At 42.1% G+C, this 71,278-nt stretch overlaps 4 protein-coding genes and 2 long non-coding RNA genes across 8 annotated transcripts; 5 read left to right on the forward strand and 1 right to left on the reverse strand.

Moving 5' to 3' along the window:
- Window positions 1–3,967: 3,967 nt before the first annotated feature.
- LOC131881482 (PDZ and LIM domain protein 5-like) lies at window positions 3,968–7,382 on the reverse strand. The gene is made up of 6 exons (XM_059228367.1): window positions 7,178–7,382; window positions 6,928–7,110; window positions 4,665–4,816; window positions 4,520–4,589; window positions 4,271–4,458; window positions 3,968–4,208 (listed from the first exon to the last, which is right to left on the reverse strand). The coding sequence occupies exons 1-6, from the start codon at window positions 7,184–7,186 to the stop codon at window positions 4,067–4,069; spliced, it is 744 nt and encodes a 247-aa protein (XP_059084350.1). The 5' UTR covers window positions 7,187–7,382; the 3' UTR covers window positions 3,968–4,066.
- A 5,603-nt stretch (window positions 7,383–12,985) lies between these two features.
- Window positions 12,986–17,659, forward strand: LOC131881484 (enhancer of mRNA-decapping protein 4-like). Its single transcript, XM_059228370.1, has 6 exons — window positions 12,986–13,288; window positions 13,848–14,311; window positions 14,382–14,481; window positions 14,551–15,718; window positions 16,000–17,271; window positions 17,353–17,659. Exons 1-6 carry the CDS (start codon window positions 13,112–13,114, stop codon window positions 17,571–17,573), a joined length of 3,402 nt encoding a protein of 1,133 aa, XP_059084353.1. The 5' UTR covers window positions 12,986–13,111; the 3' UTR covers window positions 17,574–17,659.
- Window positions 17,660–18,047: 388 nt separating this feature from the next.
- On the forward strand, window positions 18,048–20,152 carry LOC131881485 (uncharacterized). The gene is made up of 3 exons (XR_009373362.1): window positions 18,048–18,446; window positions 18,649–18,949; window positions 19,733–20,152. It is a non-coding gene; the product is annotated as an uncharacterized LOC131881485 (long non-coding RNA).
- Window positions 20,153–20,902: 750 nt separating this feature from the next.
- Window positions 20,903–23,305, forward strand: LOC131880742 (uncharacterized). The gene is made up of 3 exons (XM_059227436.1): window positions 20,903–21,830; window positions 22,200–22,501; window positions 23,054–23,305. The coding sequence occupies exons 1-3, from the start codon at window positions 21,473–21,475 to the stop codon at window positions 23,303–23,305; spliced, it is 912 nt and encodes a 303-aa protein (XP_059083419.1). The 5' UTR covers window positions 20,903–21,472.
- A 2,734-nt stretch (window positions 23,306–26,039) lies between these two features.
- On the forward strand, window positions 26,040–49,660 carry LOC131881487 (uncharacterized). 2 transcript variants are annotated; one of them, XM_059228371.1, is made up of 3 exons: window positions 26,040–26,214; window positions 28,421–30,068; window positions 49,221–49,660. In XM_059228371.1, exons 2-3 carry the CDS (start codon window positions 29,609–29,611, stop codon window positions 49,643–49,645), a joined length of 885 nt encoding a protein of 294 aa, XP_059084354.1. In that variant the 5' UTR covers window positions 26,040–26,214; window positions 28,421–29,608; the 3' UTR covers window positions 49,646–49,660. The 2 variants fall into 2 exon arrangements, with proteins under 2 accessions (XP_059084354.1, XP_059084355.1); XM_059228372.1 differs by lacking the exon at window positions 26,040–26,214 and adding an exon at window positions 26,560–26,796.
- A 16,504-nt stretch (window positions 49,661–66,164) lies between these two features.
- On the forward strand, window positions 66,165–69,464 carry LOC131880563 (uncharacterized). 2 transcript variants are annotated; one of them, XR_009373280.1, is made up of 3 exons: window positions 66,165–66,387; window positions 66,455–66,713; window positions 67,042–69,464. It is a non-coding gene; the product is annotated as an uncharacterized LOC131880563 (long non-coding RNA). The 2 variants fall into 2 exon arrangements; XR_009373279.1 differs by lacking the exon at window positions 67,042–69,464 and having other exon boundaries at window positions 66,455–66,744.
- Window positions 69,465–71,278: the final 1,814 nt, after the last annotated feature.

Raw genomic sequence — 71,278 nt, forward strand, 5'->3', positions numbered from 1 at the left:
CTTCAAATGAGAGTGGACCCACGTCGCTGCAATTATGTATTTCAATTTTCAGCTTGAAAGAATCTCTGGATCAAAAGTTATGTCCTCTCAAACCTCATTGTTTAACACAGCACATAATGAAAAAACTATCCCTTTTGTGTAGTTGATTAGTAGAAGAGGACTAAACCATTAGTATGGGAATCACTGCAAGTGACCATAGAACTTGTTTTCATAGCATAGACATAATCTGTTCAAATGCAAAAAAGACATGTAAAATAGCAAGATGAGACAAGCCCTTTAGTCCAACTTGTTTCTGGTAGACCATAAGAGAACAGAGTGACAATTACATTTGGTTAGAGACTTACTATGCTAACATTATTCCGAGGCATTAGTCACTCCTCAATAACGTTTTTTACTCCTCCAACAAGAATCTTGTTTTTAATGGTTTTAAGTCTATAAAAGAGTACCAACTGTGATACCAGTGAGTGGGGCCACGCCCACTAACAGTGGCTCCCCATGAATCTGTGATATGACCCGTTCAATGCACCTCCCCTTCCAATCCTTCCTCTGCCCATATTCCCCGGCCCATGTCTTTTTCAAGACGTGAGCTTCTAGCCCTCCAACCCTCTTCCTCTTCCCGATCATCCCTTCCCTTTCCCCCCTCAATGGCCATAGTGATCTCTCTTTTCTAGGTCGGATTGAACAACTCGGTATCGCGAGGAACCAGCATCGGCGGCAACAGCGGATCAACAAGCGGAGAGGAGGGAATCAACCGGTGTCGGCCTGCTTTCTCAACTGTCATGGACGGGCGAACATGCTGCGAGTGGCTGGTGGGGGACGGTGTCTCAACAAGATCCGAGGACACGCCTTCACCTTCTTATTTGAGAACGTGGGTCACCGAGGAGAATCACGAGAGTTGCTTTCCTGGCAAACAGAGCTTCGTGGCCCATGCCAGAAAGCCCGCTGGGTGTGGTCGGCCCAGCGGTGGGTCGGAGCTCTATATTACCAAACGCTTTGAGCCCACCCTTCTCTCATCCTCTCCTCATCACATAGCCGTGGATGCCCAAGGCTTTACCATCATTGGCGTTTACTATCAGCCAACCACGGACTATGATGATCTTGTCTTGGACCTCACATCCATCCTTCAGAAGGTGAAGAATCCAGAGACAGTAATCATTGGTGGTGACTTCAACATCCGTCCTGACTCAAGTGAATTCTCTGAGCTCACCCAGATCCTGAGCCAATGGAGAATCACTCTGCGCTCCGACCTGGGAGTCCCAACACACACCTACTCCCGGGGAGCCTCTGCACTTGACCACATTTTCATATCAGAAAATATTCCATCTCCGGCCAGTTTCGTCCATCCACTGGCCGTTTCTGATCACCTCCCAATTTCAGTCGCCTTCAAGATGCTCAGAAATTTCCATCATCTGGGCGTGACTCGAAATGGGAGGTGCGGGTCAATGTGCAGAAGTGCGCGGCTCAACTTGAGACCCTGCAGCTATCCATCAACACCGGGGTTGTGAGCAATTCAGCTGCAGTGGCCCAAGGCATTTCGCAAGCATTTAAAGAGTCCTCCTCTGTGCAGAGGAGGAGAAGAGGACTCAAGACCCCGTGGTTCAGCGCCTATCATCGAGAGCTGAGGGGTCAAATGCTCCAAAGACTGCGTAATGCTGAAACGAGCCAAACACTGGAGACTTGGGAGCAATATGCGATATCAAGAATTGCACATCACAAGTCTCTGAGGAGCGCCGAGTCAGCCCACCAATTGTTGGAAGTGGAGTACCTGCTCTCTTCATCGGCCTCGTCCCGGATGGTGGGTTTGTACAAACGTGCCAAAAAGCCCGCCACCAACTCGGAAATTCCCGTGTGTAAATTCCTCCTCAACTGTCTAGAACTGTTTGCATCAACATCGGAAACAGTAGTGGAGGATGTCCTGGGCTGCCCAGAAGAACACCATCCCCTTTTGCAGCCCTTCACGGAACCCGAGATGGACGTGGCCTTCAAGAAGATGAAGAGCAAAGCCCCCTCAACATCTGGGGTCTCTCCTTTCCAACTTTCACTTCTCCGGATCCAAGCCCAGCCACTCCTCCAAGATCTTTTCAGCCTCGCCCTCCATTCTTCCTTCTTCCCACCAGCGTGGATGGAGTCAGCCATCATCTTCATCCATAGGAAGGGGCCCAGGGACATTCCAAACAACCATCGGACCATCGCCCTAGAGAACCCCTTCTTGAAAATGATGTCCACCCTACTAGCTGCCTGCTTCTCCGGATTGGCCGAGGATAGGGATCTCCTTCCCCAATTCCAATTCGGTTTCTGGAGAAGCCGCTCAACCACCTCGGTAGCCACTCTCCTTTAAGAAATTGTGCATTCCAACATCAGCAACAAGAGGAGAGTGTATGGATGCTTTGTGGATTTCTCCTAAGCATTCGACAGGGTGGACCAAACGCGGTTATTCCTCAAACTCCAACTGTGGGGAGTTACGCGTTCAATCTGTGTCCTGCTGTCCAACATCTATGTGGGACTCAGATACTCCATTCGTTCTGGTGAGGACCTATCCCCCTGCTACTTTAATTCCATTGGCCTTCAGCAGGGGGATCCACTATCGCCAATTCTTTTCAATCTTTACGTATCCGACCTGCCTGAAGCCCTCACACACCAAGGCCCCACCATCAACCATTTTCCTGTTCAATATATTCAATATGCAGACGACCTGGTTCTCTTGGCTAATTCAGCCGTGGAATTGCAAAATGCCATCAATGCACTCAACGGTTATTGCCAAGAGAACGGCCTTCAAGTGAACACCATCAAGACGAAGGCCATGGTTTTTCATAAAGGCCGTCTGCCTCCCACCTCCTTCCATATTAACAATAGTCCGATTGAATCGTCAATAGTTTTAACTATGTCGGTTTCACCCTCTCTACCCAACTCTCATTCACCAATCACCTCAAATCCACAATAACTAAGGCCAGGGCCAGGATCAGAGACATATGCAATAGACTTCCCATGAAGAATCTTCCCCTCCCAATAGTCCTTCAACTCTTCCGGATCTACGTCACCCCAATCTTTCTCTACGGCCTACACCTTTGGCTTCCCAACTCCGCCCAATCCGGCCTCAAAACCGCCGATGCCACCTGTACCAAATTCCTCAAGCGATACCTCTGCGTGCCCCAATATGCCAACAATGCATGGACAGATTTTCTATGTGAAACCGAGCCCCTCACCATCAGGCTGGCAAGGTTACTTTCCAACAGTGTTGGGAACCTGACCTTACCGGAGCTGTTGTCCGGACACAAGTTATCATTTCCGGTCTAGGACTTGCCAGCACCTTATCGTCCTTGGCCCGACATCCCTTCGGAGTATTGGCGGTCACGCACCTTTGTTCGGCTCCCAGCCAAATGCCATCAGCGACGGGAGTTGACAAAGGATCTGTTCAATCTGGCCCATCCACTGTATTGCAATAACCAAGATTTTAATCACTTACCTCTACCTACCTGTCTTTGTACTATCTGTAACTCACCTCTTACCTTTTTTCATGTGCATTGAACCAATTCTAGTCATACTTATTGTGATATCACTTTCCAGTCAACTATTTTATTGCCTTTACCTTCTTGTCATTTTTCTTGTTTTATCAACAAACCTTTGTATAATGTATACACATCAGATTTTATTTTAGATTTATTTTTACGCCATGACATGACCAAGAGTCGCAATAAAAGATTATATTATATAATAAAAGGAACGAATTACAGTTGCAATTACTCTGGTCAAAAATAGTAATCCCCTACACAATGTTACTCGAAAAAGATTAATGGCGGTACTCGCTACTTTTCCTAAGATTTAGATGACCAATATTCAATGTTTTTGCCCCATCCATACTTCCATTCTTCTCTAAAGAAATTGTGTTTTTTTGCTTCAAACGCATAACATTTGAAGACTTCGTGTCAATATTGTTCATTAATGAGCGTTGGCATGTAGCACAGTATGGTTTACTTTTCTGATGTTTTATTCAAACATGATGATTAGTGGATGATTGATTTTTGTGTTTGCATAATGCAATGGGGAGCTCTTGGATCCGTTCGATAAATTATGTTGATGCAATGACTGGCTTAGGAGTATCTTTAAGTGGCTTTTCCGCGCCGCGAATCGAGTTCAAGACGGAGGACTTGTTCAAATCCAGGTCTTGCCCGGTCATATTCCATGGATTCAGAACGTTGATCTCTTTGCCACTGAAATCTCAATTATAGATATTTGGATCTCATGATTATTAAATCAGTGGAAGGAAACTTACAAGATGGTTCCTTGCTCCATGATCTCTTCCAGCGCTTCCTCTCCGTACATTTCCAAGGGCGACATGTATTGTTTGGTGGTCATCTTGGGCTTGCCAATTGTGGTAAAGCCTTTGTTATGTTGTCCAGGTAACTCGCCAGTTTCCTCTAGATGTTTCTGATAATATGGCTTGTTTTTTGGTAATGGAGCCTGCCGCGATTTAATTATGTGAAATAAACGATAAAAGTAACAACTGTTTCGGTGAACTTGCCTCTTCTGGATTTGATTCCTTTTTCCCTCCCGGAAACATGTGACTCATGGAAGGAACAATGTTTTCACCCCTAAAATGGACGTCGAAGACACTTGTAAGAATGACATAATTGGTATTCATATGGTAATGCAATGGCTTTGTTTGCCTTTCAATCACAAGGTCCAAAGCTTCGCCTGAATTCATGATGATATTTTTGGCCTCGTTATGTGTCAGTTCGAAAACGCTTCGTCCGTTTATCTGCACCAAGTAATCGTTAGAACGACATCCACCCAAGCCTGCGACACTGTTTAAAGGGACCTGTGGAGAATAGAGGTTAAAATCCTCAGGCTTTTGATTGCTTAAATACCTTGATTTTAGACCGACTCATATTTTCGTAAAGTTATGGATTTAATTCATTTAATTTATGGGTTATTGGTTTTTGTTGAGAAATTTTCGTTCCCTTCATTGTTCCTGACCTGACCGATTCGTTGCAATTTCATTTTGGATGGTGTAGATGGGATGGTTGTAATGCGAACAATGCACGAAGTTCCTAATCATTTAAGGGACCATGGTGAATGAAGCACTAAGAGAGCTGCTTTTTCCAGCTGTTTTGACTCGGGATATGAAAAATAATTCTTTTAGAGGAGTTGCGGAAAATGGAACACACTTCTATTCAATTCACATAACTTGTCAAATTATACGCAGCATTTGCAATTACACTGATCTTAACAGATAACTCATTAATGTGACTTCTGTTTAATTCAACTAATCCGGCTATCCTTCCCTTTTTTCAGTTGTCCATTCACTATTCTAAATCAACTTTTTGTTGAGCAAAATTGACCGGCAGTGACTTATCAACGTGTCCGAGTCCTCCATAATGCTTTGAAAACCAATTAAGAGATCATAAAAGCAGCGATCAACGTGAAATGATGTGTTCACGCTATGTTTGTTTTTCATCTGATAAGTGATGTTCTTTGAGGGCCAGCTCTTGAAACTGAATTATTGTACGCCCATTGGATCAGCGCCAGGTTTGATGGAGTACGTAATCAAACCCGGCTTCAAATCAAAGGTCGGACCTTTTGTCGTCCTAACTTGTTTGTTTTCCCAACTTTTTCAGACTCCCAAGGCCCAAGACGACGACCTTAAATCAAGGCTTAATTCAGTTCATCAATCGGGCATCAAGTCTAATGATTGCTGTCAAGGTCGCTGTACATGTCATGTAAGAATGTATTCGGTGTCTGTTCTGGGGGCGAAAAGCGAGGAGAGCATCCTCATTGGAGCATGAAATTCATTAAAATTGAAAATTTATGTTCTCAGCTCGTCATTGAATTACCTGAACCGTTACTTGGCATGATGCCCTTATTCTTTTAGAGAAATCTCGACGATGATTTCGATGTCCTTCAAAAGTTTTGATGGAACAAATGTGTGGATGAACTGTTGTACAAAGCAAATATATCTTTTCTAAAGCGACAAGGATAACTACATAAAGAATACGTTATTGAAGCATGATCCAGTCCTATGTACCTCAATTTTCATAAATCCAAAATAAGTCGAGTTATCACTCGTTAATTTTGTACCTTCCTTCCAAGTTGGAATTCAATTCAAAAGATTCGAAATTCATCTCTGTCACTTCATTGTAATCAGGTGTCAATCCTGCTTTCAAATTTGGAACATTTTAAGGAACACAATCCGGTGACGGTCAAAAGTGTACAGTGGATTTTCCAAGAGAAGAATTGCTTCGAACGGTCCATGTCAAAATTTGAAAGCGAAAAAGCTTTAGTTTAGCTTATCCTTATCCAATGTGATGGATGATGTGACATAGGTAGCAATTGGATGGCCATCCAAGCAAGTGAGTAGTGACATGTCATCCTTAAAGAAGCTATCAAAAGTGTATCAAACCTCCCAGTTCAAACGTGATCAAGTCAGTTCCTGAGTAGCAAAGCTAGGAAGTGAAGAGTACTTTCATTGAGTTGAATAATGGAAGGAAATCTGATTATGGGCACAACGTTTAGGGTAAAGATAACACAAATTTGGGCCGTTTTGGAGACGAGGAAAATACTTCCGTCAGACCCCCAATGTTCCATTTGACGGATAGCAGTTCTTCATGGCCACTCGATTTCCCAATTTCACACAATAAGGTTGGAGACAGTTTGGAAAATGAAGTAGAAGCAATCAGGGCTACATATAAACACAAATTCGCACGAAAACTACTTAGCATTTGCAGTTGACAACTACCGTTTCTTTGAGCAATGGGCAATCCGTCTTGACCGCCAATTTTTACAATGGGATGACAAGCCCGATGACGTAAATGACATAACAAAGTGGATGGAACTTATTTGCAGTTCGAGTTAAAAAAAAAGTACTGATTTAGTTAAGAAAGACAAGGAGAACTGGGAAAGTGATGAACTTGAGAATTCTTTCTTTCTTACCTTGACGATTTGGAACGGCAGGCCTCGATCTTTGCCTCCTTGGAGTCTGAATCCCCAACTTTCCTCGGGGATCTTCTTGCGCAAGCAACATGAAATCAACCCTTGGCGATCATCGTTCAAGCCACCAGAATGGTTCGTGGTGAAAATCGAAGTCTCGGCAGTATTAACCACACTTTGCATGGGCTACAGTGAGAGCATAACAATCTGTCAAATTCCAGCGCCTGATTAGACGCGGGATCTTGGTACTAACCTGATACATGATTTCCGTTCGATCTGAAACGACTTCACTTCCAACCGTCTGGTATGCAATGGCCCAACAATGGCAATAAATTGTCACAAAGGATGTGTCGAAGACGAATGAAAATCCTCAACTATCAATCCTCACCCTTCCGTCTTGCCTCGTATCTTCGAAGCTCACGGAGGTATTCACTTGGGACACGTATGGGGAATCTCGTGGAAAAATCGATCTATCTCTGTCGCGCGATCCGTGCTTGCCCACAGCCCACCTTGTTTGGGACGGGTGAGGAGCAAGGGGGGGGGGGATATGGGTCTGATGGGATGGGTGAGGCGTGCGATCCTGGAATATCATACTACCAAGGAGACTACCGGCCCTTGTGAGCTTCGTAAGGGGAACTGCATACGCCGAGGCCTAAGGCCTACGTACTAACAATGTCAAACTAGAATTTTGTCAAATTCCACAACGCTCACGGGACCGTATTTCCACGTTAATAACTCCATGTCAAACATGGAGGCACTTTCAATTTCAATCTTTTTCCAACGACGCATTTGAGTGTAATTTGATTTTGGGTAATGCTCTGACGTGGAGGTCATTTTTGGACAGAAGATTTTGCTTCTGCAAAGTCTTTTTGGATCTTGGTTGAGGATAAAGCCTCGACTTTCGGATCCAAAATCTAGAATATTGATTTGAATGAGGAGAATTTTTGAACGACTATCTGTCTAAAACTTTGCTTGCGAAACATGTAATTGCGAAACAACTCCAAGTGGTCGAGCAAAATAAGTCGCCAGTCACGTCAAATCATTTCATGATAAATCATGTGTAGAAAATCAAAGGGCTCGGGCTCCAGGGTTGAGTAAAAACGCACTCCTTTTATTTTTGTGACCAAACAGATGTCCCAGACATTGCAATTCACTAATTATGATGTATTGCTTTATACAGGTAAATAAGCGACGGTGTGGCTTTTGCGTTTTCTATCAAGGCTGCACAGTTCGGGCAATCCAAAAGTCGGATTGGTCACTGCCATCCCCCCCACAATGGTTAAAATACCTTTGGAAGTGTTAATTGAAATGCCCCAACGCCGCTAATTGGCAGTTTTCTAGCTTACAAAGCTACGAGGAACTTCAATTTTATTGCTCTATGGATTTCTAGTTTAGATTAAAAAGTTACGTGTCTAAGTACAGTTGACAAGGCTTGAAAAACACCCAACTTTGAACAAATTTTCCTTACATAATATGCATTTGATATATGCATGGCGTAGCATTTTACAGTGGAATTCAATTATCGAACCCTCTAGGAGCCGAAAAAGCCAAACTGGTTCTATCAAAAATAGTCCATAATACCCTTCTTAGCATTTGAAAGGCAACCATTTGTTTTATTGGCCGAAAGTTCCAAGTGCTAGATACTCTATCTAAATTTTTCATTTAGGGCGAGTGATCGTTGTATAGAGTTTGTTTATTATTGTCTAAATAACCAGGAGAAAAAAATTAATACTATACACTGTTTTCCTTAGTGGCCGAACTAGCACACTCCAATACTTCAAAGTAGGTCAAGGTCAAATTTGTCCTGGACAACATCTTGGACCAACAATTCTCCCTCTTTTTCATGCTGTCACGGGTAGGGCTTGATCAGTTTTTAGATAGCAAATCTTTCGGAATTTTTCAATGGGAAATCCTGTTGTAATGTAACAAAAGACTTCACAGAAAGGATGAGCGTGGCATAAGGCCTAACAAGCTATTTCATCCTTCACATTTAAGCAATGTTCAATATCGTTTCCTGGGCTTGTTGCGTCGAAATACAAACAGTCTGTAAATAGCTCAGTGTAAGGACCAAGTTTAGAATTGCTGATATCTTCTTCAAATTACCGGTTTGGTCTGTCAAAATTCCTTGGAATCTGTGATAATCTGGTCCAACTGTGGTACCACGAATAATTGCTCCCCAACCGCCAGACGTTAGAGAGAGGCAAAGAAACTTGAGCCTAATAATGGAGAGTTGTTCCATGTTTAATGACTGATAACTCATAAAAAAGATCTAGTTCTGAAATTGTTTTGGAACTAGACTTCTTTTTCTTCATAGTGACAACATTTATAATTAATCTGGTGATTTCCTAAGTTAAACACACGGATTCATCGATACTAATAATTCAACCCTGGAAGTATTCTGATTTGAGCCGTTTCTATAAACGTACTACACCTTTTCCATTGCATGGACACAAAATCCTGAGAGCTGATTTATGTTGAAGTTTTTGTTTGGGTTCCAGTCAAAAATTATCAACGACGGGAGCTGAACAAGGACCTGTTTAATCTGGACCACCATCTACTCTGCAAAAACTGAGATTTTCATCACCTGTCTCTACCAAATTTTATCTGTAATATCTGCTCCACACTTATCACTTCCACGTGAACTGACCGATATCTTTAGTGACATGACACTACGTATAATCAAACTATTCTATCGCTCTAACCATAGTGTACTTTCATATGACTTTTAATAAAAATATTCATCCAATTTCGTATATTTAGTTGTTTCACGCAATGAATTAGTATCATCTTTTACATTAAGCTAATTCAATTCCATTGCATAGCTCAAGAATGCTTACTGCATTGCTGTTTTATTCAATGACGACATAAAAATGGACAAGAAATTAGGGGAAACAACCCATGACCGAAAAAGGTAAAACCGAGCGACAATAAGTTTTGTTGCAATGGGAAGAAGGAAATAATGTGTCAGACTTTGCGTCAAGCAACGGGTTGCTAAGGATATGGACTTACAACGGGAGAAAAAGCTACACATCAACTAAAAGATCCAGCTTCCCAAAAATTTGCATTTTGTATCGTTTAAAGATCTGCCAAAAGAATTAACTTGGTCACATTTGAACCCAAAATCTGACCAATGGAGCTCAGGAGACGTAGGTAAAATTATGTACCACACAAAATTTAAATCTTCAGCCCGCTCTTGATCACCTAGGTATATAGTCTTTTGACGACATGAAATATGATCAAACCACATCAAAATCAATTGTTAAAAATGTGGCGTTGTTTTCATTGGAACCATTTGGAGTTCTTTTTTTTAATGTTTTTTTATGAAAAGGGGCTCTGGGAAAAAATTAAAAGAAGATAGATGGGATGCTCAACGCGTTGTTGTCCATAATTTTAGAAGTCTTTTACCAGGGAGGCTTATCCACTTAGAGCATTTTTTGTTCAATACAGCAGGGTCTACTATTGAAAAATGTCGAAAAGTTTGTTATCTATAAACCAATCAAGCAATAACAGTAACTAGTCGGTATCAAAAACTGCTTTCGACCATTTGGCAAGATATGGTGGCTGAAAATTCCAGGTATTGTCTAATATAGCAGAAAATTGAAAGGAGTTGAAAAATTGCCATCTTTATTTAACACCTTCGGGCGTTTTTGAGTAATTCTTGGGCTGAATTGTTGCCTATCCTTTTCTCCACAAGCAAAATATTCCGCCAGTTCTTTACGTTTGAATTTAGTGCCAATATGCAATTGATGTCAATATAAATAGACATCTTGAAAGCCACAATCAGTCAAGTTCATTCCCAGTTTTTGGCATATATCCTTGGCCCTTGCCTCACTTTCTTAGTTCAGTCTTTTTTCATCTACTATTGATTTGTGTATCCCTCTGATAACTTCATTATTTCTGACAGCTTGATAATAACCAGTCACTGTGTCCTCTCTCTCATGTAAAGCTTTTCCGGTTTATGTTCCTTTTAGCAGCATTCGCTCCCCTTCTCTCAAATCATCGATTTCAATCAACAATTGGAATTTTACAATAAAATTGATCCTAATCCGCCTTGATGTCATGCCTTAAGGTAAGAAAATGATTTCTGGCTCGGAAGCAATAACAGTGGCAGCCAAATAGAAGGTCTCTTCTTCTTAAGCTCTACATTCCTTTATGTTCGTATTCTATTTACTATTTGAAATTATCAATTATTTGCTTTTATGTGTTTGAAGTTGTATGAAAGCTGACCTTATTTTGTATGGTCAAAATTAGGGCGTCCCTTTTGGTTTTGCCTTGATTTTCCCATTCTTCGCGAGCTGAACTGAATTCCCAACCGACATTGTATTTATTACTATTATTTTCCCCGGAATTCGTTCCTGGCTGTTAAATGCTTTAAGAAGCCGTGTAGAGATATTTCAATTCCAAAACTGAGCTCCATTAGAAAAATGATGCTTTTGATTAAATAAAAAACTTATCGTTTAAACTTAATATTGCGTATTTCTAGTGCAGTTGTCAAATAAAAGCGCAGAGCGCCAGAAACAAGTTTTACACGAAAACGGAGGGCAATACGCAAAAGATTGGCGTAGAAGGGTCCGATTTGGAAACTCTGCCGTTTAAATATCAAGCATTGATATGGATGGTTAACCGTAGTTAGCCAATAACCGATGAATACATTTTCACTTTTTTGAGGTTTCAAAGTAGTCACCCAGCACTCTTTCCAGAAAAGAGGAATTACCGTAGAGATAGAATCAAAATCAAATGAGCCAATCTCTTTCAGTCATTCATTCAGCAAGTATGATAAATTTCAGCAAAATCTTATCAGGAAAAGGCGATAAAAAGCAAGATTTTCAGGCTTTAATTCGTAGTTTATAAGGCCTGATTGGTAAGTGGAGTGCATATACCCTCAGAACTTGAAGCTGGCATTCCATTTTGAAATCTGAGTCTAAGAGTGATCTTTTTAGCGTTGCCAGCTAGACCATACTGCACCAAATCCATCCATATGTGTGTTTACTCCTATGTCATTTCTCACCATCGCTATCGCTCTGAGTCTGGACTAAACTCTCACTCAATAACCAACTAAATACATTTTCAATAAATCCCTTGCCATCATTAACATTTCGTTCTCCAGTAAAGCCACTTTTCATTAATAGCCTCTAGACACCCAAAGACTTTTTGGCTCCCAAGCATTGCGTTTTTGGCCACCCTAGCAGCCCACGTCGCCGGTACATGGCTCAAAACACAACAAACCTTACGTTGTCAACTGAGTTGCTTAGCCCAAAGTTGCCCTATGATCGTTGTACATCTTCCGTTTCATTGTCAGCTGCCATTTTTCAATGTGAGTTCTTTTTTGATTGAATGCTTGGCACTTGATCACGATCAACCGTCATTGTCCGTGGTAACTAAAAATTGCAGTTTTTAATAGTTAGTTGGAGCTTGACTGTGCGTCTTATCCTTTATTTCATGGCCTTCTCTTGCCAATTTTGCTGCTCAATGTTATACTGTTTCTACTTGATTTTATTTCTCTCTTATCCTTGTGCAAATCTGATTGTTTAAGGTAGTAAAGGGCTGAAATAAATACAATCAAAGAGTGTAAATGAAATTTAACTTATGGGTTACCTGGTTCCTTCTTCAATCAGGAGACTATGCATTAAACAGAATGCATCATTAATCATGATCATACTCTTTGAATTGAAGAGGTTCAGTCAAACTTGTTAATAGCAAGTGTTGAAAGTGCATTAGGACAAGTACATATTCTTGAAACCTACTACATTAATCTAATTCTTTCAACACCCAATCCCTAGCCAAGATGAATCAACACGTAAGATTTTAGTGTGTAATGTTTCAGCTTAGAGCCATCTAAAAACCTGAACCTTTGGTACAACATCCATATTTAAGCCATGACGAATATCTGACTGTTCAATTGGCTTTGGGTTATTAGCCTTATTTTCGACCATTGGCGGCCCATGAGATAGAGCGAATTTGAACTCAACCTCGCCTGCCGAGGAGGCCCACTTCTAACCCAAATATCAGCTGCCACTGAAACGGAAGATGGACAACGGCCTTGCTCAATCAGCCCACAGACTCGAAATCTCGTTGCCGTCCTAAGAAAAAGGTCCATTCCATCTCTGCTTCATTGTCTTGAGTGCTATTGAAATCATCGTGTTGAGGGTGTACTCACTCACTCGATCTCCGCCCATACACCTACAGCATGGACGGATCCACGTTTCTGGCCTCGATTTCGGCCCTGCGGAAGGCTGATCCGCCCGTGGGCGTGTCGGCCGTGGGCGACTCACGGATGGCGTCGCGCTTGAAGCCAGAAAAGGAGGCCACGAGGATTCAGTTCAACGGGGAAATCGACACTTTTCCGATTCGCGGACATCCTCAGGTAAATTCATGAGGATGGTGGGTCAGGTGGAATGACTCGTAGGCCTAGCCATGGCCTAGCCTAACCCTTGGACCTGGACTTCCTGGAGTTGAAGGCGGCCCTTTGTCCAGTTCAAATGGCCCACATTCCGGAAAGAATAGGTCGACCCTCCTCCCTTCCAGAGACTGACCTTTTCAACCTCACCCAATAACAACGACCCTTCAATCCCATGTTCAAGTGATCCACATATATCCGAACAATTTCAAGGCATGAAAGTCCCCAGGGATTGTTAGTTGATGGGTTATGGGTTCAAATGTGATGGGTAGCAATGCTTCAAAAAGCATACCGAGCTTATCTAATAAGTGAAGTGCCCGGAGCCCAGCCAGCCTTTCTGTATTACATATTTCATGTACTTTTGTGTAAATCAGGAATCAGGTCAGCTCTCAATTTTGACAAAAGAAGCCTTCATGGGATTAGAATGAACGAGGTTATTATAGCTGAATCCACCGAACATTGCAAGTTCACCCCTGAACTCTCCCAATATATTTAAATATCCCTGGCTGATGGTGTGTTTTCCTAGGTGACGATCGCTCCGTTTTCTCGCGGTGAGCACAACATGGGTTCGTCGCAATTGCAAATGCGCACCCTCGTCAATTATGCGTGGGACAAGGCCTATTATCCGGGCCGTTTGGTAGCCGTGGACCTGACGGGTCGCTTTTTGGCTTACGCCATCGTGGTCAAACCGTTAGCCTCCTCCAGTGGCGATGGTTTGGTCCGGGTGGTCAAACGCAAAGGCCTGGCTGGCATCGACCAAGTTCAACGCGTCCTCCTCAAAGGTATGAAGGGCCAGATCAAGGACGTGGACTTTGCCCATTGTCGCGATGAGAGCTCGCGGTCCCTGACCGTGGGTTGCGTCGATGAGACGGGCCAAGTGTTTGTCTTCCTCGTGGCAGAGAGTCTAGCGGGGGATTTGTCGCACAGCCTGATCTTGCAAATCAATCCGGATCCGGCCCGCACCCCCACCGATCACCATCGCTTCATTTGGTAAGGCACTTTTAGCTTGGATGGGAATAGGTCCGCTATCGATGTGCATTCTCGAGAGTTGTAACCTTAGGTGTCCCTATTTGCCGGAGGAAGACGATGTGGACGATTCAACAGCCAAACTCTTTGTGGTCGTACACGGCAACGAGGCCGAGATGTGTGATTCCAACACGGTAAGTGCCAACCCACTCACCCAGTTTGTCTTCTTCCACTCTGATTGTGTCCTGTTGGCCGTTTGTTAGATCATTCATGCCTACGGACCGGGTCCGCACGTCGCCTCGGATCTGAAAGATGGCCGTTTGGTGGTCAAAGATCATGGCGGTCAAGCCATCATGGATGCGGCATTCAGTCCAGATGGGACCGCCTTGGCTACTGCATCCAGCGATGGCGAGGTCTGCTTCTTTCAAGTCTATATGCATGGCTCGGAATCGCCGCGATGTCTCCACCAATGGTCGCCTCATGAAGGCCAGGCCCTGAGTGGGCTCTTTTTTCTCGATGATCACAAGCACTACGACCCTGGGGTTCAGTTTTGGAAGTATCTGGTCACGACGTGCGAACATCACTCGGAATTAAAGATCTGGTCCTGCGAATCTTGGACGTGTTTGCAAACCATCCAGTTCCTCAAGGATGACAATGGCGTGGCCCAACGATTCAAGGCCACGTTGGATCTGACGGGCAATTACCTGGTTCTCTCGGACTTGGGTCGCCGTAATTTGTATGTCTTGAAGTTCAAAGAGCTGAATGGAACCATGGCTTGTGTGAGTGCGTCTGAATTCGCCACCCCTGCTCCGTTCCTATCTATGAGTATCATTGATGCCGGACAGAGAAAGATCACCGTTGGACACTCAATTTCGGACGATGAGCACGATTCGGATGACGAAGATTTCGACGACCAGAACGAAAAGATCACGAAAGAGGTCACCATCATCGATTTGGTACTGGTCCAGCCCAAATCGCTCCAGACTTGCCGAATCACTTTTGAGGAGCCCATACTGGGAACTGCCATTCCGGAGGGTATCAAATTTGAACCCTTTGACGAAGAGGCTGTCATTCCCAAAGCTGAAATCTCAATCCCAGATATTAAACCCGACATTTCCCTACTCCAAGCTTCCATCAAGGCCGAGGCTATTACGTCGCCATTAGCTGCCACAGGCATGGCAGATGCCAAACCCATCGAGCCTCCAATGACTCTCATGTCACCAGATGCCTTTGCCACACACTCAACAGCCTCCAAAGTGGTCAAGGTCAAGGAAGAGATCATCGTGGACGAGATTTTGGAGGATGAAATTCCTCTGAGCACCGAACGGTTGGCTGTTTCCAGCCAAGCCTTGAGAAATAGTCTCTTTCGAAGTGTCAACAGCTCTCCATCTCGAGAGGTTCAAGATATTCTAGACGAATCTGAGAAGAACGGTAAGATCCCTTTTTTTTTTTTTTTTTTTTTTTTTTTTGGGCACCAACCAATCAAGACTCCCAAACAATAGTAACGTGAAAACAGCTCGTGGTTAGGGGTACACTTGTATCACACGGCTCTAGTATAGCTTAAAATTGCACATAGTACTCAAAATTAGACCGGACGTGTATGTCTCTGTTTCTCTCTCTAATCTTTGTATTTACTTCCATCAGATTTAGTGTGTTTCCGACAAGACAGAACATACTGTCCAAATAGCTATCTTCTCAATTCTCTTTCAAAGGTGGTCTTGGCACAGACGTCGTGGTCACTGGGGAAGACTCTGACGAGGACGACGTGGAAGACGAGGAGGACGACGAGGAAGACGAAGACCAAGAGGACGATGATGAGAACGATGCCCGAGACGTGGTCAATTTCAAAGACATGCCCGTTCCCAACGTGACGAAAAAGGCCGATTGGCCCAATCCCCCGATCAAGTCTGAGCAAGTCAAACTGAGTCAGAGTTTCGACACGGCTTTTACGGGCAGCTCGAGGACCAATACGATGGCTCCATTGGCGTCCGATCAAAGTGCAGTCATGTTGCAAAAGATGAACGAAATGATGTCTTTGATTCAGTCTCAAAAGGACGAAATGAATCGTCTGCAAGAGAGAGTCCGAATCGCCCAACAAGGCAACAAAAAAGAAGTCGAAACCTTAATCAATCAAAGCAACAAGAAGCTCATGGACGCCATCAAGAAAGAGCACTCCAAACGGCATGATGATGTCAGTGCTCAATGGAGCAAGTCTCTGAACTCGAAGCTCGAAACTGTCGTTCGAGCCGAATTGAAGAAAACCTCCACTCACATGATTCACCAGATCTCCCAACAGATTCAAGACAGCCTTCAAGTCGATTTGAGCCAACGATCCGTCAAATCGGACCTCGCCTTGAAAGACGCTGTTGGGAAGATGGTCCAATCGCGACCCGTGTGCGACAACATCGGCCAGAGCGTGGCCAATTCCATCACGCCATTCCTTCAAACCGCCTTCAGAAACGCGTTCACCCATGTGATCGTGCCCAGTTTCGAAAAGTCCATTCAAGCCATGATGGTTCAAATCAGCTCGACTTTCATGAAAGGCGTCAAGGAACATGAAACTCAACTGAATGCCCACATGGCCAAATTGAGGGAGGAGCAACATCAAGGCGTGGTCGAGCCTTTGGTCAAGGAGCTCCGAGGAGCTCTTGGGAATGTCGATCACATTGTGACTTCCGTACAGAGAGCCGTGGCTTCGGAGGTGAATGAGGCCTTCGCCCAATCGCCATTGAGAAGCCAAAGTGCCACGCCCTCAATCACCGGGAGCGCCAACAACCCCGGGAACTCCTTGGTGGATACTCAACGAACCATCCAAGGACATCTGGCCCAGGGTCGGATTAATGAGGCCTTCCAAACGGCCTTGTCGGCTAGTAATTTGGGTGTGGTCATGCTAACGTGTGAAATGGTCAATCCCATGCAAATCTTCGCTCAATCGCCGTGTCCGCTGAGTCAGCATGTTCTCTTAGCTCTGATTCAACAACTTGGTAAGGCCTGATTCTTATGATCTCACACTGTGGACCTGATTGGCGGTTAGTAATTACTGTTTGTTCTTCCTCTTTTCCCAGGTCACAATTTGGAGGAGAAGACCGAGCTGAAGCACAAGTATTTAGAAGAGGCTGTCATGAATTTGGATCCTGTTAATATTGACACGAAGGCCCATCTGTCGGGCATCATGAGCGGACTATGCAAGCAGTTGAAGACCTACATATCTCGACATCCCAATCAGAAGATGACCAAGCAAATGAGATTGCTCCTCATGGCTGCCCAGCATCTCGTCGGAAAATAACCCCCAAGAGTGGCTCACTTCCTTAAGAATCTTTACCGTTGTCCTTGAAAATTGCCTGTTTTTTCAAATACATTCTCATTAATTGACTCACCTTTTGTTTCTCTTAGGTTCGTTTCGAATATCTTGCCTTGATTATTACGTTCAGCTCAAAATATTCGCTGCAAAGTGGACAATGTAAAAACAGGTTTTTAGGGTCTCGGGCATTGATCAAAATCCTCATCACCTCTCGGAAAACCGAATATAGTTTCCATAAAGTCATCAGTGGCAACGCTACTGAAACATCCAGAAGGATTGCCTTTTCCTTCTCCAACCATGATGCCATCACGGCTTTTGTATCCTCATCGATATAGTAGATTCAAGGTATCATTCGTACTCTTGATCTAACAACTCGACATTCCAAAAACATGAGTAGGGATCTAATAATTAGCTCAATCGATTTCCAGAATTGAGCTTGGAGGGCCTTTCTTCTTTTCAAAGCAGGCCGGTTCCTCACCGCGATCGTTCACAGAGTTGCTGCTCTCTCTCATTGACTAAATTGCAATACACCACGTTGGACAGCCATGTTATCTCTCAAAGGACTCATTACGCTTTATTTGTTGGTGTTGTTGTGTTTAACCCATGTGGAAGAAAGTGCGGCTAGAAGAGGGGGAGGAGGATGAGGGGGTCGATCCGGTGGTGGGCGTGGAAGATCTTCAGGCAGTGGGCGGTGGTCAAAAGGAGGATCCTCTTATAAGAATTCGAATATAAACCCAGGTTATGGCGTGTCTGCCTCCTCGTATAAATCCAAACCCAAGACGAGCCTAAGATCTTACAATCCGTATTCGTATTCCGGAGGTCGAAGCTCATCTTACAATGGATTTGGACTTGGTTTAGGTAATTCAATTCCATGCCTGACTTCATTTGGATCATCAAGGTCGGGAAAAGAACCAACATTTTCCCAAGTTTTCAGTCTGTGCTCTATAAAGTTTGGCCTCAGAGAGTTGGTGGTAGGAGCTTCTGAATAAGAAAGTTTAAGTTAGGCCTTGTCATTTCAAGATTTTGCTTCCCCGGGGAATAACCACAGGATTCATTTTAGGGGCTGGCATGATCGTTGGATATCAACTGGGAGGCCTTCATCGGCCGATTGGATACTCTGAATCCTCGTATAACTACAACTATATCCATAAAGATCGGGGTTACTATCAAGAAACGCCCCTCTCATGTGTCAAGGCCGAGGCTTATGAATACCTGAAGCTTCAGTCGGATCTGCAGGAAGTTGATATCGAAGAAGGTGATGAGATATGTGAGTCACCCACGGATGTTTGCTTTGGGAGGATTCACATCACAAAGGCCGAGATCACCACGGCCAATTCCACAGAGGTTATCATCGATATGAGGTGAGTTCAAAGCAAACGAAACTCTTTTGTAAGATTATTATTATTTGAGGTATATGATTTGGAAAATTGACCAAAGCTGATTTAGATATATATGCATCAAAATATCGATTTTGTGTTCGTTTGCTTGAGTCTCACGAAAATCCTCAAGACGGGTCTTGATCTGTTTCTCGTATCTTGGAACACTTTCATTGCACATGAAACTTCATTTAGCCGACCAATGTGGATTTAATCCTTTATGCATTTAACATGTATATTTATCACTTATAAAGGAATGCTTCCACTCAGAAGCGACCTTTCGCCAAAATATGTAACGTCATCAGGCATATTTTGTTTCAAGAACGTAATGATATTGCAAATGTCCTTCAGCTATGGTACCTTTTGCACTCATAACATATGGGTCTCGTCTCGGTAACCTACAACATTGTGTATTGAATCTGATAACCCATTCAGTTTTGTAGGTTCAAATAATCATCAATAAATTCTCACGACCGAGCCGTTTGGTCCAAATTCTTCAAATTTTATCATAAAAAGCATAATTCCGCCATCATCAACCAAAACGGGTTGGCATTATTTAGACTTAAAAAAAAGGATTAATCTCTCTTTAACATCAATAACTCACAATTAGCCCAATTCGAGTATTCTGAGAAGACCCCGATTAAAAAGCCAACAAATCTGAGTGAAACATGAGTGAAGAACAGAATCAATTTACGTCGCCATCAAAAACACTTTTGCTTACCTAGACTTCCTAGCACTAATCCTTCGATCTTTGGTCTGACTCTACAGGTCAAGATTGAGAAAGGCTGCATCGGAAACGACACCCTGGAGAAACAGGATGAGAGCACTTATGACACGGATCGGAAGTGCTTCACCAGTTCCTTGAATGAGTCATCAAATACGAATGGCAATCGAAATGGCATCCCAAGTAGACTGATTGAGGCACTTGGCATTGAAAACGACCTTTTTATGAACGTTACGCTCCAATCCCAGATGGAAACCTGCACTTGCAAAGGCTGGTATTGTAATGGGTCCTCCTTACTGGTTGTTCCATCCATGTTTGTACTCATTGCTATGGCAATCACCCTTGGATAGAAGATTATGGTTTTTTTGATAATGTCTATGAAATGCAAAGCTAACACCAAACTTGAACTTTAAGCACTATGTTAGTGTCTCTGAATAAATTGCATTGGTGCAATTCACAATGGATCTCAGTCCTGTTTCTGTTTCTAGCGTGTCGAAACAAGGTGAATTAGCGCCATCTAATTTGACTTGGTCGACAATTAGGAGCACTCAATGATTACATGTTTAGCCAAGCCAACCAAGTATTTCTTCAATGGCTTTATGTTCCGAAGGAAGGCGTGAATTCTTTTCCGTTGTTGGTCCTTAAACAAGGTCGAAATAATGTGTCAAAGTTGCTTTGGAAATAATCAAGTACTAATGTTTCTCTTTTGTTGATTTGGAGCATCCTGTGATTAGGATCTAAATATAAATTTCCCACTATGTCTACGTTTTCGGGAATAGTTCCAAGTATTATCGATGGTTTAGCCATAGATTTCTAGACACTGGATGTCGGACGACCGACCACTCGGCTGGTAAAACAGTACAATGGATGGTCTCCTGGGAATTGATTACAAACCGGTTTATTGTACTGTTTTGCCAACCGAGTGGTCGGTCGTCCGACATCCAGCGTCTAGAAATCTATGGTTTAGCATACTCATGCTTATGATGGCTTACGTATTTCTTCAACTTTGAAAATAGATAACTTGCTACTTCATAGTCAATGAAATAATACTTTGAAAAAACTGATTACGGTTGCTGATGTGACAATTTTACAAAATCAGAACAAAGCTTCTGAGAAATAATTTTGCACCTCCATGACATTTGCCGAGCCTCATACTGAAGGTATCAGTGCTTAAAAAACTGATTGAAAAAGATGAAAAATTTAATCAAAGCTGATGAAGCAATAACCACTAGAGCATTCAAGACTCAACGAAGTCCTTAGTTACGAGTCCAACGTGTTGTGTTCCAGTCGTCAAATTATCATTAGAGAGTTTCACCAGAGCGATGACATCACTTTCAACCAATCGGCGTTTCTCGTGGGCGAAACTGTGAAGTGCTACCTTATAAGAAAGCTCAATCGATATCACGACGCACGAAAGTTCGTCGTGGTCTATGCAGTAAAAAATACGCGGACCAGTCTCAATGTCAGAGCCTTGTGTCTGCTTAAAGGCCGTGTTTGAGGTCAATATCTGAACCTGGAGGATGTTGTCCGACAAGGCCGAACAGATTGTACCCTAGCAGAACACCCACCAACTGATGTCCAAACCATTGGAAATTGGGAATATCCATCTTCAACCAATGAGATACACATCAGGTGCCCACAACACCCCAAGGATTTGACGGCGTGGAAGAATATTCAATACCCTCCCTCAGTGAATGGCGGCAACAACTGTACGACTACTACCTCATTAGTTATAGCAACAACCAGCGATAACCTACAAACACGAGCGTGGAAGCGTGTCTGGAATGGCTGGGAAGCCATATCTCTTGGGGTTTGGACTAATCCTTTTCCTACTCGCCTTCGTGATATATGAATCCGATGCTCGGAGAATCGGAGGAGGGTTCTCTCGAGGCAGGTTCTCTCCCACCAGGAACAGAAATCCCACCAGGAACAGGAATCCCACCAGGAACAGGGGGGGATCAACTTTCTCCAGGAGACCCGCCCCTAGCAGCAGGAACGGTCTCTACAATCGGCGAAACACAGGCTACGGAACCTACCGGACTCGTCGGACACCTTTGCCGAGGACGAGTTTGTATTCCAGACAATATGGCAACTTCTACGGGCGTCGAAGCTCGAGTTACAACGGATTTGGTCTGGGCATGGGTAAGCTCTAATATCCGTGGGCAATAGGCATCCACCCTTTCTTTGGACAGATGCCGAACGAAGGAACGAACGAACGAACATGGTCTATATATTTCCCCCATTCGACTCTTCCTTCCATCTCGACCCGAGCGAGAGAACGAGAGCGAGAGTTTCTGGAAGATTTTCTGACTGTTAGGCTTAGCCCGCGGCCAAATTGTTTCAAAGGCTTAAAAGGGATTTGCTTACTAAATCTCATTTCAAGGCCCTTTATGTAAGCCAGTGTTGTACGTAACGCTTCTTCAGACCGTCTTCGTTCTGGGCTTTGGGCTTTGGGCTGTGTGATGTGTGGTGTGTGCTCATCTTCTTCTGATTCCACTCTTTGGTTTCTAGGCGCGGGTTTGTTGATAGGCTACCGTTTTGGGGTCCTTTCACGTCCCATTGGATATGGGGGCTTTGGGTATAACTACCGATACATACACGAGCACAGGAGCTACAACATGGACCGGCCATACACGTGCACGGCCACCAATGTGTCGGAGTTCATCAAAACCATGGACTCGGCGCAGGAGCTTAATATTGACGAGGGCGAAATCATGTGCTCGCTTGAAGAGGATGTCTGCTTTGGAAAGATTACTGTTTTGGAGGCCAACATAACCATGGCAGATGGAAGTGGAACTCGAGAAGGATTTGAGGTGAGACTGAGTGTTCCGTGTATGATGATGCTCCAGAAGCTCAACATGCCATATACTAAATGTTCGTGAGGGATGCAGGCGCAGAATATCCCTTCCACTCGTTAAAAACCAAGCCATCACGACCTAAGAGTGTGGTCCATTTTCTTGGATCAAATGGCTGGTCGCCGCAAACAGAATGCGAGGAGGATCAATGAAAAATAAAAAGAGCGTGAGAGCCTGATCTCATTTGAGTATGGTACGCGTTCTATGCACGGTAAAATTTGATTCCGAAAAAAGGTCCCTTTGTGTCGAGGTCTCAATCTTCCGTGTAGAATATATTGGGAGGCTCTGTTGTTTCTATTTATACTTTGAAAACACTCGATGCCTGTGCAGCCCTTTCAATCCCAACTGTTGAAATGTGGCCTCGATGTTTGATGTCTCGGTCTGTGATGAACAGGAAATAGGGTCTGTGTGATGTTCCCACGGCTTTCATTTTGTGTTGTCGTCCCTCGTGTCTGCAGGCCAGTGCAGTGATGCCACCCGGAATCCCCCATCTCTCAGTTCTCATTACAGATCAAGATAGAAAAAGGTTGCGGCCGGAGATCCGAGTTTTCCGCCTCGAATAACACCGCCAAATACGATTCCTCGCGCCAATGTTGGACCAGTCGAGTCGACAACCGAACTCTGGCGTCCTTGGGTGACAACTCAACCGCAGAGAAGGCAGAGAACGTGATCCCCGAGAAACTCATCGAAGTGCTCGGTCTCAAGGGAAAATCCATGCGGGAAGCCTCCGTGTCAAGTCAATTTGAATTATGNATACTTTGAAAACACTCGATGCCTGTGCAGCCCTTTCAATCCCAACTGTTGAAATGTGGCCTCGATGTTTGATGTCTCGGTCTGTGATGAACAGGATATAGGGTCTGTGTGATGTTCCCACGGCTTTCATTTTGTGTTGAGTCGACAACCGAACTCTGGCGTCCTTGGGTGACAACTCAACCGCAGAGAACGCAGAGAACGTGATCCCCGAGAAACTCATCGAAGTGCTCGGTCTCAAGGGAAAATCCATGCGGGAAGCCTCCGTGTCAAGTCAATTTGAATTATGTGTTTGCACGGGCTCTTATTGCAATTTGGGAACAAGAAAGTGCCTTGGACTTGAAACCTTGGGAGCCATTCTGGCCATCGGGGGCTTGGCTGGATGCATTCACCAGAGGCGCTTAAATGCCTTCTAGTGCATTCATAGTACGACTCCTATTACCCAAACTCATCTCCTTATCCTATTGAGCAAGACTCACTCGCATTGTGATATTATGATACGATGACATGTAGTTTTAAAGTATACCTATATGTTTATGTATGCACTACAAAGCCAGGGCTAAAACAAATGATGAGTCTCATTCTGTGTCATTTCCCGTTCCGTTCCCAAGAGTCTTTCTTGTTATTTCTTGAGGAAATCCCTCAAATGCCAGGTCATTAAGGTCAAAAGTCGAGCCCCAGGATTCGTTAGCTCAGGCATTCGAACATTGACCTTCGTCTTGATTTCCCAGAGAGGATTCAAGTGCATGCGACTAAAGATTACCCACTACGTACGTCTACCTTGAGCATTGCCTTGGATTGACAAGGAACAAGTCTCCCTTTTGAGCAGCAACAATACTGGATCAGAGGACAAGGAAGTGTGTTTGTTTTATCGCTACCCACACATACAGTATACATACATATGGAACAGCCATAGGATGATGAGCTCACTAGATACCCTCATCTGCACAAAGATACGACATAAAGAGTCAACAATCATGTTCCAAGTTTGATCAGGGCTTCAAGGTGGAACAAGGTGCTAGAGCTCTTTCAATTGTCAGTGTTGTCTGTTATGGGTATACTGTACTGAACAAGCCATGATCAAGATGGGAAAGAACCTACTTGGAGGTTCTACTTCTTGTGACTCTGTTTTCTACAACGAAGAGATGTGCACAATGTGAAATGCGTGGAACAAACCTGTCAGATATTCAGAGTGCAGTGCAATCATCCTCCAGCCAGAGGAATGCCAAGGAGAAACCCATGCTTTAGATTAAGCTATGTTAGTCTGTCAAACCTTTTGGGCAGGCTTGAATTTCAGTTCTGTTACTTCTTCACTGCCTTGAGCCTCGTTTGCTAGTGCTGTATATACAGTATATATCTTATTTTGCCATCGAGTTTTGGGAACAAGTTGGCGTGAGGAAGGAGGAAGAGAAGAAATCGAAAGGAAACAGGACAAGGAAGCTCGAAGAAGGCTGAAACAGGAAAAGGAAATACAACGGTCGACTTGCTTATGTGCTTATTTACTTACTCACTCACTGTACACGTATTGTAGCATATACATGGTGTAACAATGCTTGTGAGCATTCGTTCGGGAACATTTCCAAGTGCGAGAGATGTAACACTTTAATATGAGCAAGGATAAGAGAGCATAAATGTCACCAGCCAGATGTTACGTTTAATGATAAAGAGCAAGCTGTTGTGTTAAATGACAGTGATAGTGACAGCCTCAATTGTTGGTCCAGTTTGGTTGGTGTTTATGTATTTTTTGATATTCGTCAAGTTTATTGTGAACGTTGACAGGTGGTCAAATTGTCTTGTCTTGATCAATCTGGAACATTTTGATTTCCTTGCACAGTTTCGTGCACGAATGTTCCCTTATGAAAGTATTGCGCTGATGTCTTGTACATGTGCTTCACATTTCTTGTCAATCTCATCTATTTTCTTGCAAGTAATATTTTCATCATCCCAATAACCCCAAAGACATATTAGGACCCGATCAAAGTCACTTAAAGAAACAATTCTCAAATATGATTTATATAAAAACATCGTCAAACAAATCGTCATGGTATTCACACTCAGAACCGTAATGTCGATTCAAGATTGTTCGAAATTGATAAAGGTAACAACTGTATGCACCAAACAGATAGATTTGTAATATCCCTGATGAGCTGAGTCCATGCGGTCCAGTGCACATGAAAAAAATGAAAAGGTTATGATTATGCAGTGCCGGTATGTATATTCGTGCGTGTATACCATTGAGGATAGCGAAATGCCCGAAATCCTCCTGGCTATTGGTTACATCGTAGAGAGTCGGCCATTTTCCAGAAATGAAACAACTCTCTTAACAACCTCTACCCACGATTGAGATCTTTGGCGAGCCTGAGAAGCTTTATAACACTGGACATCTATCACATCCTAAAATATGATATAAATATACATCATTTTCAAAAACTAAATTTGTCAATATACCCTAAGTCAATCCAAACTTATAATAACGCGCCGGTCTGGCAAGAGCGCAAGATTTTCCGAATCTCCGGCATTTTCGTCTTCCTAATATCGCGTGCGGATGTTTTGTGTGCTGGTCCCGGGAAATTCGAGCAGTCTCAAGAGGCCAAAAGAAGAGAGAGCGGCGAAGGGAGCGCATGGAGCGAGGGTGAGAAGGAACTCCAACGGCGCCCAGTGCGACTGTCTTACAAGGAGACGAGCGCGTGTGCGCTCATTGGGACAACGTGGGACAGTGAGGCCATTGGCCGTGGCACACGGAGAGACGGTGGCTGTGGTGGAAGTAGAAGTAGTAGTTCTACTACTACTAATACTGAGTACTGACGTTTGTAGTAGTTGTGTAAAGTGTCTCAATACTGGTGAACTGGTGCTCAATTCTCAATGGTTTTTCCTACGGTGAAAGTTGATCATCAGGCCGTTGAACAACATCTCCTGAAAGGGTAAGAGGGTAGAAGGACACATTAACACTCATCCTGTTTTTTTTCACGTAATATTACGGCTTGTTAGCACGTTCTTTCAAGAGCGTGTCACTCTTCGAAGTAAAGAGCTCTCTCTCTCTCTCTCTCTTTCTTTGGCTAGAGGTAGAGTGTCCATTAACACCTGCATCGAGATAAAATAGGCCTTAAATACAACTTGCGTAGGAAGAAGAGGCTGAAAAATGTTGTTGACGGTCGTTTTATAAAGATCCTCAAGGATGTTTTGCCTGCCACATCAAGTTTGATCCATTCATCTCCCAAAGAATTCCACGCTAAAACTATGGAAAACTGAGTCAGGCAAGCACTTTTTGGCCTGAATTCAAGACAAGTGCACCATACACAGTGTTCAACTATGAGGAGCAATGTCTGTGCACTGTTGCCTTCACTGACAGTGTATCTACTACAGTATAGTATGTAGTTTGCGCGAGACGAATGTGTTACGTGACATTTCAATCATTTTGAGTTGCTCTGCGGGTACACCTCCATAAATCTTTGTTCTCGCACAACGATCGAAGAGAGCCTTCCATTTGCTCCAATGTTGATGAGGTTAGTGCCGGAACCAAGAACAGAACAATGGTCCAAATAGCATAACCCTTGGCAGGAGATCCTTAGCCAAATGCAAAAATGGAAATGCACAAGTGAAGCCGTTCTTCCGATCGAGCTCCAAAGTTTTTTCATCTCAGAGGCCAGATTGTGGCGAATTGGACAATCTCAAGATGGTGGGGGAACTCTTTCAAAGAAAGAAAAAAAAAGAAAGTAGGAAAAATGTCTTAGAATTGCAAATCATTGAGCCTAACGTGCTTCTGATGGAATTTCTCGCCATTTCCCAAACTTTTTTAAGGGTTTAGGAAATTCGCCAGATGAGGTTACGCGTTTCAAGAGCGTTCGCATTTGTGTAGAGGGAGGTAGACTCTGAAAAGTTCATCTACATATGGAGATTGTGCCAGGGACAGAAGATAGGGCCGCCAGGCTTTAAATTGGATGAATTGTTATCCCTATCCTTGTGAGAGAGAAAATCTTTTTCCCTCCTTCAATTGAGTTTGAATGATTTCAAGAAAGGAGATAATAAGAAATGGAATTGAAAGGAGGCGGAACTGTGGACAAACTTTGGCGACCGCCAATAGAAAGTTAGTCCATTGGACCGAGTGTTCCATGGGCGAATCAAAATGGACGTTGGTCAGTTCAAATCGTGGTTGAGTGGCACTTCTCCTACTACCTCTTTTGAATAATTTCATCATCTCCTCGAGTCCACATAAAAGTTATCTGCAACGCCTCCTTAAAGAGCCAACTTTGGGGGGGTAACGTAAAAAAAACGGCGTTGGAACCCTTTTGGACCACTCAAGGTCCAAAGGTCGGTCCGATTCTTAACAGAAGTGAACTTGGTTCGACTTTGAGAATCGCCTGCGAGAGATTAACGGGAACTGATAATAATCTGGGAATCAGGATGGGGCGAACAACTGTGTGAGAACTGTGGAAAGAATCCTAACTTCGTCAAGGATCGTGTTTCCTTGGCCAACGACCGGACACTCTCTTGGGGTTTTTAAGGAAATCTAGGAGAGTTCGATGAGGCTTGAGAAAATCGCTTGGAATCTCAATAGTGGCTGGCTAGCTGACTGGCAGTTCTAGCTCGCTGGCCTCCTCCGTTGTAATTGGCCTTCTTGGGATGTTTTATGGACAAGCATTTCTGCCATTCCTCCCAAAAATGTGCAGCAATGCCCTCTTAAAGAAGGCTTCTGACAATCCAAGTAACGACTGTTCTCGAATGTTTCTCCTTAAACAAGGGCCATTTGGATCGTCCATTAACCTAATTGTGCCCAATGAGGCGTCACGTAACATTCACAACATGGTCATCAAATTCGACACTAACTTCAAATGAAGTTGTCTGAAACAGACCTTTTGCAAAGGTCATTTTATCTACACCCTAGGGTGGTCTAAACAGGTGAAGAAATGCAGTTGTTCTGATCCTCTAGGATGACCTCAAGCTGTACTCGACCTGCAAACATTCATGTCGACTTCACATTTCTTCAGCCAACCCAAAGGGATGTGTAATTGGAGGTCATCATTAGTAACTATCCAAACATGCCATTATCATAAGTCATAGAATCATGTTGGCCTCGAGTACCATTGCTCAATTATTTGCCCAGTTTAGCCTCACTGTTTGGCATTTCAGAGACGGATCGAGGACCTGTACACAACAGCCATGGCACCCCCTTGAAGACCAAAGACGACATTTGATTCCGAACAAACCTGTCTGAAAGTGGCAAGCCATCATTTTCTCCAGAAGAGATTCATCGCGGTCCCGGGGTCACACCGGCTGATTTATGACCAAAGTTGAGCTTGTGAAGGAATTTATCGCCAAAAGAAGTGAAAAGAACTCCTTAGTTGGGACTTTGGCTTCCTGGTACAACATTGCCACTCTGGCTTGAGATTGGGCTCTACAACGAGGGAAGCAATATTTCTTGTGCACGGTCGATTATGTGAATGCCAGTCAGGGATGTGCAAATGTCTCCGAGGAAATTTGGACCATTTGGTAAATGTGAGAGTGATTTGGACCTCGAGAGGGATTCCGACCAGGTGACAAATCTCTCCATTAATCTCTCTAACGTGTGAGTTGAGAAACCGCTTTTCACCCATCATATCATCATTGGAAACCATGGACCTCAGCTCTTCATTGGTTAGAGGGAGAGTTTCCACTCCACAGGCTCTTGGCACTGAATAGAGAACACGAATACCACACATCCACCTTCTCACGGAAGAAATTGTGCAAATTTTGTGTTTCGGGAAGCCAAAGCCTTGCGTCCTTTTATCTGCTACCACTGTAACGCCAAGGTCGAGTGAGAAATAGTCAAGGCCAGAACGGAACAGACTCCATCTCGTTCGAGGAAACAACGGCGGAATCGATTATCTTTATCTTAAAGTCTCTCGCCCGCCGTAGGCCATCATCCCAAGTTTTATGTCATCTATTTTAGGATAAAAAGAACCCAGCGCAGAGCCAACTCAGTCACCGCAGACTTCTCTCCATACATCACACTGAGTGCTTCATGTTTCCAAGAAAAATTGGTGGGCTCTTGCTAGTTCTCGTCCACTGTGTAGTGTTTCCACTTGCCAAAGCTAATCAAACTTTTTACTCACAATCCAGCCACTCTCCCGTCTCAAGGGAGCACATCCCCTTCTCTTTGATCTTTGGTCTCATCAGGAATGAAATCATTCTGGCCACTTGATTGACACCTTTTGTCGAGCCTCCGTTGAGGCGAAAGGAAAAAAAATCAATCCCAGTTTGAATTGAAACTCAAAGTCCTCCCGTTCTGCCCCTTTCTCTCTCTCTCTCTTTCCCTGGATAAGCCTCCCTTGGACTAGCATGACTAAAGAATTCGAGGTCACGGTGGAACCGCTTGGGGCGGCAGCCAATCCCCAATCATCTCTGGCGACTAGCAGTGGTGCCGCGATCATGGCCATGAAATCAGCCGTAAATGTCCCCCAAGAGACTTCCTGTTCCTCTTCCGCTTCCAAGCCATCCACATCATTCCAAGCCGATGAAGGCGTGGGTGAGAGTGAAAAGGCTCTTTTGAACAGTTCGGGCCAGGGTGGCACGCTTCAAGTGCGACGTGCTCGGCGGAATGTGCGATTGAAATCAGCCCCTCATGAGGAGTTCTTGTTGCCACCTATTGCAAGTCAAGAGAATGTGAATGTAGCCCTGGATGAGGGCGGGATGCCACTCCCGCCGGTCAGTCCCATGTCCATAGCTCAAGGCATGGTGAGCGCTTTCAGTATTGTGAGAAAAGTCAGTCAGCGGGTCTCGAGCAACAAAAAGCAACAAGGTAAGAAAGTACGTAGTACGTAGTACCACGAGGACTCCGGTAAAGGTAGTATAATTCGGGTTTTGGGGGGTCGATTTTTTGAGCACGCTTAATGCAAAGACCATTTTGGGGGATACGCTATGCTGAAGGATGTGCTAACAGGATTTATTTCATATACTTTAAAGAGAGGTGAATGAATGTTGTTAATATTTCATGTGATATTGCGATTAAATATGGCCAAAGGAGGTACTAATCAAATTGCCAACGATATGTGACATTCAGAATGACTTCAAACTTCAGCCATTTCTACTGTTTATTGCCAGCTCTTAAGCAACGTGAATCTTAACATGTCAATTATCTAGGTTCATTTACTCATCTGTGGGTCAATGTACAACACCAGAATCCTTTTTTGAGGCGCTTGTGAAAGAAAGGCAAATTAAATTGAAACCACACAAATCCAAGTTTATTTTTCTCAGTGACTCAAAACTCGGTCCCTACTCATCAGTCGAATCTAAGTACTATGGAAAGCGTGGAATTGAACCGAATCGATCCTTTGACGGAGACCCAGTCGTCACTTATCAGAATGACCACAAGACCCTGCAATCAAGCTCTAGAAACTTGGATACTTTTTCCAGGCAAACTTTTTTAACGAGCAAATCCTTTGGGCATTTTATGATAATGGGCCAATTTATCAGTCCAGAGTGCCCGGGCCTAGTATCCTTAGAATCCTTTTAAGAGCTGTCTCGAACATTTCCTTCAACGAGAGTTAGTCGAGCTCTATTAACGTCAAATTCTTACGGAACACATCTAGGTAAAGGATGAAGATCAGACTCTTTCCCAACTATCAGATGTCATATTCTTGACAAAAGAGTCTCGAGAACTTTCGTCCGACTCTGTCTGGCCGTGACAGATTTTTCGCCAGGCTTTTCAAATACCATACATCTTTCCTTCATCACACTAGATAACTGGCAACAATGTATCTCCATTTACTCTATTTCCATCAAATCCAACCCGCAGGAAAAATACCTCGTGACAGTCATCAACCAACAGCCTCTACTACATGTATGTACGTACACTCGCTGGTACAAAACGTACTCTGCAGAGAGCAACAGGGAGAGTGGTAGACTTGTTTACGCGAGAGTGCCAAACAACTGTGGCTTGTTCCACCCGCGTTTTGGATCGATAATGGGAAATACCTGCCAATAATACATGTCGAAATGAAGACCGGTATTTTTTGTCGCCGTGACCTCGAGTGCTCGAGCGCTGCTGGTTCCTTCGATCCTTCGTTCGTTCGTTCCTTCCTTCATTCTCTGTTTGGTCTGGCGTCTTTTTTCGACTTCCTCTCTCATCCCGTTCCATCATGGCCCTAATGTGATATCTGTTCCTTCTCTAGAGATGGAATTAATAATGTGTCGTCCTCGCCGTCCACGGATCATTCTTGTTGTGGGCTCCCTCCTGGCTCTTTCTGCTTTGGTCGGTCTTCATGAAATGAAACGACTTAATCAAAGCCACCCTAGTAGCCTTCCATTGAGACGCTTTCATTGGATCTCGCTTTTGGTTCCAAGCTGATCTGCTTGGCGTCTGTTGGTACACTGGATCCAGATCTTGGAATCATTTAACACTAGGCGAGAGAAGAGGTTTTCATCGATCCATTTCCAATCGGTTTCCCTCATCTCTTTCTGGCCTTTTTCGAAAACAGGCTCACGAAACATGCTCGAAATAAGCTTAATAAGAGTGGCCACGTGCGACTAAATCAGCTCAGAGACGTTTACTTTCCTCCATTCAAACCAAAGAGAACTCAGCCAATCTGCAAATGGTAGTAGTAGGCCATCAATCTGGTTCGGTTCCTTACTCTTGAACTTGCCTTTCTTAATCATGTTCCTCCTCCTCAAATAGATTCATGCCAAATTGTCCTTTCGAGGCTGACCATTTCGAATTTCTTCCTTTTTATTGTTTCGTCCTTGGCGACAAGATCTCAAAACGAAACGAGACTTGGCTGACCAGTCCAGTTCCCAAGTCCGTGACTCGATGCCTGCCTGCCTGCCTGCCTGCCTTCCATAAGCAATGTGCTCCATTTAATGGTCCACGGTCTGTTTGGTGTTTCCCGTGGTGAAGTGGGGTCCACTTTCGTGCTACCTTCACGTATTATCGGACCCATTCATGTGTGGAGAAAGGTTGAAACTGTCCCTTTGCATTACCGACGACCTTCCCACGTAGCATATGGTAATGACCGTGTAAGGTAGTAATAAGCCATCATTTTTCTCTTTCCTCGTAAGAGTTCAATGGTTCTTGGTGGGCGAGGCACATGCATAGGAATATTCGAAGGTTGTCTCAGAAGTCATACATTATTGATTATTCGTGGCTCCAGGTTTATTTTCCAATAAATACATTGTTGCCTGCTGAGAGGCTAAAAATAGGCTTTAATTCTGAAGGTAATGAAATCAAAGGCACTCGAAATCCAATCGGTTCTGGCCTTCCCTCACCTGAACCTAAACTCAGCGCTACAGTCCGTGCTTGTGCGTCAGTCGAAATTGAGTCTTCTTTTTTCCAACACAAAAGCTTCGAACGAAGTAGCAACACCGTGTTTCATAATGTCAATAGCCTTAATTTGATCTAATTCTTAACCTTGGCGGCCGGCCCAGGGTCCATACCGTTGTTCACTTTGGCCAAACAAACATTCACATTCGAGTCAGGTGTACGTTTCGAACAAGCTAATCCAACGGCGCCCAACTTTGGGCTGTACTGTGTAATACTCCTCCTGAGAAGCCTACACATATAGTGAGGTATGGTAAAAACATATCGTAATCACATTGCGAGGGGGTCTCTCTTGTTCGCTAGCGCCTTTCATATCTTTGGGCAACAAACCCACGCTAACACACCCACGCACACACCCACACACGCACGCATGCACCGTCTCATAACTTTCAAGACAAGTCCTGTTTCGCTTCCAGCAAGTCTGTAAGTGTGAGTGTGCCTGGATGTTCCTCATTCCAAGGTCCTTGGGTCTGCATGTAGCATGTGATATCACAGGACAAGTAATTCTATGAACAACGGCGACTCTAATGGGATTTATTTTTTCTGAGCCCCGCTCGCTATCTTCATTCTTTAGGTTGCGATTATTTTGCATGGAGGCCTTCCTAGTCGTTGTGATAATTGTAGTATGCACTAGTAGCAGTGGTAGTTGTAGTCTTGACTGGTATGAGTTTGCCATCCGTTAATACCCGAACGGGGATTTCGAAACAAGTTCCAAGAGCCCTTCTCAACTTTCGAGAAAGGTCTATCATAGTTCTTGTTTACTTTCCTATCTTCATAACCGACCAAAGCCAGTTCTGCCAATGTGGTGAGTGTACGTGTACGTACGTATGGTACATACTAGCTGAAGCAGCAAAATGGGCTTTGGTAAAATTGCAAGCCCCCCCCCACAGTACGAATAGCACATATAGTATATGAAGGGGAAGATAGAATGTAGTGAATACTTGATACCACAGTTAGGGAGTCGCTGAGGCCGCTGGGGAAATGAAAACATTGTTCAAACATGGCCTTGCCCAAGGTCTCATTTGGTTTCAATTAGGTCAAGTCAACCAAGGTTAAGATGTGTGCGTGATGAAGAGGGACTCCAAGCTCTATGGATCTGCTACGACGGATTATTTACGACGGATAGTTTGTTCCTCTTAAATCCCCTTTAACTTCCTCCGCTTACTTTGCATGCTTTTAGGACGGTTGTCGATGGGTTTGGAATTCCAAGAATGTTCCAATATTTTGTCAGAATCCGGTATTGTGTAGGAAAACTGCTGCCCAAGCGGATCTCAAGGAGAGCAGAGGGCTATTTCAGTACGATGTTTGCAAGTTCGTAGATCATTCAACCCGCCTTGCACTCTTCCACAATGAAGCATGGATCCGAGGCATCGCTCGCTACTCTGCTCGATATACGTAGATTGCTCGCTTTCCATCCTTGAAGCTTGAACCAAGGGAAAATACGGTGCATCCACACACATTCTCAAATGAGAAGAACATTATTAAGGCTCTCCTTTGCTTCCCCCGACAAACTCGTACAATCGAAGACAAATTGCCTGACCAAGTCACTCTTTCAAACGTCAGTTTGATGTTAAAGGTGCCATATCAACAAAATCCACGAGCCAAAGTCCGAACCCAGCGTTCGAGCCAGTTAGTGTGGCTTTTTTCTCTAAGAGTGGCATAGTTTTCTTGCCCTGTGGATGATTGATGCCTTTCCGACAAGACCATGAGCCTTTGAGGGAGCTGGCTTGACCCATGGACCTCAAATTGGAACCACTGGCCTTTCCTGTTTTTTTCTCTTTTTTTCTTGTCCACGGATGCTCGTTCCATCTTTCTGGCCATGATGTTGGAACGAGGGCACGATTCCCTTTCTTGGCCGTGTGTTTCTTGCCCTCATGGACTGCACTTTTCGTTAGTCGCTTGAAATCTCACGAAACACAATTGGCCTTGAGTGCAGCACTGCACTGTAGACGCGGCCAATTGCGGAATTTCACTTTATCATTCAAGTGAATTGGAACCACGCTTGAAACGAGCGAGACAACCAAATATGGGAGCAGAATGGAACAATGCCAGGAGGCAATTCGTTATCGCCAAGGTCAGGAAACGGGAATTCTCGGCTTCTGGAATGGGCTTTGGGCATGAATAGAGACATTCAGGCGCCTAATCATTGGCCTTTTTAGCATCCGAGCCCATCCATTCTTTAGTACGACTAATGAATCAGACTTGATGAACAGGATCCTACCTTCTTTGGTTTACCAACTCACCCACACAGTACACACCCATCATAGAGCATGGCCAAGGTGTGTGTGAGTGTGTGTGAGTGTGAGCGCCGGTCTGTCAATTTGTGATCCAAGTCACTAAGTAAGACTCGACTTAGGGATCTGAGAAGGACGCCTTCCGTACTCACGTGCTCTTTTCAAGCCCACTAATGGTGCCATGGTACTGACAGTGAAACGAAAAGAAAAGAGCTCGGTTTCTTTTTAGCTCCACTCCAATTCGATCTACCAAACTTGGTGGCGCTGCAACCAAAGGAAATCAACCAACTTGGTGCCGACAATCTCAAACTTTCACAAGACGTTCTTTAGCCAGACGAATGAGCGAAAAAACGTCTTTCCAATAGGAATTGAGGTGTGCCAGCCACTCAAGAACCTCCACACATACAAACATATCCAAGACATACAATATATGCACATACACACACACACTCTCTCTCTCCCTGAGCAAAGCGGTCGCTTTTGGACGTATGGAGAGGGAAGGCTTGAAGGGGGATAAAAAGTTTTCTTTAAGCTGCTGCTGTGTACAAGTGCCTATTATTGGCCTTGGAAACGACTCACTAACCTTCCTACGTGACACGTCCTTCTCCATTTAGTATTCATAGTTGGTTGTTGTTTTAAAAAGATGTGCCAAATAAAGTCATCATTCGTGGTGTCTGGCACTAAAGAGAGCCATCTCCCTCCACCATTCAGCCCTCTCGCTGCTCCCTCGAGCCTCCTCGGTTGGTCTCTCTTTTCAAGATTTGGGTGATCGGAGACACTCAAAAGGAACAGTCATGCACGGAATGATTAACTCAATTTGTAGCTATGCATAACATCGTCATCCATGGAGCAGAATATGGCATATACGGTTGGTCCAGCCTTGAATCGACATCCAATGGATGGTTAGTCATCACGTCTTGGCAGTACAAAAAGAGGGACATGTTCCACAAGGTCACGTGTTAGTATTGATCTCTGGATCCACTTTCAGAGTTCGTCAAAGTTGGTTCGTCGGACAATGGGTAGTCCTATATTGAAAACAGAATTTTGGGGTTCACAGATAAATCACAAAGATGTTGATCTCCTGTCAAAAGTAGAAAAACAAATTTACACTCAAAACCACATGCTGTTCAAAATCGAACTGTAGTCAAAGCATATAAATACTTATTTGATATGAGCTGGATATAAGCTGGATTTACGTAAGTAGGTTGGGAACGACTGACATGCATTGATCACCTCTGCCGGATCCGCATGACCAAGCCTAAATCCCCATTGCCCCTTGGATCATCATCGAGGCCATAAACTTGGTGCTGTACTTAAGGGGAGCCTCAGTGACCTCTCTATTGCCAACCATTTTCTGGATGACGAACAAGGGCAGTCAGCCTACAGTACAACTTTTATCATCACTACGACTAGTACACGTGCGTTGTTTAGCATCAACATTTTGGTTCCATGATTCAGCATGCTTTCCATTTTGTACCGTTAACGGAAAGTCCTTTGGAGAGGTGACAGCACTTCATGCTAAGGTCGTTGCTAAGGTCATGGACAATTCACACACTCGCAGAGGGCTTCCCCTACAGGTTCCTCTTGGAGGTTACTGGATTGACCTCGAATGACATATTGAGGCCAATCCTCCTCTTGGATTTGGAGACTCTCTTTCAGTCACATCATACATTGTGAGGCTAAGCCTTCTAAGAATTGTTGGCAAGTGATAGGGAGTTACTGAGAGTTTTTGGAGTTGTTAGTGTCGTGGGTCCTTTTGGCCCTTGACGGCTGGGCTCAAACCTTTGGCAGTGGGCGTGTCACGCCAACGAAAACCTTGTGGTAAGAGCCAGATTTCAAGAAAACATATATTTCAGTGATAAGGTTACGGAATCGGCACATGTCCGTAATTGCTTGAGAATTTGATGACGAGGCATGTTCCATTACAATTCCTTGTGAAATGCTGCATTCTTTAAATGGGCCTCGGCATTGGGTGGCCCATTGGATCGAATGAAGCCCGATAAACCAATTTCAAAGGACTAAATATCCAAAAAATGATGGGCATTAAAATACCCATTTCTTCTAAAGGAGCAACGCAAGCCAAGAAGAGGTTCTGTAGACCATAAACTTGTTATTTCATGAAGGATCCAGGGGCAATTTGCGGTGGATAAAGATTGTCCATGGTTAACGAATGTAGTTGGACTCCAATTCCACCCATTTTGAAACGCAAGTAGTAGTCTTGGCTTTTCAACATGGAAAATTCTGGTAATGTCTCGTCATTAGGGACTGAGGGCGAAGGAAATAACCTTTTTTGGATAAGAGTATATCTCCATTTTCTCCTTGAATTGAAGTGGACTCTTTGATCTCAAGATTTTCTTGGAGCTTGAAGTCTAAAGATGTTTTCAAGTGGCGTTGTTGTTCCCTAATAGAAAAATTGGATCAAACATAAAGATCGCAGTACTCCGTTCATGATTTGAATTTTGCCCAGGCTGTGGTACTCCTGAAAACTGGAACATCAAATCCCATTATAGAGGTGTATTGAATCAAAGCCTATTTTCATTCGATTATTTACTGAGTGTGTTCCTAATTTCCGTGAAATATGTGCTTCTAAATTCCCTCTCATGTTATGGAAGTTTTTGATCTTCGTTGGAATTCGAGAAGTTTTTCAAGGTAGAAAAATACCAAGATATGGCATTTTAACCCCTGTGCACATATATAGGTAAAGCTTCAATAACGTGACTTTTTACTACATAAACGTGTAAGTTCCACCCATTGCGCTTGAAGTCACGTTTTCCAATTCCACAGATTTTTCATTAATCAAGAATACAGCCAACGAATCCTGGGCGAGTTTCCATGACTATACTTTCACAATGGATTGTTTTGGTTGGTGTTCTATCGTCAAAGTTTACAATGCCAGGGGCGTACTTGATCATCATTAGCTACTGAAAGAAGGGCAAGGGAACACTCTCTTACCGATAGATTTCTACACATACTGACTGGAAATGTTAAAAAGAAACTTCACTCGGATAACTAGGCCCATTACTTATGAGGCAACCAAGTTGCTTCGGCCTAATCCAGAAACTGCTCAGACTCTCCTCATTGAATTGAAGGGCAGGGGTTTCTCAGCGTTAAACTTCGACAAACAACGTACGCGTAGGACACTCATTACTTTCATCAGGGTCTAAAGAATGTGCACTCTGGAAGTGAAGACAAAGAGAATATACAGGGAACGACTTTTTCCCAGGGCAGATCTGCTTTTTCGAATTGGAAACTTCTTCCCTTTGTATGTAGTACGAGCAATGCCCATAAATGCAAAGAGCAAAGGCAATACCCCATGACAAAGTTCTTTACATTTTAGCTCCTTTCTACTCAGCATTTCCTGTCACTCAGTTCAGTGAAAGGGCTTTGATCAATCAGGACTTTGTTGCGAACTAAAGTTTCGGCATTACTTCCAGTTTCTGTTTTCCTGAAGTAACTCAAAACCTGGCCTTCCCTGAGAAATGAGACAGGTTCTTTTAATGCACAAGTAATATCAAACTTGGAAGAGCAATAATCTTCGTGAACGTTCATGCGAGATACAGTACAGGAGTGGCTCTCATCTTGTCCTCTAAACGAAACGTTCGGTCTCTCGACAAAGGAAATTAGAAAACCAGGGAAGAACGAGATAAATGTCCTCGAACTCAATTCAAGGCCACTTTGGTGACAGGATTTTTTTTCCCTAGTAATTTCAATATATTCGTTCCCACCACGATATTTCCTCCCAAAGGAAGAAAGTTCTGTCATAACATTCAAACTCGGCGATCCTGGAACGTGATAGCGAGCTAACTCCATTTTTCAGGAATTCAAGGACGAACATGTCGATAATGCCAGAAAGCCAACGAGAACGAGAGAGCATCTCAGCTGTGAGAAAAATCGAAGAATCAATATGCAAAAGAGATTAAAGAAATGGAATATCCAGACACTTTAGGCGTCTTGGTTGCACTTTGTATCTTCTGCATGTCAAGATGCGAATCTCATTGAGTTATTCAAGGCCCTGAAATAGAAAAATACTTTCTCACCTTCTCATTTTGTTATCATCTCCCAAGATTGGTCAAACATTTTTGGATGCACGGCAAATTTTACGGCCCAATACTTGACCAATATAGTATTGTCTCATTCACTTCTCAATGTCAGCAACTTTTCGTTATACTCAAAAGAACACTAGCAAGCAAGCATTATCTTATTAATGGAAATGGGTGTGCAACTCTTAACCTTTTCAGTAACCTGCAGTTTCTTTTTTCAATAAGAGACATTATTGAGTTTTTAGTTTGGAACCTGGATTGATACCTCTCACGGGGTTATTTGGTACAGATCGATACCGTATAATTTGATTAGTTCATCATACTATCTCAAAAACCGTGGCCTTTAAAGTCATTTAGTGCTGACCACAAAAAAGGCACTCAGCTTCATTTTTTTACATGTGACTTTTGATAGATGTTTTACTATGACAAGAATATTGAGGTGTAATTATAAAGCTACTAAGGATGTATGCTTCTATTTGATATTTCACCTGCTATGAAAAACTTGAAATATGACCAGATTGAGAATAGGTCTTACATGAAGTACGAAGTGCACTTTTTGGTCCAACAGAATTGAACTTGATAGCCTAGTTATTTTTAGCAATGAAAATAGTGAAAAGAGAAGCATCGTTTCTATACAATGTGCACAAAACAAGTCCCAATACTACGTCCTATTTTGTCTTCCGGCAATGACAAACTAATGCTCATAAAGTTCAATATAAATGTCTCTAACATGCGAGTAATCACGAGGGACGAAAAAGGGTTAGAGGTACTACTTTGTCCAAACAATTGGACCTCTTATGTACGTAAAGCGTCTCTCAAAGCGTCTCTCTCCAAGAAATCCCAAGGTCCTTGAGACCATCAACATGTACAATAGGTGTTGTTTACCCCTCGATGTGTATTACGGTCTGTTGAATGTTTACCAAAGGGAGACGTTCCTCAAAGGTAGGAAGGGGAAATAAATGAGATTAAATCTGACAGAGAAGCAATCATGGGCAAGTCCATCTTTGAGAACAATCACTACTACGGTACATCCACTCATTTTCCTATTGCGTTTCGTATTGGATCAAACGAGTCCCTAGGGAGAACCACATTACACTGAAGATGACCGTTGGGCAATTTGATGTAGTGGTTGGCTGTCTACCATCACAATTGGACTACTTTTGGAAGTCATCTTCGAACCCTGCAATTCTGTCTTTGATCTGAAGGTGGTTGACATATTACCTAGACGGAACAAAATCTATGTAAGTCTAGTACAGAAGGTTGCACGCACATCCGTCATTATTGACACCTCTCCGTTCAGAAAAAGGAACTGACCTTCGTACTCTGTGGGAGGTCGGACTAACTTCGGCCGTGTTCCAAAAAACTTGTTTCCTGGTCTGTCTCTCTGTTATGGAACATGGAACTAATCGTACTTTGGCTTGTGTTGCAAAAATGAATTGAAGACCCAAGCCAAACAATCTCTGAAAGGGTTCTTTGTGCATACGGATGAGTCAAAAGCTCTTTCAATTTCTTTGAGCCTCTCCGAATCCAAATATTGAATGCACATTAGGAGAGTGTGAATTGAGATCGGTAAGCCCTTTCAACCCAGAGAAATTTGACTTTTCTTGCTTGTTCTAGAAGCAGAATTGAGAAATTTAATAGCCGTGCAGTGATTAAAAAAGGAATAGCTTCAACCTCAATTTGGCTTCAAAGCCACAATCATTAATAAAACATGGCTATTTTCGCGTTAATAGCCTTTTACTCAGGGGTCAGGTCCAACTGGCTCGAAAATTAGAATGGGTAGCCTTTGAGGCAAGCCTTGACTCTGATTGAAATGTGAATTGGAAAATGAATTTAGAAGCCATTTATTGCACAAATGTCGAGCTTCACATCGAATCTCGTTCAATGTAAGCAGACCCATTTATCTTTAAGAGTGACTCAACGACAAAGAATTCTTCCTCGCTTTGGGTTCCGCTTTTCAAGCTTTCCGTTGGGGAGGAATGAACACAAATTCGCCAACGACTTGAAATATGAGATCATGGAGTCCAGAAACCTTTTGAGCTTGCCAACATCATGTACGTAGTTTAAAGCAAGTTGGCTTTCTTTTTTGCCAACCAATCTGGCTTTTGACCAGATTCATGGAGTGTGAGAAATGACCTCAGCTTTGTCGGAAAGGCCGCCGATCTGCTTGGGGGAAGAGAAGAAACGATTCCATTTCTTTCCCATTTTCATGGTTGGACACATTCTCAAAATGGCGACCAAAGGTAAAAGTGAGCCCAGTTTTCCCCTCCCTCTGAGCTATGAGACCCAAAACTCGTTACCAGGACCTTCAATGAGGACTTCAGTAAATGACTTTTCCAGATAGTCATTTTGGACCAATCACCCAATGAGTCACACTCAAATCAGAACAATGACTCGGTGATTGGCCATTATCGCTTAAGCAATCCCCCTTTCATCGAAATTCCAGGTAATGAAATGATAGAAAATCGGATTGGAGCGGCGAGTACGCTCTATTCTAGAAAAAAGACTTGGTTTTAAGCATTGAAACGTGGAATTGTTTTGCTCTCTTCACCTCTCCAATTTCGAAAAACATGTTCACCAGAAGAGGAAGACCAAATTTAATGCATTCAAACATGGCCAGGTTGAATTTCAGACAGGCTTTGAAGACAGATGAAAGAAATGACATTCTTTTCCAAGAAAAGGCCTCTCGTCTTACTCTGTAGATAGAGCAGAGACGACTCGAATAGAGTAGGGAAAGCTGACCCGGTTTCACATTTTCTTCTTTAATTTCGATTCCATGCTTGAACACCTACATGGAATTAACATCCTTTCTTCTTTCCCCTTGGGTTTGAGCACAATGTGGAATGAGTTGGCTTTGCACAGTCCACTACAGGGTTGGGCTCGGAAAAGGGTCGTGAATAATTGCTTCTTTTTGAAGTCGTCAACAACGGAATGATAAGCTGTGAAAGTTTCTTTCAATTGTCAATGTAAAATTTTTGCCTTGACCACATTCATTTCATGAGAAAAGAAATGGTTTGACCAATGTTGGCAATGATTCAAGGATTGATTGATGGTAGATTGTTGAGTTTGCTCATGTTGAAGATTCCTTTGAAAGAAGGGAAAATATGTGCCTTCAGTTACTGACTATGGGATTCACAGTAGCTGTTGTAATGACTAAATGTTTTTTGATATTGCTTCACTCTTGAAAGGAAATTACTATGATTTTTTTGGTTTGGTTTTTCATGGGTTTTTCTAACCACTACAGGAAATGTAATACCCAGTGCTATTGAAAATACAATTCTATGTAAAAATTGCCATGTTGGATTATTAAAAGCAAACTGTAACAATAAATGGTCAAGAACAGTAATAAAACATTTGTTCTACCATACAAATTGGTATAAGTGGATCTATGAAACCCCCTGAACATAGGGTTGGTCAGGGATTCTATACAAATACCTTTCTAAATGACTTTTAAGCGATAAGGCAAGGTAAGACAAAACAAAGTGTTGCCTTAGGTCCAACGTTAAAAGATTATGAAGTTTCGGACCCCCGGTTTATTACATAAGCTCTTTTCAGTTTTTTAAGCAGTCTTAGATCCCTAGAATTAATATCATTCACGCTACATGATATTCCTGTCCTCTCACTGTAAGTTGTTTACACATACGTATATAATAAGGTAAAGTTCATGCCTTTGTTGGATATTGTAGATTTCAATTTCAATTGGATCCACGAGGAATTCCTAAATTAGTGCCTCATAGGTTTCCACAATATTTCATATTGAATGTGTCTATGGAATTGGCTTTTGGAGGAAGAAAAGTATTAAAAAATAAGTTTTAAAATCGGATTGCGTCAAACAGTATCAAATTATATCTCACTTTCAGAACAAACAAGCAATTTACATGATTTATTAGGATTAGGATTTTTCCAAACACTTTCTATCCAACAAAATTACCAACAAAACAGTTTTGCAGATTAAGCTCAGACCATTGTTTTATTTGTCATTGGACACTAGGTTGGAATAACACTGTGCGCTTTTAAATGATTAGAATGCAAAAAAAAAATCCATATCTTTAAAAATGGTGTAATTTTTTAACAATATGCTGGATTAGATTTAAGGTAGCAGCCGGAGCAATATTTTTGGGGGATGAGGTTAAGTTTTGACCTATTTTGGAAGGTAACTATTTGCAAATCAAAACATTAATCTATTTCAAAGAGTTTACCCCTTGCTCTCAAACCAAATTTCAAAAAAGGTAAAAGTGGTCAACAAAAATATCTTTCAGAGATAAATTGTAACAAGTAATTGAACCAACTTTTGGCCACATAAACCACCCAAATATGAATATTAACAAACAAATTACAAATTTTCAATTTTTATATCGTGTATGCGTTTTCATTGCCCATATTGGTTATTTGGAGTTTAAATTCTGAAAGAAATGTGAAGATTCAAGTTATTTGTTCATCTTTAACAAAAGAAACCAACCTACTTTTAATGTGAATATCTTCATGAAACATTAATTTTGATTGGGTATCAAACTAACTTGCCTAACTAATCCTCCTACCGCATTTTTCGTATAACTATAGATAAATTGCAATATGCATTGATGGCTGGACTACAGAATTCATTATGTTCTGCATTTGACATAGAGTTATAGCTCATCACTTGCAATTGCGTTTGATGATTACCTGAAGCAAATTGCATTCTTTTATGAACCTGTATCCTTCAAGTTGTACTTTTCAAATGATAGAGTTTAACTGTGATAGACAGAGCCAAAGCCTGCAAACTTGTGACTTTTTGAGACCAAGATGGAGGAAAAAGAAATATTCAGCCACAAATACAGCACTAAATTGACAGGGAGAGGATGTGATGAAGTGCTTAGCTCAGTTTCCTGTTATGACAGAGGTCCCCTTTTTACTCCCTTACCTAACCATCCTCAAGGCAGCGATTAGACCTTAAATCCACACCCTTATTGATGGAGAGCTTATCTGATATCTGACTTGGAAATGGACATGTAAATGCAAATCGGTGAGCTCTGTTGTGGGTACCAAAATCAAATGCCCTCTTATTTCAGTTTAAATATCTACAAGCGCTTGGAATAGAACTCATTGAGGTTGACTGTTCAAGATACGGATGCAACACTTGTATTTGAATAAGGCCATCCGTCAGTTACATTTTGGCAAAACTGTCGAAATTGGAGCCCTTTAGTAACGTCTTTATCCTGGCGGAATTCTATAACCCTGACGATATGGAATTCATCTCGGCCAACATTTACGAATTTAAAAAAAAAAAAATGAGATGGTCTCAAGACACGCATTTTTTGATTAATATGGCCTACCGGAACAGAGCCCAGCCCTTTACTATGAACAGCTGTAATGGGTTGCTTGCTGGACGTGACTCGAGCTTCCGTCATTTGCACCATAGTTACAAAAAGCTATGAAATGGAACCCAAATGTTGCATCTTTGTTAAATTGGCTCAAGCTTAAATATGATGAGCGTTCTGTCAATTTCGAAGCTCTACCTGAAGTTTATGGTGTGTTCACAAAAAAGTGAATTGTATAAACATTTGAGTAATGTAAATCAGATCCAATGAGGAACTTGGATTTTTTATGATATTGATGGTTTATTGCTGTGGGGCCATAAACGGCTCGGAAAAGTTGCAACATATTTCAAGTTATATTATCTTGCTTTTAAAAAATACCAAAAAGCATAAGCCATTTACTGTACGATCAATATTATCGGCATATTGTTGGCACTTTTTTCAGCATTAAAGTCGAAGTTATGCTGTCTATGTTGGTCCTGGGCTGGTTTTGAGTCCGTGTAAATCTTTTCTCTACATAGCGTCTCATGAGGATACCCTCAATCTCTGGAAAAGATAACACTGTGGTAAGCAAAAAATAGACAACGGCTAATTTACCGTTGGTCTTCAATGGATATGAGAGTGACTTTGATTTTTAAGGCTTCAGTTTCGGTTACGAAAAGACAAAACATGGCTAAAAGGAATGCTATATCATATTTGAATGACAAAAAAATGAAGGCTTGATTTAATGCAGGCGATTAAAACGGATGCAATTTTTTTTCCATCGAAAGATCCAGGTTAGGTTTGGGCTCTAGAAACGGACATTAATTAGTTGCAAAGTTGCCTTAAATTATGACTGTCGGGCTAGGAACGCTTTTAGGGCTTATTGATGGTGATATATCGTCCAAGTTTTCAAAAAGGGTACATACTCTCTGAACGGGTTCAGTCCAGTGATGAAATTTGGTGCAATTCTATTTCCCAAAGTCTTTTGGCAGACTTGAATTTCCTACTCAATCATAATCCATATGCCCTTTTATGTTTCTTCTCCTTTCTGACAGAATGTTCGACGAGTCTACTTAAATCATGCAAAAAGTCGGCTTGAACCGTTGATGATAAGTTATTGAAAGGGTTCGGAACAATACAGGGAACAGTATCAAATTCTGGCCAGGCTAAGCATGAATATTGCAAGACAAGGCTATCGAGAAACTTTCGGAAAATATCGAGGAACATATTCCAAGAATCAAGATTCCCTCACGCAAAGATTACCCGTGAATTCTTAAGAAGTTGATCCCCTTGAAAGAGGTTTCAAAGAGGTAAGAGATTGGATCATTTACGTTAAGCGATGCCAATGTTCGAAGGCTCCACGGCTAATCTAATTACTGGGATGCAAAAAGGCGGTTACGAGCTGAGAGACCTTCAAACGACCGAACAAAGGTCAACTGAACACCAAGATAGTGTTCAAATGAGTTGCCAAGCGCCGTTGAAGGTCCCCGAAGTCACCAAAGTCCAGACGGTAATTGAAGTCACTTTTCAAATGAATGAGAAGTTGTTCCCTTCCATTCAACGCTGTTTTCAGTGTCCAAGACAAATAACGAAAACTTTTTTGCTTTAAAGGTTCACACTTTTTCATCTGGTTGTCGTTTGAAAAATGTTCGGAGAAGCCAGAAGCTTCAAACCAGAAAAAACGACCTTTCGTTCGACAAAATCTGCAGAGTTGGTGGAGTTCTAAGTCTTCGTCGTGTCGATTTGGGGTCTTACATGGCCATTGTCATGTTAGACTCATGTAAAGATTTACAGATTGGCCTGCCTGGCAGGCAAATTTTGGTTGTGTATAATCTGGTGATAAGGATCCCCGTTTGATCTAAAAACATCTTCTAATCATGATGAGGGGTCATAAACGGGTAGTGCTCTTTTACGAGGCCAACTTCGTTTCCTCATAACCTCAAGACAGCTTCCACTTTTCTTCAAAGTGTTTTTGCTCCAGTAAAGCTGCCAGAAGATCAATGTTTCATTTTTGTGATCGCAAAGAGCTCTCCAGGTTTTTCTTTCTTTTGCTTTTGGTTCTTGAGTGGATGGGGAACGTGTTACACGCTAACTCTTGGAAAGTACAACATTGTACTCCATTTACTGTACCCAAGAAGCGACTCCATGTAGGTTTGAAAAGACAAAAAATCGTTAGACTCCATCCATCCCATGTTCCTAAGCAAGTAATTCAGGAAGACCTTCTGAGCTCTCGTGAAAGCAGGTTAATTTCTTCCGTGATGTTTAATGGATGCGACGGGAAAGAATGACCTGCCTGGTATATTGTGCTTCTATATAATGAGATACCCAGACTCCTTTTGAGATAGAGTACAGCTCAGTTTATATGAAATCTTCTGGTGGTTCTCAACTCGTATTTTGGACATGGTTGGATGCAAACAAGATTATTTGTGGCCATGTGGTAATGGGATATTCACTATTCAACTTCAATGGTTTCCAATATAAAATTTTGAATCATCGCCTCAAGTGTCCTTGCACTTTCGGGTTTCTTGGCCTTGGTGAAAATATTTTCAGATAAAATGCATTGATTCGTCTCATTGGTCCATCCGACATGTTTCCATATGCAAGATAATAACTTGAACCATGCCTGACCATTGAAATTCACAGCGATCTGTTATTTTGGGGGACTTTAACTTCATTCATCGTTTCGAAAGAAAGGCCGGGTTCTAAACATGTCCCATGCAAGGCCAACAATCATGGTTTCTAGGTCATGTGTTGTCGAACATTTCAGTTCTATTCTTTTAATTTTATGTACAGTAGAGCTTCAACTTCTCATTTCTCAGGATATGCTCGTCTCGGAAATTCCTATATACGAGTATTTCACGCATAACCTCGATTTTGGGTTTATAATTGATTTGGATTGTAACTCTAATCTGCCAATTCTTACCGTGCTCAAAGTCCATCACATAAATACATTTGAAGCAATTTGCTGTTTGGGTAGAATTACGTATTCCCGTTTGGCACGGGATTTTTTCGGATTCAGGGCGAGCTCTGTGAGAACGACCCCAAAATCAAGAGCCAAGAGGTGCTGACTTCAAAATGTGTTGCCCTTTTTTCCTTCGGCCTTGGGTGGTTGTGGGTCGTAAAGTCCAGCCTGGGCCCAAAAAGCCCCCAGATATGTTATCTGTAAAGTACATGTGGGGGTTTCTCTTCTTTATAGTGTACTGTACATAACGAGGGGGAAGGACGTTTCCAAGTCTAAAAATACGGATCTGCGCCAAAAAAGCCCAATGGCCGGTGCAAATTCCAAGGACACTTTTGAGGCAGCCAAAATGGGAGGGCCAGACTATAAATGGACGCGAAGGGATACAATTAAGAGCTTGCGACTCAATATGGGTCTCCTTCTCTTAAATCAAGGCAAATTCTTGTCAAGGCACCTCGGAGAGAGTCTCATTCGTCCAAAGGTGCCAAATGTGGACCACCTCCGAGCACCTCGACTGAAATTCAAGCGGAAATGGATGGGGCATTTTATGGCCTTTTTTCTCCTTCCAAGGGGGCCTTTCCCTCCCCCTACTCTCGATATAAATGATCAAAACCATTCTCCCATTCCCACGTCTCTCTTTCTCTTGCGAGTCAGAAAGATAGAAAGAGCGAAGAATTTCGCCAATAGAAAAAGCTAATACAAACTGAAGGTCTCTCTGACTATGGCCAATTCCAGAATTCGAGAATTCGAAAACAATGGATCGAAGTGGATGATAGGCTCTCGACTAACAACAACACAACAGGTCATTGTTCGATGTTGTTGTTGTTGTTGTTATTTTCGTTCCATAAAAACATAGACGAGCGCGTCCCTATTTGAAATTCAAGATCTCTTTGTTCTTGTATTTGCAAGTGGTAGAAACGAGGAACTTCTTCTGGCTCTCGTTGTCTTTTCTTGGTTTCTCCAAGGACACCAATTCCAAGAAACTCTCCTCAGAGTTCAAAGAAGGTTAGAGTCAAAAGGCTGTTGTGTCTTGCGTTTCTTTTTCCCATTTTTTACCTGTGGCCTAAAATGCAATGCCAAGACGAGCCAAGAAGAAGCCAGCAAATGACAAATGATTTATGACAAGCCGGGCAGTTAGGCAAAAGGCCGTTTTGGTCGAACTGTCTGCCAACAGACTTACTACTGGCGTAGTCTCACTCACTGAGCTGGAACATCTTTCAATGGAATGCCATCTAAACCACCGTCACCGTCACTGCTAAAACCAAGGGCAAGCTCGATCGAGAGTTTGTCCGCTGACTCACGGATATACTGTATATTCCCTTTATCTGGCGCATTTTTGGTCGCCAATAAATAGCAACAAAGCCTACTGAGTTTGGATTTGGACCCAAAAGAGAGGGGATCGTTGAAAGTTTAGATTGAATTGTCTCCAAGAACGGGACACAATCAAACGTAGGGCTGAGCAGCCGGGTATTTTTTCTTATGTCCTATATAGGCTTATTAGTTATTATCAACACGTTATTGGGAAAAATCCTCAGTAAGTTTTGTTCTCAAAGAGTGATTTTCATTAGTTCATAGCGTATCCTTGTGTCCAGTATAACACATCGAGGCTTGAAATCGATTCTTCAAGATAAGTTTCAACTAGATCTTGTTTGCAGTTTAACGTGTTCTGAACTTCAATAGGAATATAGTACGGGAATGCACTAATTGATCAAACTAGAACGAAGATATTGATATCAAAAGAATATTTTAAAAGGTACCCATTGCGCAGAATTCTTCGAGTTTTGTGAGAAAAATCAACGAAACCCTTTACACTTGAGGAGTGTACATCAGTTTAAGTAAACTACTTGGACGGCAGGGTGTCTTTCTAGTAACAATGAATGTTTGGCATTGTATCGGAAATGGACATCTCATATTTTCCCCTCCTGCGTACCAGAATAAAGACAAAAAGTCTCATCAAATATTTATTAAAAAGAGTGCAGTTTCTATCCAAATCATTTTTCACTGCATCTGAATAGCTAAATCTTAAAACTCAAAAAATATCACGAAATAAATGCCTTGGCATTACAAAGGTTGCGTGAGCACCCCTAACCAATTACCGGCCATTGAATTTCTCGTTTCTTTTCTTTCAGAGCCTGCATCCGCATTTCGCCGACGGGCTTCTCGCCGAGCCTCGCGAAGAGCGGCAGGGCAACTGCGGCGTGCCGGCTCTAATTCTCGTCGCAGTCCAGCCGCTTCGGCAGCCACTCCCTCTGCTTTCAGCCGCACTCCTTTGATACGACCCAACGGCCAAGTTGGACTGAACAATGCGGTAGAGGATGCAGAGTTGGGCGATCCTGACGATGAGGATACAGATGAAGAGGAGGGGGAAGCGACCCGGGAAAGCCAATCCGGCAAGCAAATGGTCCGGGAAATGATTCAATCCGGTTGGCAACAATTTTTGCTCATGGTTGGTCTTCGGAGCGAGGAAAGAAAAATCACCTCCGTGGCGGAAATCATTAAAGGTAAAGGTAACAGGAAACGGAAGACCCTTGTTTCTCTTCGGTATTCTAACTAGTGCCCTGTACTGCATTTCACGAGAACTTATTGTCGTACTCTTGCAATACAGGGACCTAATTTTAACCTGAATGCTTTTTGACTTAATTAACAAATTGCCCAAATAAGTGACGAGAGGTTTGCATATCTGGGGTTACTAACCAATATCTTCGGCGGCATTTGATATTCCTTGTAGCACCACGGAAACTCGTTACGGAAACCCGGCCTCTAAACATAATCCTGATTTTTCTTTCGTCAAGCAGATGTTTTGTCACGGCCAAAAGTTCACTTCTTTTCCAAAATTTCCAGTTATTTGATCTCATAAGTTAGCATACTACCAATATAAGGAGCCCATTACTCACGAATGCCTTGCCAAGACATACGAGCTCATGTCACTGCTTCTAGTTATAAATCCATTTTTTTTCCTTTGTACATATTGCCAGTTTTTAAAACACATTCAATTTTCAACACTTTTAAATTGCAATTTGAGCATCGTAAAATCACTGATTTGCATTTTTCTGCATGTAGGCTCTGGTTAATCCGTCGTCTAACTTTTGATAAATGGTACTTAAGGAATGATTCTCTTGGTTCAGGAATCATTGAATCATTGGAATATTGTCACAAAGTCGCAAAGTTTTAGGTTTTAAAGATAATTGCTCCTTTTTTTGAACGACCAGTTTTACAGAATAGCTCACTTTGTTATTTTGTCGCTCTATTGTTCAGATTTGGGATTAATCGAGGCTTACTTGGAAGATATGAAGCTGATATGATGCTATCAATTTCGTGCGAAATCATCCCTTTGCTCATTGAGCTCCAGGGATCAGATGGTATTAGAGGTTCAATCTTTCAACCCATCAAAATTGCGAGTTCGAACAGATTCTCTTTTGTATTTTTTGACGGCTCGAACTTCCCCAATTCTATGATGGCCTTGGGGCTTTTAAAGCAAGACAATGCCATCCCCGCATTCCACCTCATAACACTGAAACAAAAGGATCCAACACTGAATGAGATCCGTCAAACATGAAAGTGGAACATTTAGCGAACTCCGGAGATTTCCTGGGGTTCCATTCCCTCCACTCTGGGTCAAGATTTTGATCCAAGGCCACAAGCCACATTGGCTATCGTTAATGAATTAGGGAGAAAAGGCCTGTACATTTTCAACCAAATGGTCGCACTCTTATCGAATACAATCGGTGGCTTAATGTCGGGCCAAACCAATTTCACTTTCATACAAGAGCGTCTGAGAGGCATAAAAGATTTCTGAACATGAAGTTCGTTCCGGTATTTCCAACTGCTACTTTTACCACTTCAAAGGGCCCATTTTTCCACAGGATATTATGCAAGAACTGAAGGGGTTCATGAGGTATGTTCATGAGCCAAGGGCAAACATGAAAATGGGAAAGTTCAAGATCTGACGTAAGTTGTTTCAAAATTAATTTCAAAGGGACTTTCCTAAGTTACTCACTCACCCGCAGTAGCATGTACGTACTACTATCGCATTTTAAGAAGAAACAACTAGTGTCAATTTTGATATAAGCTTTTGCGAAATTGTTTTTTTTGAAGGGTTCAGTTGGGGATTTCAATTTCATTTTGAATATCCATTACTGAATTAGGGCAAGCCCTAGGGCTAACGTAAGTATAGGTTAGTTGGAAATTGAGGTCCTTTAGACTTGATCAAGGCCAGAATGTGAAGTGTCCCAACTCTCAATGGAGGAATAGTGGCCAATTCAATAACTCCTAAAGTCGGGTTGGATTTTCTATGTGATTAAAAAAAATGAAAAAGGGGTTGCAAAACCGACACTGATTCGATTTTTTGGTCTTTGCACACAACTCAGAGCTTTTTCTTTGTGGCTGCTTCAAACGAGTAAGGGACCATTTGGAGTCCTTTGAGACCACGTTGAAATTTGACCGATCTTTAGGATAGCAATAATAAACAAATCATTGCCGAACTGCATTTCTGAGTCTAGACTCATTCCTATTGAGCCACAATTCTATTAGGTTAGTCTAAAGCTCTTGATTAAATGGATGATTGAGACAGTTGTCGTCCAAAAGAGCTTGACTAAGTCAAGGACGACGTCACCACTGGACAGCAACGGTATTAGGGGAAAATGAGTGATTCCATTCCAATATATCAAATGCATTACCCTTCTCAAGATTTGGGGTTTTGTAGACTTAGAGAGCATTGGTCAGTTTTGAGCTGAATCGAACGTCTGTGTCAAAAGCTATGATTGTAGACTCGTACAAAACATGTTGTTCGTATGTCGAGCAGAAATTTGAAATGGTTTTGCTAACCGGTTTTCTTTCCAATCACTCGCTTCAGCTCTAACGCACATCCGAGCCCTCAAACTTTTGGAATTTCCACTCGACGTATAACAACATATTTTGTCGGAGCTTACTTATGAGTATTTATAGCTCGGACCAATGTAACCACAAATTGAATGAACTAACGCCACGTTGGCTAGTCAGTTTGCGACCACAAAGTATGAACTCGTTTATCTTGGCAAGGTATTCGGGAGTAATGGGTTCCTTGTATTGGTAGCATGCTAACTGATTGCAGGCTTACTACCGGGTTTTTATGACATGGAATAACAAATGCTTTCGAAAATATCAGTTATTAACCCCAGATATGCAAGGCTCCCGTGACTTATTTGGACAATTTGTTTATTTAGAGGTTGTTTGTTTAGAGGTTAAAATTAGGTCACTGTATTGCTTTTGACACAGACGTTTGATTGAGATCAGAATTGGCGAACGCTTTCTGAGTCAACAAGAGCTCAAGTTGCGTGATTACTAAGGTCCTCAAAATTTTGCATAAAAAAAGACCTTAAATGCAAATAAAGATGCAAAAAAAACGGGATGCAAATAAGGACGCAAATAAACTTCAAAGATGCTTCATATTGTTATTGCATACTAAGGTATTTTAGGCAATTTGTTAAGGCGAACATATTATAATAACAGTATGCTCTGATTCCAGTGAATGAGAATCTGAATAGTAATCTAAGTCTTAACTTCCACAACAATCACAGTTGCTGTCAATACAACAGCTTTGAAATTTGTCCGTCCCCTCCCCCTCCCCCAAGCAATCAAAGCCCAGTAAAGACATTTCAAGTTTGGATGGCTGGTGGTGTCAGGATGTCCGGGCTAAGTACTGGGATCACGGCATGGAAGGAAAATTCAAGTCTCTCCCAGAGATCACCAGTTTTTACACCCAAGGAAACCTACGTACTAGTAATTATTCAGCCGACGCCATGTTTATGGGTTTTTGTTTGATAAAATATCCCCATTCAACATTTCAGTATGTTGTAAAATTGTCTATGTGTCCTGGGAACGAGATGGGAGGTGGGACCCTGAATTCTCAAGCGCAGAGAAACGTCAGGGGTACCAATCTCTCATCAAAATAGTGAAAATACAAATTTTCTGCCTAAACAAAATCAAGTTTAGCCAAAAGAAGGCTAAATAAAATACATGGAAATGTGAAAAATGGACTTAAGATGCAACTAAAGGTTCAGGATGCAAAAAGGCGCAATTAAGAGCCCAGGATGCAAATAAATGTTATGTGCGTAAGTTTGAGAACACTAGTGATTACCTAAACGGAAAGGAAACCGTTGTCTTTGCTAACAGAATAGCTATTTATACAATAGCGGGGGGCCTTCTTTGCATGGAGTTTATAAAAGTGTGTCTTGAAGAATGTCGACAAGGTCAAGACACCTTGAATGCGTTCACCATTTCATGCCGTTGAGTTTGAAGTGATGAGCAAGGTCTTGCCTGAGCTTCTCTTAACTGGACAGGGCATGAAATGGCAAATGCATTTTAGGTGTTGATGGTAATCTAGGCTTTTTTGAAATCCAAACTTGAATAAACTTGCATGTACAGGCAGATCTGAGCCCAGTTTTTAGAGCAAGTACTTTGGAGTTAGAGGCTTGTAAATTAACCGGCATGAACATACACCTGGTAGAGTGTTGAGCGGATGCTCATTCTGGGTGGCTTCCAAGCCTAAACTCAGAGGTACAAGCGTTTATAAAACTTGCCTCTGTTTATGAAATACGCATTTTTTATGAGAACCGGTTTTCAAGGTATGATTTTCACTCAAAACCCTTCGAAGCCAAATTTGATGAGTGGAAATCTTCTTTTTTTTCATAAGTGCCACTCACGAACACAGAGTCATGAACTAAAGGTTCTAACCGTGGCGTTCGGTTTCCTTAGCGTGCATGAGATTGAATATTATACCTCTGAAAACCGGTCCTCATAAAGAAAATACAACGGGTTCATGTGGACAGAAGTTACGTTTCCTCCACTTTTCCGTCTCTGTCCAGTGGTGACGTTGTCCTTGACTAAGTGAAGCCATCAGAAGTGCGGTATAAGCGCTAATTTCAAGACTTTCCTAAGAAAGTTACAAAAATCGATTCCGGCGTGTCAAGGTTAGAAAATACGCAACCTTATAAAGACCATTGTCAATCTAAACCACGAGTCTCCTTGTCTCATATGAGAATACCCCAGACACAGCCGTGAATTGCTAAAATTACTGAGCCAAAACTTGGAGGTTAGAATTCTCATTTTATTTTATGACATTGGTAAATGAGTTTATCTAAGAAAACATTTGATGTCAATAACTTTGGACTCAACTGTAGTATACGTTTTTTTTAAATTCTTTCTTGTAATGATAAAATGAAACAAGTCTTCAAATGATAACAAAAATCATCACCAAAACCGAAGATGTTAAATTTCTGGCCTTTAGCATTTCTTCCCTGCATTTTTGAAAAGAATTCTTTTGCTATTGTGAAATTGACTTACATGTTCTCAATTCTTATAGGAGATCGTTCCATAATTCAATCACCTTTTTCTAAGACTGACTACTATATTTAATTCGCTGACCTTAATCTAAATCTAGCATTTTGACTCCCCTTGGATTTTAGGCTTTGTATAACAGAGCTTGAAAATTAGCAACAAGAGGTCTTGTTTCTTTCTGATTTGGAAAGATAGCAAGATTTGACAAACTCAAAAGAATGGTTCTACTTGCTAGTTTGAGAATTTGCTGGCCATGAAATGTAAGTTCAGGGAGATGATACCTTTGCTGAGTTAGAATACAAAAAAGGTCTTCAGACTGGTTTGAGGTGACCTCTTGTGTTGTCTGGACTTATTGAATTGTTCCATAAGAGACTGAAAAAGATGGTATTTCACTAGTTAGTCGTAGCTGGTTTTTTTCACTTGATTTAAATAAATCTGCAATTGAAGAGGAATGGCCGTTTCTACTTGCAGGAAAATTGTTCTTGAACGAAACGTATAAGGTTATCCGATTCTTTTGGAATGCACACGTATGCAGATATCATGAAAGCTTCATTTTTCGAAGTTAAAACTCATTCTTTATCATTAAATTAAGCTCTTTCTACCTCTTCCTTTGTCTTACATGGCTTTGTCACATGTAAGGGATGCTTTATTTATGAACCACAGGGTGTCCACTATTACGGCACCATTTAAACTGTTTCTTATTGTTTAAACATATTGTTTTTGTTGAAATTTCCACAAAGGATCATGCCTCACAAATGATTAGAAATGACGTAATCGAACCCCAATATTCCACACTTTGTCCCCTGAACACAGATCTATTGGGTAAAAATATATTGTTATTAAGAACGCTTTCGTGTTCAAACGTTCTCTTTCTCCATATTGGCCGAAAACATAAATCACGCAAATCATGAGAAAAAGTTTCAACCTTGACTTTGTAGCAATATTACAATTGTTGTTACACACATGTGCGAATGAGTACAATTTTCCAAGGACCTACGAATAGGCGGTCGCATACTTATCAGGCACCCTGTAATGTTGGCCGAAGAATTTACAACCTCTTGTCATGATGAAGCAATAACCCCAGAGGGTGTAATTTATGGCACACGCCTCATTTCATGGACAGTATTCATACTCATGAAAGAAAGGGCTTACTGGTTTGAGATCCCATGAAATTCGTCCTGGAACAAGGAAGGATGAGTAATACAGTGGATGAATATAGCTTTAACAGCACAGCCATCTAGATATATAGAAAAAGAACTGTTGTTGAAAACTCAGCCTTAGGAAATGTTTGGAGAGAGTTCTCATGAAAAAAAGGAAGAAGATATTGTTTTTCAAAATTCATCTGTGGAGCGCGTTGATTATTGGTCCAGTGGCCTGTTCGATCCGGAAATGCTCTCTGAGATATGCACTAGCTCATGAGGAATTCACGGACAAGAAGCAAAAAGATTAGAGAGCATTGCTCTGTTTCATGTGCGCTTTAGAAAACTCCAAGTGGGATCTTTATGAGCAGAGGCGTCGGAAATCCCTTGAAATTGGACAGTGTTACACTTTCTTGAGCCCAAGATCATAAACCTATTTGGAATGGATTACATTAATACGAACTCTTCAAAGAGTTCGGACCCTCTCTTTTAAGGGCCTTCGAGCTAGACTCTTTTCTACTGTTCGATCCAACCAAGACTTCCATTTCTAGATTGAAAGAGGGAGCAACCAATCAGTTGCCGAATTGAAGGAAACGTAACTTCGAATGAAAGTTATTGGATTTCATTCCAATGTATTTTTTTGAAATGCAAATTATCCTATTCGAATGACGTGTACCGAACTTTAATGGAGAATGGTATTCCCGGAGTGTGAGTCATGCATACTTTCATAACGAATAGATCTATTTGCATAAAACTTCGTCATGATGTTTCAAGAAACTGTTTTTTTTTTTTATAAAAGTTGCAACAAAAACGAAATTTTACATAGGACACAAAATTGGGACTACCCACGGCCAGTTAAATCTTATCTAAGCTAAGGATAGTTTTCTCATTCTAATTGGTTTTGATCTGGGTCTGAGACGTATGACTGAGAGATATGAAACGTAGATCGTTGGAACTAAAGGCAAGTCCATTTTGATTAAAAGTCACATCCTCAAAATTCTATACAGATTTTCCAGTATCAGACGAGGGTTCAAGTTATGTATACGAACGTGTAGTCATTTATTTGGCAGGATGTTTGATCGTAATAAGTATTCAGTTTTGGATAAATTGATGAAAAATGGGGATATCAAATTGTGTCTTCCTTTGTAAGTCAATTTATCAAGGTGTCTGGGGACAGCCAACTAGAGCTTGCCTTGCGTTCTGAAGAACATACTAAAAAGTACCGCCAGATTATCTACTTCTTTCCTCCACCATAATCCAATTATATGCCGGTTGTAGAATATGAGTGATCGAAGATCCTGAAGTTGTTTATCTTTTACAAGCTCGTTTCAGCACGAAACATTCAAAACTTGTGTACTTTATATGGTTCATCGTTCTTGGTCCTTTTTCACTCTCAAAAGAGAACATACTGTTCGGCCATTTCCAAGTATCACACCACCACTTCTTCGTATGACCAAAACAATATCTTACCTATTCCTCACAGATATTTTCAGCGCAATTGAGTGAGTTTATCACGTCGCATAATTGAAAATTGAAATAATCTGGTGTTTAAAGTTGCACGGGATAACTCCTTGAAAAGCCCTGATTTTAGTACAAAAGTAAATGAGACGAACCTTGTTAGATTTCTAAAAAAACTTCTCGTGACATGAAATGAACAAGAAAACTGCTGTCAGCCCACTGTCTGAATGAAAGCCCTAATTATTTCTAAAATTTTGCCAAGGGCAACTCGAACAACTGTTAATTTATTTTGAGAAATCAGCTCAATTGGGCCTCTATTTGCTGGAGACAAGCTCACAAAAACCAAAAAAGAGCACGCTGACGTAAAGGACATCAAGCAATTTTCGTTGTAAAATTCCAAGGCATGTTTTACTTGTTTGTTTGTCAAATACTTGCCTTTTGAATTTCAAACTGTGCGACAGATTAAAAGCATCTTCGAATCACTTTAGGGAAAGTCAATAGGCGGGAATTGACAATTTCTGAAAAATACCAATGACCTTTTTCCAATCTCAAGCCTTCACTTTGGCTTGAGGTTTCTAAAGTCAGACGTCGATGCAATCGGGAGCAACTATCTGAAAAATCGTGCCATGTTTCTGGAAAACATAACTTTTGACAGATCCTCAATATTTTATTGGAATCGTTTCCAAGAATAATAGACAAACAGAAGAACCCTTCGTGGCGTTTGTGGAAAAACAAATGGCTCGAATTTTGCTTACTATATCCAGGTAGCAACCATAATTAAAGAAAGTAGCTTCATCCAAATGTCATCAATGCCTCATTTTCTAAATGGTATTTTCTTTGGCAGCGTTGGCACAAAAGTATGATGAAAGAAACCCAAGCACCATTAAGTGTTGTCATAGAAATGCAGAAATCAGATCTGTCACAACTCACAATTGGCCGACACGGTACGGCTCACTCCATTCCTCCATTTTGCCGCTTTTTTTTCTTGATAAGTGCTTGTTACATTTAAAAAAAAATATCCTGGTGATCGAGGATCCTCTCAGGTATTGGTGGATTATTTTAAATACGCAGATAAACTCTGGCTGGAATATATGGAACAACAAACACACATTTGATCTAACATTACGACTTCTGAGCGCTGAAAGGCTAATTGTTCCGTTCCTGAGAGAGATGTTCGTACTCAAACATACCGTTGCGTGTTCCCTATTTGTCTCTGGTTAATTGTATTGTTGAATACATTTCTCTGTTCCAATTCTGAGTATGGCACAAAGTTTTGCACCTCTACCATTTGGTGTTCGGTCAGGATGAAATTTTAACATCCCTCAAACCTATATTGGCCACGGATCAAATCAGAGAAGATATTTATTTGATTTTAGAGACAGGAAACTTATGTTGACTATCAGCGTTGATTTGGAACATTTAGACCAATTCTTTCGAATCTTTACATTAGTTTTGTTTGATGACTTTAATCATAAATGAAATAAAATGAAGACAAAAAAGACTATAATAGTGTCATGAGTTATTGTAGTACGCAATTAAGATGACAAATTCAGGAGAACAAGTTTGGATCCACTGTGCCTTTGACAGACCCTAAAGTTCTGGCACAGCGTTCCTACGTATATTAAGTCAAAGTGCACGGCTCTGTTCTGGTTGTAATTAGGCATGTCATTATGTATACAAGCGAGAATATGTTCCGAGTAGCAAAGTCGTGGTTGGGCCTGTGAAAAATGTTTATTTTGATGAGCTTTAATTTCCCACGGGATCCGACTCATCCCTCAGATTTGATTTGTGACACTCCTGGCACAAATTCCTGGTCGTGAAACGAGAGACCATGCTCCCATGCATTAGCTTTGTGGGAATATTGCTGCTTAACCGATATTGATTTAGAGGCTAATCATTGTTTTGGTGCTATTAGTTAGGTCGATCTTTATGACATCCTGCCAGGTGCAGCACTCGTACTCGCCTAAAACAAGGGGCGTTGACCGTAAAATACGCTTGATTAATTTGGATCCAAATGAGGCTGGCTGGCAAACAGTTGATGGGTTGGACCAAGTTTAGCCTCCAAGCACAATGCTTGATTGCACAGTGTACAACATATCATGGGCTAAAATATGACACATTCATGGAGGAACTGTTGCGTTGTCTTCCCCAACAAACAAAATTATTTCAATATCAAACGGATATTTTTTGGAGCACTGAAGCGCGATTTATCGCACAAAAATGTCAGCCTTCAGATGGCCACAACAATGGACGTACTAGGTTGGTGAGACTTGAGTTTTCTAGACACACTTTTGAGCACAAGAAAAACCCTGGGAAAATGTTCTCGGGCTCATTCTGCTGTTCTATTTACTTTGGCTGGTGTCCTAACAATAAACATAAAACCAACCATAGTCGTATGTTCTGGAGGTTATTTTTTGCCAATTGTGGTCTTAACCCCAATTCGAGTGATTTGTACGGCATCTGATGAAACAACACAAATCTTTCTGAGGGATAACGAACACAAGGGAATCCTATACCAACAATTCTCAAGCTCTCCAGCTATCGTACTACAAAGTTCCAATTGTTCCACCAGAAAAGTATGTGCATTCATTACTTGAGGATTGTGGATGGCTAAGAAACTTCTACATACATGCTGTACATAGTAAGCAATTGTTACTCAGAAGCTCATTTCCACCCTGTTAAGACTTGACGCAGATAAACGCAATAAATTTTCAAAAACATGTTCACATCGTCCATTTCCAAATTCCGTTAGGCAATGTCACGTGCTGCATCAGTTTGGTTCTCCGTCTGTGAAATTCCACGGACCTCTCTCATTCCAGAAAATCGAGCTACGGCACGTCTCCCGTTCAATGATAATTACAAATAAGTCATTCTAAGCGGGTCGAAAGCCATTAAATTTTAGCCAGGCCTTTTAGGGGCCTTAGGCAATTTCATTGCTTGAAATCAGACAAGAAGATTATTCATTTTCTGTTATTTCTGTGTGGATTACATATTTTATGTTAAAGTGTGTTTGCAAGGTAGTGAAAAAAATAGCCGCCGACAAAATGTAGCATATGGAATAGACCAATTGCATCAAACACAATAGTAATGGGTGAAGGAAATGGACTGAAGCACATTTTAGCCTTTTTTTAGTAGATTGTATAATGTGTATAATCTATTTCCATCGAGCAATATTACACACATGTTAGCTTTTCCGAATGTCATTCGCGTTTCCATTGTCTATGGGCCAAGAGAATGCAATTCTATCTTTTTAATAGAGACCAGATTCCAATCAAATGATAGCTATTGCTCTACAAATATGTTTAAACGTTAAACATAAAACACCTATTGATCAAATAGATATTGTGGCACAAACATTGTTGATCTTATCGATATTGTGGCACAAACGTTGTTCCGGCTACCCTGTTTTGAATGTTATTTGCGATGCAACATACAAACTTGATTCCAATTTGATTTTTGATATGTGAGATACAAAAAAGCCCAACATTTACCTTCTCAATTAACCCCGGAACAATCCCTAACATTAAGGTTTAATGATTTAAACGTACAGTACAATAATACGTATGCTTAACATCCTCCGTTGGTATTACCTCGCTCCGTTTTGCAATATGTTGCGCTCTAATTGTGATTGATAGCTGTGCTTGCTGGAGGGTTTACGCACGCTCCGTTCAAAGAATCGAATTCCCGACCTTGATAGCTTTCACTTCTCTTAGTTCACTTTCCGTCTACGTACATCAAGGAAGATACGCACACTGTATGGTTACCATATTTTGAACATCAAACTTGACCAACGAGAAGGTGCCGTTTGGATGGTGGTGTCTCTCGCCCAATCCATTCATGTCCATGGTTCCCGTTGTCCGCTCTATCCTTTGACGCGAGGACACGACGTTGTCGCCGCAAACACTGGCGTCGATTTGTCCTCGGCTTCAAAGCAATGCCAAAGGGCCCCTTCACCAACGCCGTCGGGAATCCGAGAGTCTGCCATACCGGGAACATAACTGGGAAGGAAAAGCTTTAAACACTTTCAGTGTGGATCCACAACGAGCTACAGGAGGAACCGATCCCAACCATTTCTCTGTGTAGCAGTGTACCACCCTTCGTCAACATACGTGATTTTGTGTCTGGAGAGGGATCTTCAGCTTCGATTTTTGATGCAGACGAAAATCCAAGATCTCGTGCTGCCGTGACAGAGGTCTGTCAATATTAGTGGATTAAATGTTCCATCGTGCCATTTTCCCCTTTCCCTTGCACCCCCAGAGTGCGTGTGTCAAGGTTTCCCTTTGGCCGGAGGAATCGTCAACGGACTTGATTAGGCCTTAATGAAAGAACCCTACTTATCTTTTGCGCCGAAGGGCCTCTTTGCTTCGCGTCTTGGTCATTGTTGTTGTTGTTGTTGATGATATCATCATTTCCGAGGAAAGAAGTGAAGCCTCTTCATATCCTGTTAAGCTCACATGTTTTTTTCCGGTCATTGTTTGGACACACGGGCCTTGAGATGCCTTGAAGGTGATATCGCAAGGCAATGAAATCGAAAGCTGCCGTGGAAACGTTCTTTGCATTCGAAACGAGTCTGCCACCAGCTTAAAAGAAGTAGCCTTGAAATGCCCAGGACAAAATGGAATTGTGCCTGCTCCCCAAGCCTTTCAATTGATGCATGACCATGACATATACATAGTGCACAAAGTGCCTGGATTCCCCACACCTTTAATTGAAGCTTGAAATGCTCGAAAGACATGGAGTGCCAGGTGGCGCTACACTCGGATCACAACCGATCCTCCTCCCCTGCATCCCCGTCCACGCCCAATAGGATCGTCCTCAATACGGAAAACATCTGCTCTGCCTTAGAAATGCCCACGCAAAATCCGAGAGTTGAGAATTACATGGTGACCAAGGTTCGAGACTCGGAGCTCGGGAGTCAGTTTTCTGACAATCATTTAGATCCTGAGGGATTGACAGATGACTCGGATTGCGAGAGCAAATCCGCCCAACCCAAGCGACCCCTTGTTCAAAGGATTTGGAAATATATCAAGGCGGCATGGACCGGAGTGACTGGATCAGGTAGGGAACTCCATCCTCAATTTGGATGGATTTCGACTTCCGGCACGGGAGGAGTTGGTTAAAGACGAACTCTGGTGGAAAGTTTTAATTAGAACGGATGGAAAGATAGCTCAAGTGTTTGTTGAACATTGGAGACCATCCATTACATTTTTCTTGTTAGTCAAAATGCAATTGTTGGTGGCATTTTGTTCCATTGGTTTGCCTTGCTTGACGTGGCATTAGGATCGCGAATGAAGTGACTTTGTATTGAAGAACGTACGAAAATTCCAGAGAAGAGTCTTGCTCGCCAATTTGCTTGGCATCAATTCAGAGATTGTGAAAAGGATGCTTTGGAAAGAATATTCAATTTCTAGGTGACTCGCGCAAATGCGTCAAGCAAAGTACTCGTACCATTTAGAAAGGACTTTAAACTATTGACATTGATCAATAACCTAACTAAAAAGTCCAAATGTTGTTGGACAAGAATTCTTGAACGAATTACATCCCGTCATTCATTCAAAACGATCATCAGTTGTTTTTGCATTTTTGCACATAACGTTTCTTTATTTGTCGAAAATCTGACTGCAATTAGTTCCTGTCCATTAAAAATACTTTTGACATTGTGCATAAATGCTAATTGCTTTTGGCCTCATTGTTAGGCCCTAATGAATATTGCTTGAGCTGAAGAATCTTGAGCGAAGAGCAATTTCCCACGAAAGAAAACAAAAACCTGACGAGGCCTTAATTAAGCCTTTCGAAATCGCTATCACTTCTGTCCCGGTTGAACAATCTCTGATTCCCCTCTTAGTGTTACACTGTTGACAGACTAGTGAAGTGGTTACCATTTTATCCGACGGAAGCGTCGGCAAGAAGGACACAGAGCTTCGGGGAAGCAGCCACTTGAAAGAGGGATCTCGTTTATGGTTGGCAGATAAGTCAGTCTGCCACACCAGAAGGTCTAGTCTTAAAGAGAAAAACCATTTGATTGTGGTCTTAGGTTTGGTTTGGATACCGGCTAGAGCTATGCCTTGGCATGGATCGCTTAACGAATGGGCTGGCCAATCACATTATCTCCGTAATTCCCCAGCGGTTTTATGGCTCAGATCTTATCGGTTTGACAATCCTTTTGAACGTGTCTGATTGGGAGAACATATGTCAAATGCTAAATGAGAGAGACCAACATGCGATGAAAGCTTAATTCTTCTTTGGCCAACATCTATTCTAGAATAATCTTTACTGTGAGATTTCACAATCCTGGATAAGTATGGTTGTACAATATGACATAACACTTGGGTGAATCAATTCTGGGGTTTTGATTTGTAGATTGGAATTCATTTAAGTCATTGATTGTACTTACTTTAAATGTTCATTTTTCTTGTATCATGAATTTGCAGTTGTGCCTTTGCTTGTTTTTGCTCTATAAACAGGAAAATCAGAAGAGTTGAAGTCGGAATTGCATTGTTGGAAGAAATGTTTTGCAACCCGGACAAAATTAGCCTTTTGAATAGTTTTGTCTTCTTTTTTGTAGACTTTTTGACACTTACTTCACCCTCGAAAATGGCAATATCATTACGACGTGAAACGATTGGTCGGTATCAGACTTTTTTAAAAAAATCTTTTGCCGTATTTGTTTTTTGAGGTAGCAAGACGCTTTTGTCGTTTCGGATCTAATCAATTCTTTGCAGTTGGAAACAATGTGATTTCTTAATTTATTGGTAAGAATCAAGCGCAGAACGCAAGAGGAAGGTACGCTACTCACAAAAAGCTCTGCGATTATAATATACTCAATTCCTTAATTGTTCTTTCTTTAACTTTATTGCGACTCTTGGTCATGTCAGATTGTAAAATGTATAAAACTGTATGTATAAATATCATATACAAAATCGATTAATAAAAGAATAAAATGGTCAAGACTGATAAAATAGTTGACTAGAGTGTGGTATCACAGTGAGTTTGACTAGTATTGGTTCAGTGCACAAGTTTCCTTCCACTGATTTAATAATCATGAGATCCAAATATCTATAATTGAGATTTCAGTGGCAAAGAGATCAACGTTCTGAATCCATGGAATAGAGATCCCTTAGTGACATACATGATGTCAAGTCGGGTGTCCCTCAGGGCTCCATTTTGGGTCCTCTCCTTTTCATTATCTTCATTCCTCCGCTTCAGAAGCTTGGTAGTAGTAATGTCAGTATCTCTTCTTATGCTGATGATACAAAATTGGTAGTTGGTAGGAATGGTCAGGATTCCGGTTGTCTGGCAAAGGACCTAGACCAAATTTATTCCTGGGTTGCTGCGAGTAACTTGGCCTTGAATGGAATGAAATTCCGTTCAATGACCTAACGCCATTAGACACACCACTATTAGATGATGAAGGTAAGGACATTGAGCAGGTCTCGTCCATGAAGGATTTAGGTGTAGTCCTCCAAGATAATGGAAAGTTCGATGAGCATATCCAGTTGAAAGTTGGTAAGGCTTTTCAAACATGTGGTTGGATACATCGCACGTTTAAGTCCAGAGATAGTGTCACGATGCTAACTGTGTACAAGTCGATTGTTCAGCCGCATCTTGAATATGCCTCTCCCATTTGGGCTCCAATATAGCTCAGCAGGTTTGCAAAAGCTCGAGCAGGTCCAAAGATGTTTTACTAGAAATTGAAGATATGAGAGAGCTCTCGTATTGGGAGAGGTTAGAAAGGTTGGGATTGTACAGTACTCAGAGAAGGTACGAAAGGTATTTCTGATATTGTACGTTTTCAAAAGCATTCATGGCTTTGTCCCAACCCAGGATTTAGGGTCAATTGTAGTGACCGTAGAGGCTTAATGTGCGTTTTGAGAGCACCTTCAAGCCCTCGAGAATCCAGGCTAATTAAAACAATGAAGTCCAACTCTCTTCTTTCTCGGGCCCTTCATTGTTCAATTTGCTGCCCTCAAATATTCGTGGGCTTATTAGGCGTTGATCCAGTAGCAAGATTTAAGTCAGACTTGGACAAGTTTTTGACTAAAATTCCGGATCAACCTTATACTCAAGGATTAGCCAGATCAGCCAACTCCAATTCGTTGGTCGATCAAATAATATATATAAATAAAAGTCAAGGATAATAAATAATCTTCTCGTCTTGAACTGCTGGGATTTCAATCCCGGTAGCGGTAAGGAAGTCCGCACCAAAAAAAAAAAGATCCATTCGTGACCACCGACCTCAACCATCTAGCTTCGACCGTACATCCCACTGAATTTAGCCCCTTTAAGGCCATTCTTTTGACGGACCACGGACATCTAAAAAAAAGACTTCTAGAAATCCATGGACGGACCAACCAATTTCACAAGATCTTGGACCATCCTCTCTAGCCATAAAACACTCTTGCTAATCAACAAAGATATGTTTTACTTGAGGCAAAACATGAGCTAATGGGGAAGGTTGGATTTGGGAAATGGATGGGGTAGTTACATTTGAATAGGAACGTATTTTGCGAATTGGGGTGGGACAAGGAATGAATGGGAAAAGTGCGTTTAGAGGAATGCTGGTGGATTTGATATTTAAGGGAAGAGGAGGGAAATGAGAGAGGGAGAAAGTAAAACAGGTTAGGAATGGGTGCAGGGCGGGGTTAAAAAGGTAAAAAGGATGATAAGCTCCAAAACTGCAAGACTAAACTTGTCTGTATCTTTGCATCCTTTGCGCCCCGTCTACATGGAATTACATTTTCAATTGCAATTAGGAAGGCCTCAGAATGAGCTTTGACTGAAGTTTTTCCCAACCCAGATTTTAGGGTCAATTGGAGGTCGGCGGCTTCGAAAAACTCATCATTTTCCAAGGGAGACTAATTTTGTTTTTTACCCAATTCTTTAGTGAAGTCATATTAGGGAAAACATTCCCTTTTGTAATATCACATTCTAGTCAATTACTTTATCATTCTGACCATTTCATTCTTCTATTCTTTTATTGATTCCTGTGCATGATATTTAAACACGCACTTTTATATATTTTATAAATTGACATGGCCGAGAGTTGCAACTAACGTTATTGTTATTTATGGTCCTTTTGTGAGCTGATTGCAAACTTGTTCCAATCTCGAACAAGGTAAGAGAAAATGAATCAAGTAGCCCCCCAAATAACTGCAATTACAGTGAAGAAATCAGTTCGAATGCTTAGAGGACAAAGGCTTTCAATTGTATGTCCACTTCATTTCTGCAGTTCATATAGTGCTGTCAAACATGAGACAACCTAAATTGATCATCATAATCCTTTTGTGTGCCTTTCCACCACCGAAGAGTTCGAGTACGATAATTCGGGGAACGACAGTTGCACCTGGCTACCACAGATTAGAAGGAACTCTGGTAAATTTCACCGGTGAGGTTCATATGGTCCAAGCTCTAAACATTACTGTTACGTTGATTTTCTGAACATCTTTTTCTAGCATGCTTTCATGTTGATGTAGGGTGTCCTGGGCACACCGTCACCTCTCATAGTGATGTGGGCGACGAAATGGAGTGCCAGAGCTTCTGTCAAGCTAACCCACTTTGCGGACTCTTTTGCTACATTACAGAAAGCTTTCCAAATCCAATTAATCGAAGAAAATGTTACTTAAAAACGGATCAAGCAGTACTTGCGCCAGCATCGGACATGGGAAGAATTGCGGGTCCAAAATGTTGTGATGGTCAACCTTGTAATTGATTGTAAGAGGACAAACTAAATGTTTCCAAAGTATATCTCCTTTTCAATTTTTGATGTGACACCCTGCGTATAGTTGCGAGTTCACAGAGTTTTGTCACTTCATGGGTTGCATCTTGAAGCAGGGCCAGTTTCTGTTTTACTTGAAGTTACCTCCTGATTGTTCCAATCTTTGAAGGGCATGGCGATAAAATTTCTCCCTTCCTATGTGGTCCAATAGGTTACAAGGAGGAAAGATAGGAGGGCTTGGTCTTAAGCCAAGGGAATAAAGCATAGAGTCCCACATAGATGTAGGCCAGCATTACACAGATTGAACGTGATACTTTCCTACAGTTGGAGTTGGAGGATTAACCACGTTTGGCCCACCCTCTCGAATGATTTGGAGCAATCGACAAAGCATCTGGTCACTCTCCTCTTATTGCTGATCTTTGAGCGTACAACTTTAAACAGGAGAGGAGTTCCGAAGGCAGTAGAGCGGGTTCTCCGAAAACCAAACTGGAATTTGGGAAGTATGAAAGACAAGGCAAGATTTATTTCTGTTTATTTCTTTGACAACAGCGAGGAGAAAGTGCGTTCTAGCAACTAGGAGAGACATCTGGATCCATCAATTACATTGGGTCTTTTAACCAACAGCTTCACTTTTACTTCAAATAATACTTTTTGTTCACACCACACTTTTTGGGCGATTGGAAAATGGGCCTTAATATTCCTCGCAATTTCAAATGACAATGGGGGCAAAATACTAATGGCCAGGACACAGGCCTAGCAAAAGAGCATAGCTTGCAATCGAGAGTCTTATTTTACTTGTGGCCCACCCAACTTTTGATGAGCTCCATGGGGCAAGCGATTTAAGGTATCTTATTAAAGGAGAAAGATGTTTGTGACTGAATGTTGGGACCACTCGGTGTGATTGCTATTTCAAAGAGATTATTTTTTTCACTTTTACACCAAAACCTTTGTTTGTGATGGTTTGTTTTGGTTTTCTAAAAGAGTAAGAGAGTGTTGTGCCATTTGACATGACTTGAAGACCATTTTTTTGGCTTGAAAAGGGCCATACAATGAATTTCAATTCAAACTTGCTCCAAAATTGCGTGCAAAGCAACTGAAAATTTATCAATTATGCAAAAAAAAATATTTGTATCGTTTGCACATCCTTAATAATGTCCATTTGCCATTACATTATAATCAATGTAGTAATTTACTTACAGATTGCAGGAAAATGACTTGTTGAATTTTGGTTCCTGTTTTCGGATTGTTTATTGATTCTCTTAAATTATTGAAATCTTGGAAAATATTTGGTGCAGTTTTAATTCCTGAATTTTCATTTTTATTTATTTTTTTATTTGTTTTTTCACGGGCTTTTCTAATCACTACGGGGAATGTAACCCTCAGTACAGTATTAAAATGAAAGGTTCTAATTCGCATATCTATTACCTGTCATTCTATATATAATATTTGCTCTACCAACGAGTTTGACTTGGCAGACCCAGCTAGTCTGAACAATCGATTTGTACAGAGTTAGCATCGTGATGCTATCTCTGGACTTATACGTGGGATATATCCAACCACACATTTGGAAAGCTTCACCCACCTTCAAATGGATATGCTCATCGAACTTTCCATTATTTTGGAGGACTGCACCTTGTTCTTTCATAGATGAGACCTGCTCGATATCTTTCCCTCCATTGTGTCATTGTGTATGAGTGGAGTATTCAAAGGAGTTGACCAGAAGGTCATTGAGCCAAATTTCACTCCGTTCAGGGCCATATTACTCTCCGTAACCCAAGAGTAGATTCTTTCTAGGTCCTTCGCAAGGCTAATGGAAGCTTGGCCATTCCTACCAGAAACTACCTTTGTATCGTCAGCATAAGAAGAAAGACTGGCAGTAATACTAAGCTTTTGAAGTGGGGCAACGAATATTATAAAAAGGAGGGGCCCCTAAGATGGAACCCTGGGGAACACCTGACTTGACATCATGTATGTCACTAAGGGATCCCTCAACCTTAACCAATTGCTTCCTATCATGAATGAAGCTTCTTACCCAATTGAGAACATTGCCTTGGATCCCGATGTCATAAAGTCTATTCAACAAAAGGTCATGATCTACTTTATCATAGGCCTTGGTGAAATCAAGATAGACAACATCAACTGACTCATATCTCTCTATTTTGATTGACTTAATTGTGATGAAAATGAGCCAATGACTTTGCAAAAATGAGATACTCGTATTATCGTTGCTTCTAAATTGGCATCTTGATGTTGCCTGGGGAAGAATAACTTAGGGTTTTCCAAATCAGCAATGTCGACGGATTAACGAAGTTATTGCCCTATTATCATTGGCATCGTGAACTGATTCAGGATTGGACGAGATCGGTATCAAGCCTAAGAATATCGCACATTTCGCCAAAAGAAGAAATGTGGAGATGGATTGGCTAAACGGAAACCTGTGTTGCAACAACAACGTAGATAGAGAAGGAGTGAAGAAGAAGAAGAACAAGAAGACACCAACAAAATGTGTTGTTTCCACGTCGAGCAGAAATCGCAGAAATTTGGCGGTTCGGTTTTGCGAAAGAGCTCAACCGAGAGATTGGGAAGAAAATTGGTTTGTGCCACCCCCTCAGAATTCGGCTCAACATAAGAACAACACTTTTTGCGGCAGTCTAGTGATGACCAAGGTTCATAATCATAAGCAATTGATCAGAAAGGCAACAATAGGTAACTTTAATATGTTGCTTTTCGTGTAAAATAAATTTGATATTCATGGGACACAACATTTAATTTCCTGTAAAGGCGCGGATGAGAAGGATCATTTTAAAAGTTTCTGAGGCCAATGAGTGTTTGCGTATTTGCATTCGTTCTGGTCATATCTATTGACAGCTCGTGAAAACACTTCATAAATATAGCTTTTGACGCAAGCTTCCGGTGTATAGTTGCAGCAGTAGCCAACCCCAAACTCTTGTCACCCATTGGAAGACACCGGGCATGTCAAACAAAGGCGAATTTGGAACTTTGAATGGCTGCCGAAGATAAGGAGATGGAAGGCTACAAACTGAGTTGTCCTCTAGGATAAGAAAACTTGGGCCTAGTGCTAATGGATCCGACGCGATTACTTAGAGATGGTAGTAGACCCATCCGTCAGCTTATCAACCACATTAGCCGAGCCATAGATTTCTAGACCCTGGATGTCAGACGACCGACCACTTGTGAAATGTCATAATGAAAGGGCTCAGCGTCTTTTAGTTTAAGGGTAAACCCCAGGCTTTACTTCTTCTCAACATCTAGTTCATATGTACATAAATTTAATACTCGGTGATGGTGATGGCACCTGCACAATTGGTGCTCCCCTGTTTTGAAGGCCCCAATGGGCGTCTCTTGTAGCTTGTGCACTCAGGGGAGGGAAGTATGCCTTGATATCCTGGCGGTGTCAACGGTGTTGTTGTCCCTCCTATCCTGCAGAGTGAGGATGGGGCCCTTGATGTCGGTGATGGTGACCGGTTCTGGGATGTATCTGCTTTAGAGCTTTGTTCTGTATTTCCTTTTTAGCAGTACTTTCTGTCCTGTTTGGATGGTGAGGTCTGATCAATTCCCAGAGTTGTTTTGCTGCTCTACTGCTGACGTCCTGGTATCCCACTCCCTTTATCTTGCTTTCACAAGGCCATCACTGGATGCCCCATTGATGTTGGCCAGCTTGTCCCTGGAGTGTGGGAACATGAGGGCTACAGGTGAGCAGCCTGTGGCAGGGTGTGGTGTGGAGCGGTAGTCATGCAGTGCTTGACAAAGTGCCCTCCGCCATATGTGGGGACGCAGCTCAACTGAGGAAAATGCCTTGGTGATGGTCTTCATGATGCACTTGGCTTGATTGGCTTGGGGATGGTATGGCGGGGTCAGCTCGTGTTCAATCTAAAGGTTCTTGCAGAATGCGGCAAATAAGTCTGAGGTTAATTGTGGTCCCCCATCAGTTTGGTGCCCTTGCGGGAATCCAATGAGATGGTATATCCACCGTGGCTTCTGTGGTTACCGATGACAATATAGTTGCCATCAGAAAGCGTGTTAGGTCGTCCCTCACCACCAGAATCATGGATGGACTTGTCTGGGAGGGGCCCATAGAAATCAAGGCTGAGGGTGTGCCAGGGATGAGGAGGTTGCTGGTGAGGGTGAAGCAGTGGCAGTTTGTTGGATTTGGTACCAGTTTGCTCCACGCTACAACCAAACTGGTTCCCCAACGAGTTCAAGATGTGATGGATATGCGCCTGGGTGATCAGCGGCCGTCTGAAGTGCTTCACATCATGCTCCAAGCCTGGCCAGAGGACAATCCTGACGAATCGGTCGGCTTCAGACAGCTCTTTCTCCAAAAGGTCTCCAGCCTGGACTCTCCACGGTGCCCGGGCTGATGGACGATTTGGCCTTGTTGGCCGACACACAGGTGGCCAGGCTTCGCAATCTTGGAGCTCAGGCTGGGCACCTGGCTGGCGCTGTGAATCTCCTTTGCTCAACCTGTGAGGTATCTCGGAGGGACAACACCTTCTCCTCCCAGGGTGTCCTGGCGGCTTACCAGCATCACCACCAGCAG

The sequence above is a fragment of the Tigriopus californicus genome, chromosome 5, assembly GCF_007210705.1.
Source record: "Tigriopus californicus strain San Diego chromosome 5, Tcal_SD_v2.1, whole genome shotgun sequence".
Taxonomy (NCBI): Eukaryota; Metazoa; Arthropoda; class Copepoda; order Harpacticoida; family Harpacticidae; genus Tigriopus; species Tigriopus californicus.

What these genes read in the sequence shown, in the direction of transcription:
- LOC131881484 (XM_059228370.1), top strand. Translation starts at nt 13,112, where the DNA reads ATGGACGGATCCACGTTTCTGGCCTCGATTTCGGCCCTGCGGAAGGCT. An exon ending in CGATTCGCGGACATCCTCAG is followed by an intron (nt 13,289 to 13,847) that starts GTAAATTCATGA and finishes GTGTTTTCCTAG; the next exon opens with GTGACGATCGCTCCGTTTTC. An exon ending in AGACGAATCTGAGAAGAACG is followed by an intron (nt 15,719 to 15,999) that starts GTAAGATCCCTT and finishes TCTCTTTCAAAG; the next exon opens with GTGGTCTTGGCACAGACGTC.
- LOC131881487 (XM_059228371.1), top strand. Translation starts at nt 29,609, where the DNA reads ATGACTAAAGAATTCGAGGTCACGGTGGAACCGCTTGGGGCGGCAGCC. An exon ending in GAGCAACAAAAAGCAACAAG is followed by an intron (nt 30,069 to 49,220) that starts GTAAGAAAGTAC and finishes CTTTTCTTTCAG; the next exon opens with AGCCTGCATCCGCATTTCGC.
- LOC131881482 (XM_059228367.1), bottom strand. An exon ending in TGCCGTTCCAAATCGTCAAG is followed by an intron (nt 4,817 to 6,927) that starts GTAAGAAAGAAA and finishes TATTCTCCACAG; the next exon opens with GTCCCTTTAAACAGTGTCGC. An exon ending in ATGGAGCAAGGAACCATCTT is followed by an intron (nt 4,209 to 4,270) that starts GTAAGTTTCCTT and finishes TTGAGATTTCAG; the next exon opens with TGGCAAAGAGATCAACGTTC.